Here is a 72,089-nt window from a genome sequence, read left to right on the forward strand (position 1 = left end):
GTGTGTGTGCGTTGAGTGGAATAAATTCTCGGTATGTTTATGTGTCCAGTTGTGTTTTATTTCAGTTTGGAGTGATGTAAAAAAATGAAAAAAAAAAAAATCTGAATAATTTTAGTGTTCTGTTATGTGTTAGTTTGAATCATGTTATGGCGATGAGTAGCACTTAACAGTAACATGGACCTAGCATTAACACTTGTTTTCATTTGAATAACTTGCTGTTGTGTGAGTTACATATCACTTGTGCATCGGAGATTCGTTTTGTTGTTGGTCATTGCTGTGCTGGTCCTGCATTCAAATTCAAATTCTATTTCATAATCCTTTATATTTAATTGTGTTTATTTTTGCATTTAGTTATTGTTCTGCATGTAGTTAGTTTCTAGTTTTTGTGCTGGTTTTTGCATTTAGTTAGTTTCAAGTTATGTTAAAATAACAAGAAAAATTTGGTTCTAATTTCTGTTCTGCATCAGTTGTAGACCCATTATTCTGTTTTGCACATGAAATTCTGTTTGTGTTCAGGTTCTAGTCTTAGTTTTGGTGTAGCTTTTTGCATTGTTGAGCATTGTGCAATCAATTAATGCACTCTGGTTTGGTCTAGAGTGTTGCATTGCATAATCTGATTTAGTGCAGTGTGTGAATTCTGAACCGGACTACAGTCAGAGGAGGATCCATTTGAATAATTCACATTCTGTTCTGCATTATTCCCATCTGCATTTAAAATCTGGTTCTGCATTTAAAGAACAACAAATTCTGCTGCACAAATTCTGCACAAAATTCTGCTGCACAAATTCTGCATTCTGCTGCACAAATTCTGCACAAATTTCTGCTGCACAAATTCTGCACAAATTTCTGCTGCACAAATTCTCAATTTCTGCTGCACAAATTCTGCACAAAATTCTGCTGCACAAATTCTGCACAAAATTCTGTTGCACAAATTCTCAATTTCTGCTGCACAAATTCTGCACAAAATTCTGCTGCACAAATTCTGCATTCTGCTGCACAAATTCTGCACAAATTTCTGCTGCACAAATTCTGCACAAATTTCTGCTGCACAAATTCTCAATTTCTGCTGCACAAATTCTGCATTCTGCTGCATTCCTGCTGACTTTTGTATATTGGATATGGAAGAGGGATTCTCCCGTGGTTCTTCCGTTCCAATTATTTTAGGCAGACCATTCTTGAAAACAGCTTGAACTAAGATTGATGTCCATGCTGGTACACGTTCTATGGAAGTTGGTGACATAGTAGTTCGGTTCAATATTCTTGATTCGAAATGTCCATTTGAGGATCATTCTGTTTTCCGAGCCGAATTACTTTCTCATCCTGATTACATTGATTTTCTTGAATTCCTTGATTTCGTTGAAGATGAGTGTATATCTAATTTTGCACTTGATATTGATTTTCCATCTTTGATGGACACTCATCATGTTTGTTCTGATTCCATGAGATGCGCTATCTGTGTTGAAATTGAAAATGCTTTGCATCCACATTCTTTAGATATAGCTGTATCCATGGATATTGAGGGCGGTTCTGTTTTAATTGATACATCTAACCCATTTAGTGAGGTGCGTTCTGCACAAGCACACTTTCTTTTTGCAGGTTCTTATTTTGTGCCACCACCTCCATTGAGGAAGGATCATTATCCACCACCCTTTGATGATCGGATGTTGGAGATTTCTCACCCGCCGCTCCACTCCCATTCCCATCTTTCACCTGATGTTATTCCCAATGCCATCTCTGCAGTGTCTTGGCATCCTCCATGATTTAGGGAGTCTTCTTTTTCTCTCCTTCCTTTAGTGTCACTGCATATGTTTGATTCTGGATTATTTGGATTGATATGTTTGTGTCACATTGGGACAATGTGTAGTTTAAGTGTGGGGGGGAGACCTTTTGCTTTTGGTCTTTTGTTATTTTTTACGTCTTTTGGTCTTTTGTTATTTTTTACGTTTTTGGTTTTCCTTGTGAATTCCTGGATCTGTATAGGTAATAAATACTTGTTTCACTCTTGGTTTTGAGTTTCCGAATATTTCATGGACTGAATTCTTGTATTTCTTGGCATGTTGAGTTTATCTTGAGGTTTGAGAGGTTGTTTTGAAAGTGACGTATATACCCTGTGTGAGGATTGGAGCCTTCATGATTCTTTCTTGGGAATTTTATGCCTCTTGACTGCTTGCACATGTGCCTTGGCTTGACTCTTTTTGATGATTCTTGATTGATATGCATGTATGGAAGTGATAAAGGCAATTTTGTTCTTGATCCTCTAGCCAAATAAGCTTACCTTGATTTAATCCCTTGATAGCCCCTTTGAGCCTATGTTTATCCCTTTTCTTTGTTTTGAAGCTCATCATTAGCCTTAAGTGAAAAACCATGATTACCTTAACCTTAGGGAATTTTGGAGCTTTGGAATTGTTTTGGGAACAAGTGTGGGGGCGTGTGTGCTCATTGGATTCATGTGAATTGGCTAGTTGATTTTATTGGCTCCTTGTACTTTTTATTGTGTAAATATGTTTAATATCTTGTCTCTTGCAAAAAAAAATAAAATAGAAAAATAGAAAAAAAAATCATTATCAAATTCGAAAAAAAAAAATGAAAAAAAAAGAGACAAGATAAGAAAAGAAAAAAAAAATAGTAAATAAAAGTGTTTGGTGGAGTCAAGAAGAGGATTAGAATTAGGGGTTTTGGGTGTGTTTTTATTGTATTTTCACCTGTTCCCCATTGCTCCTCTATTCTCTTTAGCTTTCAGCTTCTCATCCATATTTTATCCTCCCTTATCCTTGGCCCCATTACAACCCTGAAAAGTCCTTTTGATCTGAATATGTATATGTTTTCGAGTGTTTGATTGTAGAGGCTTGCCAAGTCTTGTGTGTTGCTTGCTTTCTTGAGTGCATTGAGCGGAATTTCATTTACCTTATACACTATACACTTGAGAGATACACTTGAGTGATCCTGTGAGGTTTGGTTGCTTTTGATTCACCTCTTGAACTGATTGATGTGCTTATCATGTTTTGAGGTATTTCAATGATGTTCATGGATATTTGGTTGCTTTGACTGAAAGTGTACAAGTTATTTGTTCCTTACATTTTCCTTGGATTCGTGCTGGTTAACAAAATCTTCTCTTCCTTATGTTTCTCTTGTTGGGTTGTTTCGTGATTTGATTTTGCCCAGGAGTGCAAAAGGCTAAGTATGGGGGTATTTGATGAGCCGTAATTTAGTGCTTCAATTCATATCATTATGGCATTGATTACTTCTCACATTTAGGGTTAATTTCGTGGTTTTATCATGTTTGCTAATTGTCATTTGAATTATGGGCTTAATTGCAAAACTAATCAAATTTCTGTTTCTGGACAGTTTGACCTTTGCTCGGTGTTTTGGCCATATCTGGAGCTACAAGACTCCGAATTGAGCAATCTTAGTGGCGTTGGAAAGCTAAGAGAAAAAGCTACAAATGTCTCACTAATGTGCATCTCCTAATTCGAAGCCTAAGATGGTCAAAATGGAGCCCGAAAATGACCCACGGAATCTGGAAACGTTTTGGGCCTTGTTTTGCAATGTTCAAATCAGTTTGGGCCCAATTTGACCCAAGCCTTCTAGAAGGGCAAAAGGGTAATTTAAGAAACCCTAAAAGAGAGCAGAAGACAGGGGCTAGAGGCACACTCACGGGGGCTTGCTCCCATTGCTTCCACCTTCTCTTCCGTTTTTAGTTTTTTTTCTTAGGTTTAGTTTAGGGTCTCTTCTTTCTTCTTCTTCTTTCTTTTTCCTTCATTTTCAACACTTCTTTGGACTCCTTTGATGCGAATCTCTCCATGGGTTAGAAATGTAATCTCTAATTTCAGTTATTCACTTTCCCTTCTTTCAATTTACAATTTCAAGTTCAATATCTCTTTAGTTGTTGCTTCTTGCTTTAGTTCAAGTTTATTGTGATTCTAGCTTGTATTCATGCTTTGTGGTTGTTTCTATTGCTATTTTGCTGCTTCCCATGAGAGTTTAATTTCGAATTTATGGTCTCGATGTTGATTAGCTTAGGGTTTAATTTACTAGCTAGTGCTATGAGTAGCTAAGTAGCTTTGGTTGGATTTCTTAATGTGGATAGCAACTTCTCTTTGAGGTTAATGGTGTTTTAATGTTGTTTTTGAGTTGAATTACATTCCATAATCTCTATTTGAGTTCTTAATGAATGGTTCTTAGATTTTCGCTTAGTTAATTGACGAATCATTATTAATTTCACAAGTCATATAATTGGGTTTTCGCTTAGTTAACGAGATTATGTGAATTGTGATGAGATTTACAAATAGAGAATTGAAGTGGGTTGTGTAAGTGCTTAACTGCAACTTACTTTGTTTAATTCTTAATTAATCTTCGCTTAGTTGGTTAATTAGGAGCTCGAATGTGATTTAACTCAGTAACTTGCATGTTTAGATTAATTGAGGATAAGAGGTCAAGCTATCTAGTTAAGGAATCCAACTTTTTAGTTTATTGTTTGTTACCGTTTGGTTACCATTTATTTGTTTCTTTTTCAATCAAAACCCCCCCCCTCTATTTTAATTTCCGTTGCTTGAATCCTATGGCTTAAATGCATTATTCCTTGAGAGAACGACCTAGGAGTCACTTCCTAGTATTACATTTACTTGTATTTATTTGACCGGATACGGCTTCGATCATTAACTCAAGTGTTACCCATCTCCCAAAACTGAAGGCCCACCAGGCCCAATTGTGTCACTATAAATACACAGGTGATGTGACATAAATGAGGTACGTTATTATCCAATATAAAAGCATTTATTGCTCTATACCGAATACTCACTTGATCGTTGGAGTGCCTTTGCAGGTACCCTCCCCACCTCTCGGAGACAGTATTCGGTCGGCACGAAGACTCAAAAGACCAAGAAGGAAGAACGACAAGAGGAGAGAACTCAGAAGGCTTAGAGAAAAGGACGCTTATGAACTATCGGCCCTGAGAAGAGAGAATGCCGAGCTCAGGAGCGATAATCGGACGTGGCACCTGTTGCAAAGTACACAAAATCACTCAACCCGAGATCAAGGTGAGTCCTCGGGATGGTACAAGGAGGCTAAGGTCCCTCAGCCATCGGGCGGACCAACGATGACACAAGATCAACAATGCCGACAGGGAAGAACGCCCTTTACTCCAGACATCGTGGGAGCTAGATTACCGGACAACTGGAAGAATTTAGCTCTAGAAAAGTATGACGGGACCAGCGACCCAGAAGAACATCTAGACGCGTTCGTCACACAGGTCGGCCTGTACACTGACGACGATGCTGTCATGTGCAAAGTTTTCCCCACTTCACTAAAAGGATTGGTGTTAAACTGGTTCACAAGACTCCCACCTGGATCGATTGATTCCTTCACAACCTTATCATCCCGGTTCGCGATACAATTCGCTACAAGCCGTCCACACCAACTCACCTCGATCGCGTTGGTCAACATTCGCCAAGAGAAGAAAGAACCTCTTAGAACTTTCATGGAGAGGTTTGGAAAAATGACACTATCTATTCGCGATTTGGACCCAGCCGTTGCCATGCATCACTTAACCACGGCGTTACGACCTGGGCCATTCGTCAATAGCTTATGCAAAAAACCACCCCGAGACCTTGACGACCTGAGACAAAGAGCCACGAAATACATGCAGATGGAGGAATTGGCTGAATTTAGAAGTCAAAACTGACCCGACTTGTTTCTCACCAAAAAAGAAAGTGACAAGGAGCTTCCCAGACCTCGTCCCCTAGACACCACCGATCGAGAGAAGAATAACAGAGGTCCAAGGTACATGCAATACACGCCGCTTAACACTAGCAGGGCCAAGGTGTTGGAGCAGGCGTTAGCCACAGAAGTACTAGCTGTTCCTCGAAGAGCTATGTCCCCGCCTCACGCCGACACATCCAAGGCATGTCAATTCCACCAGAATAGAGGACACACTACTGAAGAGTGCTCTGCCCTTCGGGATCGTATTGAGGATCTCGTTAAAGCCGGACATCTCCAAAATTTTGTTCGAGGAGATAACAGGAGAAATAATTATCGTGCTGGCAGGGATGAGGGCCGAAAGGAGAATCGAGATCGAGCACCCCACAGGAGCCGATCCCGTGAACGCAGCAGGTCTCAAGAAAGAAGCAGTCAACAGCGAGACCGGAACCAACCCAGGAGAGTGATAAAAACCATTGCGGGGGGCTTCGCAGGAGGAGGGAGTTCTTCGTCGGCCCGAAAAAGACACCTGAGGGCGATCAAATCGGTTAACTCCATAGGACGGGCAGCTGCAATTCGTATGCCCCCTATCACATTCACCGACCAAGATTTTCAAGGCGTCGATCCAGTGCAAGATGACCCCATGGTCATTAGTGTGGAAATTAACAACTATATTGTAAGAAAAACTCTTGTCGATCAGGGAAGCTTGGCTGACATCTTATACTGGAAGACTTTCGAGCAGCTCGGCATCCCCGAACAGGAATTGATACCTTACGATGAACCTTTGGTGAGATTCTCAGGTGAACGTGTGGACACAAGGGGAACAATAGACCTGTACACCTATTTCGGAGACGACCAGCAGAGACGAAGGATAAAAGTACGGTACGTTGTGGTGAGTGCTAACACGTCGTATAATATCCTCTTAGGTTGACCCTCCTTAAACAGGCTGAGAGCCATCGTCTCTACCCCCCACTTGGCAATGAAATTTCCGTCTGAAGAAGGAAAGATCATTACATTGCATGCCGATCAAAAGATAGCCCGTGAATGTTACCTGGCCAGTCTGAAGGTACAACCGACTCCGAAGATGACCCGACGCCGAGACGTCAATGTCATTGGAGATATTGGTCAATACAAAATGGGGGGCTTAGAACTTGATCCCAGAATAGAGGACGAACATAGGGTCGAGCCGACAGAAACAACAATCCCGTTCCAGCTCGGGAAGATGGAGGATCAAGTCACATACCTAAGTTCCCAATTGACAGATGATGACGCGGAGGACATTAAGCGAGTCTTACTGAGGTATTCAGATTTGTTCACTTGGACAGCAGCCGATATGCCAGGCATCGACCCTAGCTTCCATTGCCACCGACTCTCGATTTGCCGAGATGCCAAGCCGATCGCGCAGAAAAAGAGGAAAATGGGGGGAGAAAGATCCCAAGCAGTAAAAGAAGAAACGACTAAACTGCTACATGCAGGATTCATTAGGGAAGTCAAGTATTCAACCTAGTTAGCTAACGTAGTGATGGTCAAGAAGGCGAATGGCAAGTGACGAATGTGCACCGACTACACGGATCTCAACAAAGCATGCCCAAAGGATGCTTACCCCCTTCCGCACATTGACGCGTTGGTTGATGGAGCAGCCGGTCACCACATGTTAAGCTTCTTGGATGCCTACTCAGGGTATAATCAGATACCCATGTACCCCCACAGGGTAATGCCGTTCGGTTTGAGGAACGCAGGAGCGACCTACCAGTCCCTCATGGACAAGATTTTTCGTCGGCAGATTGGGACATGTTTAGAAGTATATGTGGACGATATGGTGATCAAGTCCACTTCAGTCGGTGATCACCTAAAAGACCTCGGCACAATATTTGAGGAAGTAAGGCGTCACCACATGCGATTAAATTAGGCAAAATGCACATTTGGGGTAGCTGGCGGAAAATTTTTGGGATTCATGTTGTCAAAAAGAGGTATAGAGGCCAACATCGACAAGTGTCAAGCTATTATCAACATGAAAAGCCCTCGCAACATAAAAGAGGTGCAAAGGCTGGCCAGACGCATCACTTCCTTGGCTCGTTTTCTCCCCTGGATGGCCGAGAAGTCAAAGCCCATAATGTCCCTACTAAAAAAGGCTACCAAGTTTTAGTGGAACGAGGAATGCGAGTCGGCTTTTCAAGACCTGAAGACAACACTAGCAACTCCACCGTTGCTGACCAAACCAGACCCTCGGTTGGACATGATCGTGTACATATCGGTCTCGGACAAAGCCATCAGCTCTGTCTTGGTGCAAGAAAAAACAGAACAAATGCCGGTATATTTCGTTAGCCGAGTGCTACAAGACGCCGAGACGAGATATCAGCACCTCGAGAAGACGGTCTTAGCTCTTGTTCACACCGCTATACGCCTCTGACACTACTTCCAAAGTCACCGGGTGCTCGTCCGAACAGATAGCCCCATAACTAAAGTCTCTCGCAAACCGGAATTGGCAGGACGAATGGTCGCATGGTCCATTGAGCTATCGCAGTTCGACATTCGTTTTGAACCAAGAGGACCAATCAAAGCACAAAGCATGGCCGATTTTGTAAACGAATTCACCCCACAAGCGCTTCCCGAATCCAACCTGTGGATCCTGCATGTGGACGGGTGATAGACCATGGGCCAAGGGCCCAGTGACCAGAGCTATGGCTAGGAGGATACAGGAAGAGCTGGATATTGAGGAGACTAATGGGCTTATCAGGCCCAAGGTAATCTTCACTTGGAATGCTCTATCATGAAGAGAAGGCCTTAGTTCTATTTGTTTATATTGTACAGTTTATGCATAGTATTTTGTATAGGTTATTTTGCCTTTGTATTTGTGAGGCACTTTACTTGCTTTTTCCTAGTGATTGTATATTGTTTTTAAGGTAGGCTACTTGGAGAGTTTAGCTCCATTTAACCTCCCTAGTTGATACTTTCATTTTGTATTTTTTCAGTAGGGAAAAGGGGGTGATATTTAGCAATGCTTGAGGGTGTGCTTGGAAATTGGGCCTGATTTGGGCCTAGGCAAAATTTTACATATTGGACTCATTTTGCTCCTAATTTTTCATAGATTTGATTTAGCTAGGTTTCATCATCAAATGATGAACCTAACTAAACCAAATCAAAGATTTTCAAATCAATTCAATGAGCATTTTGAACCATGGGCCGCCTAGCTTGATTCCTTGGCCGAATTTCTCAAGCATTCCTTCTTGAGTTTGAAGCTTGTCTTGCAAGCTTCTAAACTCAAGCAAGGTTAGCTTACCTTACCATGGTTCCTAAGTGAACCATGGTCAAGGTTAGCTTCTCCTAGAAGCTAGCTAAACCGTGGGAGTTTAAGATAACCCTACCATGGTTCCTAGTGAACCATGGTTAAGGTTAGCTTCTCCTACAAGCTACCTTACCCTATATATTTGATTTTCCTACACTTGTACTCACTTTTGACATTTATGAGAAATAAACTTCAGATTTCTCTCTCAAGAGTCTTACCAAAACCGAAGAGAAAACCTTCTCTTTAAGGTTTCACCAAGATTTTTCAAACCTTAACCTAGGTTCCTCAAGCTTCTACCCTAACTAGAAGTAACCGAACCACTTCTCATGGCTTCTCCTCCATGGAAGCTTCTTTCATGGAGATTCAAGCTTCATCCAAGGAATTAACCTCAAGAATCATTCGGTCCTTGCATGGAATCAAGTGAAGGAAGATCAATCTCCTCACCTAGTTCCATCATTTTTGGTATCTAGAGCCTAGTGCTCTTGAGGTTTTGTTTCCAAACTTTTCTACTTGAATCCGTGTTGTATCTTCCTTCTATTACATGTCTTCTTATGTTTTATGAATGGATCTAGATTTTATTCACACTTTGATGGATCCAAAATGTCACATAATAATTGTTTGATTCATATTTGCTTGTTCTCCTAATTCTTGAATCAAACCGGTTTTGTTGTGCTTTAGGTTCCTATACTTGTGCTTTTAATTTTGCTTGAGTCTCTTCATTCTATAACATGTGTCCGTGATTGGACAACATTCATATTGCTTAGATTTTGCTTTTGAATCAATTGTTTTGTCTTAGAAAGTCATGTGTAGTCCTTTATATGTTGAAACTTCCTAGACTAGCTTGTTTGACCTAATTTTTGTTTTGTGTTCTTGAGTCCGAAATTTTTGTGTATTTTCTTATTAAATATGAACCTTCCTATATGTGCTTTTGCTTTACATGTTTGAGTTCTTAATTTGCTATTAGTTCTAGCAAATTTCCTAGAGTTAGGTTTCTATTATGTCATATTAAAAGTTTTGTCAAATTAAATTGTTAAACACTTTCCTATTAGGTTTTCCTTGAGTCTTGTGTAGTGGCTGAAACTTTGTGCAATTTTTTTAGCCTTAAAACAGAACCAAAACAGAGGTTTGTGTGTCTTATATGCATGAGAAAAACAAAAGAATGAGTGCTTAAAAATTTTCTCTCAAAATAATACAAAATAGTGAAGCACTAGTTACAAAATGCATGTGAACACCTCTTGTTTTGTGTGAAATTTTTGCTGCAGTATTTTTACACTAAATCCGAGACTTCTAAGTGTTTAAAAGGCATTGAAACTCCTGAACATCAAAAGAAAATTAAGAGAAAAATATTTTGCAAAAGAAAAAGAAAGAAAATAGCAAAAGAAAAAGCCATAGGAGTGAAAATTTGGTGTTGTGTGCTCTCGGATTTGGAAAATTTTTGTGACATGTTTGCATTGGTCCAGCCATATATTTGAGTCTTATTTTGTTTTCTAATCTTAGCTTTTGATTTGTTAATCCATTCTAGTACCATTCCTAGGTTATTCTTTTGTGTGCTAGCTTTCTAAATTTGCCTTAATTTTTGCTTGTCAATTTTTGTGGAATTCTTTCTAGTCTTGTCTCATTTGTTTTCCACCAATTGGTGTAGCTATTCTAAATTGTTCTTTTTCAGTTTTACACTAATATTCTAGTCTTGAAGGTGGTTGAGTGCTTCTTAAAAGGTGTAGGAGGCCAAGGCAAAGGACATCCACTTGAAGGCTTTGGTGGTTGCTTAGGGAGTTTGTTCTCTCTTGGTGGCTAGGCTCTTGAAAACACCTAGAAGTGACCAAAGTCAAGGTTGTTTCTAAGAGAGGAGTGAAACACCTTGTGAGGCTGCAACTTGGTGGCTGAATTGGAGCAAGAAGGAAGAAAGCTAGTTGTGAAAATTTTTGTGAAAATTAGTGACGGAATTTTTGGTTTCTAAAACTTGTTTTCCTTACAAAATCCGTCTCTAAATTTGTTTCTCAATTAGTGGATAATTTGTTTTCCTTGAAATTAAGTGCAGCCACTAATTTCATTTGAAAGTGAATTTACATTTCATTTGGAGTGTGAATTTGCATTTCATTTGAAGCAAATTTGAATTTCATTTTCCTTGTAATTTTTGTTTTCTAAATTTTTGTACAAGGCCTTTATTAAGGAGTGTCTTGGAGTGCCTTTGGTGTATCTCCATCTCTCCTTAAGAATTCTCATAGTAAATATCGTGTAGTACTTGTGAGAGTGGTCCTTGAAGGTCTTTGGTGCCTTTCAAGCTCTCACTTAGGTTTAATTGCTTTCAACGCCTAGTTTATGTTTTCAAGTCATTTATGTTTTAAGCAATTTATGTTTTCAGTCATTTAAGTTTTCAAGCAATTTAAGTTTTCTTGCTCTTTATGTTTTCAAGCATCTTATAAATTGTACACATAGGCACTTGCTTGTTATTTTTCTTTAAGAAAAGTTCTTTGTAAAAATTGTTTTGTGCAAGACAAAAGTACAAGGGGGTTTAGTGATTTTTACTTGAAGAGGCTTGGTTATTAAGTGGCTCTTTAGTAGCTCACCTCCCTCCAAAGTTCAATTTGTACTCTTAGACCTCCAAGTGTCAAGTCTAAGCACTTCAAAAAAATATTATTTTCATAAAAACTATTTTTGTTTGGAAAAATCTCTTGAGTTAAAATGTCTCAAAATTCCTCCAATAGTGAAAGTGATGGCTCTCCAAAAAGTCTTTCTTACATCACTAAAGAGCTCAAATCACTTAAACTATGGAAAAAGAAAGAGTCCATTCAAAGAGAGAAGGAAAGAATTGAAAGAGAAGGACAACTTGCTTATTTAGAGGAAGAATTGAGAATTTTAAGGCAAGAGGAAGAAAAATTGAAAGAAGATATGAAGAAACATAGGAAAAAGAGTAGGAGCTCACATTCCCAATATATATCCCCTAATGAAAGCATGAATCAAGGGGATCACTACCAACATACTCCTAGGAGAACTACTAGGCCAAGGGAAGTCACGGTTGACCTCCCACAATTCTTTGGCAAAGATGATGTGGAGTCTTATCTAGATTGGGAAATGAAGGTTGAGCAACTCTTTGCTTGCCATAGGGTAAGTGAAGAGAGGAAAGTCCCTTTGGCTGCCCTTAGCTTCCAAGGGCATGTCATGTATTGGTGGACAACCCTAGAGAGAGAGAGACGCCTCCACAATGATCCTCCAATTCAATATTGGAATGATCTTAAAAGTGCAATGAGGAGGAGGCACATTCCCACCTACTATGGGAGGGAGCTTATGAATAAGCTCCAAAGGCTCCAACAAAGAGACATGTTTGTAGAACAGTACAGGCAACAAATGGAGCTATTAATGATGAGGGCTTGTATTAGGGAAGAGGAAGCTACTACTGTAGCTAGATTCTTAAGTGGTCTTAATTTAGAAATAAGAGACCAAGTGGAGCTACTACCCTACAGGGACCTAAATGACTTGGTCCAACTTTGTGTAAGGGTAGAACAACAAAGAATGAGGAAATCTTACAAAAATAGCTCCAACTCTTCATTTCTAAAGAAAGATTCCAAGAAGGAGGGAAAAACTTTTGAAAAGAAGAAAACTTTTGAACCCTCCAAGAATCTAGCCACAGAAAAAGAAAAAGGAAAAGGAAAGGACACTAAACACACTAGTTCTAGGACTAGCGACATTAAGTGCTTTAAATGTTTAGGGAGAGGCCACATTTCCTCCCAATGCCCCACAAAGAAGGTCATGATCATGAGGGGGCATGACATTTATAGTAGCCAAGATGAGGCTACTACTTCTTCTAGTAATAGTGAGGAAGAAACAAGTGATCAAGAGAAAGGTGTAGAGTCTACTTTTCCTTATGAAGGGGAGCTCTTAATGATTAGGAGACTCCTCAACAACCAACCTAGTGACACTCTATCACAAAGAGAGAACATTTTTCATACTAGATGCAAAGTTTCAAACAATGCATGTTCTCTCATTGTTGATAGTGGTTCATGGTGCAACTGTTGTAGCACTAGGCTGGTTGAGAAGTTGGGCTTAACTACTAGTCCCCATCCTAAGCCTTATCAACTCCATTGGATTAATGAGGATGGTGACTTAGCAGTTGACCAACAAGTAAAGGTCAAGCTTTCTATTGGGAATTATGAAGATGAAGTGCTATGTGATGTAGTACCAATGGAAGCTTGTCATATCTTATTAGGAAGGCCATGGCAATTTGATAAGAAAACCATGCATAATGGCCTTACTAACGAGATTACCTTTACTCATAGGGAAAAGAAATTTGTGCTTCATCCTCTTTCTCCTCAACAGGTGGCTGAGGATCAAACACAAATGAAACTAAAAAGAGATAGTGAGAAAAGGTTTAAAAAAAAGAAGAAAAGAGTGGAAAAAAAAAGTCTGTGAAACATAAGGATAGAGAGGAATCTAGGGAAAAAGGAGTTCCCTCCCTAGAGGTTGTTGCTCAAGAAAATAATTCTTTAAAAAAAAACCTCTTGATTCATCAACCCTCTTATATCCTTCTCTGTAAAGGAACTCTTTCTTGCACTGCCACATCTAGTGGACATGAGACTTTACCTAAGGGGGTAAAAACACTTTTAAAAGAATTTGATGATCTATTTCCTCCCGAGGGTCCAATGGGCCTTCCTCCTTCTAGAGGAATAGAACATCAAATTGATTTGGTGCCTGGGGCTAGCCTACCTAATAGGCCTGCCTATAGGACCAACCCCCAAGAAACTAAAGAAATAGAGTCTCAGGTCCAAGAGTTGTTGGAGAATGGCTGGGTTCGAAAGAGCTTAAGTCCTTGTGCTGTTCCAGTGTTGTTGGTTCCAAAGAAAGATGGCAAGTGGAGAATGTGTTGTGATAGTAGAGCCATCAACAACATCACTGTAAAGTATAGACACCCCATTCCTAGGCTTGATGACATGTTAGATGAGCTTCATGGAGCCATCATATTTTCTAAAGTTGATCTTAAAAGAGGATACAATCAAATTAGAATCAAAGAAGGAGATGAATGGAAAACCGCTTTCAAGACCAAGTTTGGATTATATGAGTGGTTAGTGATGCCTTTTGGGCTCACCAATGCTCCTAGTACATTCATGCGTCTCATGAATCATGTCCTTAGGGATTGTATAGGTAGATTTGTTGTAGTTTATTTTGATGACATCCTCATATATAGTAGGAGCCTAAGTGATCACATAGGACACTTAAGGCAAGTTTTTGATATTCTTAGGAAAAATCAACTTTTTGGAAATTTAGAAAAATGTACTTTTTGTGTAGATAGTGTTGTTTTCCTAGGGTTTATAATTAGTAAAAAAGGGGTTCATGTGGACCCCGAGAAAATCATGGCCATCCAAGAATGGCCCACTCCTAAAAGTGTTGGAGATATTAGGAGCTTCCATTGTTTGGCAAGCTTCTATAGGAGGTTTGTTCCTAATTTCTCCACACTAGCATCCCCATTGAATGATCTAGTCAAGAAGAATGTGGAATTTATATGGGGAGAGAAACAAGAAAATGCCTTCATAACCTTGAAGCATAAGCTTACCCATGCACCACTTCTAGCTCTACCAAATTTTTCAAAAGCTTTTGAGTTAGAATGTGATGCCTCTGGAGTTGGCATAGGGGCGGTTTTGTTACAGGGTGGGCACCCTATTGCATATTTCAGTGAAAAACTCAAAGGTGCCTCCCTTAACTATCCTACCTATGACAAAGAGCTTTATGCTTTGGTTAGGGCCCTTCAAACTTGGGAACATTACCTTATTCCCAAAGAGTTTGTCATTCATAGTGACCATGAGTCACTTAAATATTTGAGGGGCCAAGGCAAGCTAAACAAAAGGCATGCTAAGTGGGTAGAGTTCTTAGAACAATTCCCATATGTGATTAAATACAAGAAAGGGAAAAATAATGTTGTGGCTGATGCCCTTTCTAGGAGACACACTTTGTTAGTCTCCCTTGGATCTCAAATCTTGGGATTTAATCACATTAAGGAATTGTATATTAATGATCTCGAATTCTAAGAAAATTATACCCAATGCTTAGCAAAGCCTCAAGGAGGTTTCTATATTTCTGAGGGGTATTTGTATAAAGAGGGAAGAATTTGTATACCCCAAGGATCTATAAGAAAACTCCTTGTTCAAGAAAGTCATGAGGGTGGTCTCATGGGGCACTTTGGAGTTGAAAAGACTCTAAGTTTTCTAAAAGAAAAATTCTTTTGGCCCTATATGAGAAGGGATGTTGAGAGGTTTTGCTCTAGATGTATAGCTTGTTTAGAAGCAAAGTCTAAAGTAATGCCTCATGGCATCTATACACCCTTGCCTGTTGCTAACTCTCCATGGGTTGATATCAGTATGGATTTTATTTTGGGCTTGCCCAAGACCCAGAGAGGCATGGATTCTATTTTTGTGGTAGTAGACAGATTTAGTAAAATGGCCCACTTTATACCCTGCCACAAAATAGATGATGCAAGCAACATAGCAAGACTCTTCTTCAAGGAAGTGGTTAGACTTCATGGTCTACCCAAAACTATTGTTTCAGATAGGGATACTAAGTTCCTTAGCCATTTCTGGAAAACTCTTTGGAGTAGGCTAGGAACTAAATTGCTTTTCTCTACTACTTGTCACCCACAAACTGATGGGCAAACAGAAGTAGTTAATAGATCCCTATCTACAATGTTAAGGGCAGTCCTTAAGGGTAATCATAAGTCTTGGGATGAGTACTTGCCCCACATTGAATTTGCTTATAACAGGGTAGTCCATAAGACTACCAAAATCTCACCTTTTGAGGTTGTATATGGTTTTAACCCTCTTACTCCTTTAGACCTAATACCCCTACCAGATTCTTCTCATTATTTTCATAAAGAAGGGGTATCTAGGGCTGAATTTGTTAAAAAATTGCATGAGAAGGTTAAAACTCAGATACAACAACAAAATGAGAGAACTGCTTTAGATAGAAGCAAGGGAAAGAAAGTCCTCATTTTTGAGGAAGGGGATTGCGTTTGGCTTCACTTGAGAAAGGGAAGGTTTCCTTCTCAAAGAAAGTCAAAACTCAACCCAAGAGGAGATGGTCCCTTCCAAGTCCTCCAAAGAATTAATGATAATGCTTACAGGTTAGATCTTCCCAGTGATTATGGAGTAAGTAACACTTTTAATGTAAGTGATCTTATTCCCTTTGCAGGTTATGATGAGGAAGAAGAGCCTACAGATTTGAGGACAAATCCTTCTCAAGAAGGAGGGATGATAGACCATGGGCCAAGGGCCCAGTGACCAGAGCTATGGCTAGGAGGATACAGGAAGAGCTGGATATTGAGAAGACTAATGGGCTTATCAGGCCCAAGGTAATCTTCACTTGGAATGCTCTATCATGAAGAGAAGGCCTTAGTTCTATTTGTTTATATTGTACAGTTTATGCATAGTATTTTGTATAGGTTATTTTGCCTTTGTATTTGTGAGGCACTTTACTTGCTTTTTCCTAGTGATTGTATATTGTTTTTAAGGTAGGCTACTTGGAGAGTTTAGCTCCATTTAACCTCCCTAGTTGATACTTTCATTTTGTATTTTTTCAGTAGGGAAAAGGGGGTGACATTTAGCAATGCTTGAGGGTGTGCTTAGAAATTGGGCCTGAGTTGGGCTAGGCAAAATTTTACATATTGGACTCATTTTGCTCCTAATTTTTCATAGATTTGATTTAGCTAGGTTTCATCATCAAATGATGAACCTAACTAAACCAAATCAAATATTTTCAAATCAATTCAATGAGCATTTTGAACCATGGGCCGCCTAGCTTGATTCCTTGGCCGAATTTCTCAAGCATTCCTTCTTGAGTTTGAAGCTTGTCTTGCAAGCTTCTAAACTCAAGCAAGGTTAGCTTACCTTACCATGGTTCCTAAGTGAACCATGTTCAAGGTTAGCTTCTCCTAGAAGCTAGCTAAACCGTGGGAGTTTAAGATAACCCTACCATGGTTCCTAGTGAACCATGGTTAAGGTTAGCTTCTCCTACAAGCTACCTTACCCTATATATTTGATTTTCCTACACTTGTACTCACTTTTGACATTTATGAGAAATAAACTTCAGATTTCTCTCTCAAGAGTCTTACCAAAACCGAAGAGAAAACCTTCTCTTTAAGGTTTCACCAAGGTTTTTCAAACCTTAACCTAGGTTCCTCAAGCTTCTACCCTAACTAGAAGTAACCGAACCACTTCTCATGGCTTCTCCTCCATGGAAGCTTCTTTCATGGAGATTCAAGCTTCATCCAAGGAATTAACCTCAAGAAGCATTCGGTCCTTGCATGGAATCAAGTGAAGGAACATCAATCTCCTCACCTAGTTCCATCAACGGGTCGTCAAACCAGTAGGGTAGCGGCGCCGGCATTATCTTGGAAGGCCCAGGTGATAGACCATGGGCCAAGGGCCCAGTGACCAAAGCTATGGCTAGAAGAATACAGGAAGAGTTGGATCTTGTGAAGACTAGTGGGCTTGTCAAGCCCAAGGTAATCTTCACTTGGAATGCTCTATCATGAAGAGAAGGCATAGTTCTACTTGTTTATATTGTACAGTTTATACATAGTCTTTTGTATAGGTTATTTTTGGCCTTTGTATTTGTGAGGCACTTTACTTACTTTTCCTAGTGTTTGTATATTGATTTTGAGGTAGGTTACTTGGAGTGTTTAACTCCATTTAACCTCCCTAGTTGATACATTCTTTTTATATTTTTTCAGTAGGGAAAAGGGGGTGACATTTAGCAATGCTTGAGGGTGTAACAAGTAATTGGGCCAGAACTGGGCCTAGGCAAAATTTTGCATATTGGACTCATTTTGCTCCTAATTTTTCATAGATTTGATTTAACTAGGTCTCATCATCATATGATGAACCTAACTAAACCAAATCAAACATTTTTGAATTAATTCAAGGAGCAAACATGAACCAAGGCCGCCTAGCTCTCCTCCTTGTTCTTTGGCCGAAATTAGCTTGTTGCTCTTCAAGGTTTGAGGCAAGCTTCTAAACCTTCGAAGGTTAAGACAACCTTACCATGGTTCTTAAGTGAACCATGGTCAAGGTTGGCTTCTCCTACAAGCTACCTAAAACATGGGAGTTAAAGCTTACTCTACCATGGTTCCTAGTGAACCATGGTTAAGGATAGCTTCTCCTACAAGCTACCTTTCCCTATATATTTCTAATTACTTCATTTGTAATCACTTTTGAGAAAATTGAGAAATAATAATCAGATTTCTCTCATCAAGAGTCCATTCTAAAACCGTGGAGAACTCTCTCTAAGGTTTCACCAAGGTTCTTCAACCTTAACCATTGGTTCCTCAAGCTTCTACACTAAGCAAGGAGTAACCGAACCACCTTGAGGCTTCTCCTCCATTGAAGACTATCGCCACCAGCCCGAAACGGGCTTTCGGCGGTCGCGAAGACGGTCGAGCTCACTTTTATTTTAGTTTTGAAAATGTATTGGATTATTAGAACGACTTGTTCTCAAACTGAGACCTTGTCGATCTTATCCAATTTATTTATTAAATGTCTCACCAATCCATGTTAATCCCAAGCGGGACCCTCCATGGATTAGTGGTTTTCGTAGTAAAAGGGTTCGTGGAGTCGCCACCAATGTTTTATTCAAAACATTGGAAAAAGGGATAAGGCAATTGATTTTATAAATCAACTTCGGCCATTACAACCAGAGTTGGGTAAGGGAGTCGGTTACGCGTGGGGAAGGTGTTAGCACCCCACAGCGCCCCTTTCGGGTTCCCTATGACAGATTATTTCTAAAAATAATAGTGCAAAATTACTAAATTACCCCTATTTATTCTAAGCAATTATAAATTAACTATCTACATGATGACAGTTTAATATGCACACAGAAAGCAGTAAAAGAAGGGATTTTTAGAAAAGAAACCTCTTGAAGCGTGCTTTTTATATATCAAGTAAAACTGGGAAGCTTTTTGGCGTTCCCTCGCTCTACAAGCCCGCTCACTCCTTCCTAAAAATAATTTTTGACTATGGAAATCCGGAGGATTTCCCTTCGACTAAGTTCGAATCTCCAAGCTAAATGCTCGGAATTCCAGAACTTCGTCGGATCGACTCCCAGAGAGATTTCTAGGGCAGAACACTGCTCAAAAACCCCAGAATACTCAAGGAGGGAGTCAAAACTCAGTGGAAAAGTGTCCAATGACGTCAAAATGACGCCATATTTATAGGGAACAGGCGCAATACGGGCTATGGAATCAATATGGCCGTATTGAAGCTTCAATACGGCCGTATTGATTTCAGTACGGCCGTATTGAAGTTTCAGAAACTTCAATACGCCGTATTGAGTTCACTGCGGCCGTATTGAAGCTTCAATACGGCCGTATTAAGTTTAGTACGGCCGTATTGGGCTTCATTCCCTCCACTTCCTTATTTTAAGCTACTCTAAGACCTCTAAACCTACAGATAGCCATCCTATGGTCTTCTAGGAGTCCTTCTGGCTGACTTTCCTTCAGTCTTTGAGAGCCTTCTAGCTTTATTTCCGACCCGGACAATTTTAGGGGTCTACAAAGACCTCTTCATGGAGCTTCAAGCTTCTTCCAAAGGTCTACCTCAAGAGTTCACGGTCCTAAGCATGGAGCAAAGTGGAGGAACATCAATCTCCTCACCTAGTTCCATCATTTTTGGTATCTAGAGCCTAGTGCTCTTGAGGTTTTGTTTCCAAACTTTTCTACTTGAATCCGTGTTGTATCTTCCTCCTATTACATGTCTTCTTGTGTTTTCTGTATGGATCTATGTCTTCTAAAATTTTTTTGGTATCTATGTCTTCATTCCCTCCACTTCCTTATTTTAAGCTACTCTAAGACCTCTAAACCTACAGATAGCCATCCTATGGTCTTCTAGGAGTCCTTCTGGCTGACTTTCCTTCGATCTTTGAGGGTCTTCGAGTTTTATTTCCGACCCGGACAATTTTAGGGGTCTACAGCTGCCCCCCCTTTACTTAGTCAAACGGCTTTTTGGTGTACCGGCTGACAAGTAAAGGAGTTGACCCAATTGTCCGGGTGATGTGCCAACCTTCTGACTTGTAGCGTCTTCCGGCGGAAAATTGTTGAGTAGCCTCTCCAGGTTGAGTTTGCCCTCTCCAGGGTGAGTATTAGTCGTCGCCTCTCCAGGCTCATGCATACCTCGGTGCTCTCGACAACTGGGTAGCTGAGTACCGCCTCTCCAGGCTTGTGCATACCTCGGTGCTCTCGACAACTGGGTAGCTGAGTATTGCCTCTCCAGGCTTGTGCATACCTCGGTGCTCTCGACAACTGGGTAGCTGAGTATTGCCTCTTAGGCTTGTGCATACCTCGGTGCTCTCGACAACTGGGTAGCTGAGTATTGCCTCTTAGGCTTGTGCATACCTCGGTGCTCTCGACAACTGGGTAGCTGAGTAGCGCCTCTTAGGCTTGTGCATACCTCGGTGCTCTCGACAACTGGGTAGCTGAGTATTGCCTCTCCAGGCTTGTGCATACCTCGGTGCTCTCGACAACTGGGTAGCTGAGTACCGCCTCTCCAGGCTTGTGCATACCTCGGTGCTCTCGACAACTGGGTAGCTGAGTATTGCCTCTTAGGCTTGTGCATACCTCGGTGCTCTCGACAACTGGGTAGCTGAGTACCGCCTCTCCAGGCTTGTGCATACCTCGGTGCTCTCGACAACTGGGTAGCTGAGTACCGCCTCTCCAGGCTTGTGCATACCTCGGTGCTCTCGACAACTGGGTAGCTGAGTACCGCCTCTCCAGGCTTGTGCATACCTCGGTGCTCTCGACAACTGGGTAGCTGAGTACCGCCTCTCCAGGCTTGTGCATACCTCGGTGCTCTTGACAACTGGGTAGCTGAGTATTGCCTCTTAGGCTTGTGCATACCTCGGTGCTCTCGACAACTGGGTAGCTGAGTACCGCCTCTCCAGGCTTGTGCATACCTCGGTGCTCTCGACAACTGGGTAGCTGAGTACCGCCTCTCCAGGCTTTGTGCATACCTCGGTGCTCTGGACATCTGGGTAGCGTGAGTTTGCCCTCTCCAGGGATTTGTGATGATTTTGTCTCCACAGTCCACGATGCTGTTTCGACGATTGTTTTTTTGATTTTTGTGCCACTGAGGGCTGGATAACGCAGGGATCCGTCTAGGGGATGTGCAATTACTCATAGGTTCTTGTGTCCCAACTTTCCATTGCGTAGTTGGTGCCCATTGGGGAATTTCTGATTCCTTGGGGGTGCAGACACAAAGATGCTCTTTCTGATGTGAGCGGTGCCTTATGATTGGCTGTCGTCCTTTCGACGTTGTGGAGTATCCCGGTTATCCTTATTCGGGTGACTCTTTTTTGATTTTTTTGATTTTTGTTGCCTCTGTGTAGGCTGTTATCCGCTGGGGGATTTTGTCGTTGATTTTGATTAGCCTCTTCTGTTAGGCATATCATCTTGATGTTCAATGATTGGCTGAAAAGCCAAATTCCGCTTGGGGAATTGTTATTGATCTTTTCGATTTTTTTCTCTTTTTTGAAAGAGTGCCTCTGGGTAGGCGAATGATCTTGATGTTCCGAGTGCCGGATTCCGTTTTGGGGAATGATTATTAATCTTTTTGATTTTTCCTCTTTTTGAAGGAGTGCCTCTGAGTAGGCGAATGATCTTGATGTTCGGTGTTCGGCTGAGTGCCGGATTCCGCTTGGGGAATGGTTATTGATGTTTTTTTGATTTTTTTGCTTTTTGAAGGGGTGCCTCTGAGTAGGCGAGTGGGGATTTGAAGTTTATATATCCCAGAGTATTATTTAGAAAGCCTCTTCAGGCTTAGCTTCACTCATCGCTTGAGTTGGAAAGCTATCCTCCACTGAGGAGGTCATAGTCCTTTCGACTTGGATATTCTGTTTAGACGATCAAGCCCTCCTTGGGGAATCTTGCTGATCTTGGTTTGATAGCTTTCACTGGGGAATTTGGCCCATGAGTGGAAGCTGAGATATCTCTGGGGAGTATTATTTCGGCGAGCCTCTCCAGGCTCAATTATTCTGTACAATTTGTCGAGTATTATTTCGGTGAGCCTCTCCAGGCTCAATTATTTTGTATGAGTATTATTTCGGCAAGCCTCTCCAGGCTCAGTTATTCTGTATGATGAATTGGTTTTTTGTTCAGCCCAAGAATGCGAGCTGAGATGTCTTTTGGAAAGTATTATTTTGGCAAGCCTCTCCAGGCTCAGTTATTCTGTATAATTTGTTGGATTTTCTGTATTTTGCCTTTTTATTGATTTTGGCTTTTTCTGTGTTTTTGCCTTTTTTATTGATTTTGGCTTTTTCTGTGTTTTTGCCTTTTTTGTTGATTTCGGCTTTTTCTGTATTTTTTGTTGATTTTGGCTTTTTCTGTATTTTTGCCTTTTTTGTTGGTTTTGGCTTTTTCTATACAGAAATGTCTCTGAGGAGTATTATTTTGGCAAGCCTCTTCAGGCTCAGTTATTCTGAGAGAGTATTATTTCGGCGAGCCTCTCCAGGCTCAATTATTCTGTGAGAGTATTATTTCGGCGAGCCTCTCCAGGCTCAATTATTCTGAGGGAGTATTATTTCGGCGAGCCTCTCCAGGCTCAGTTATTCTGAGAGAGTATTATTTCGGCGAGCCTCTCCAGGCTCAGTTATTCTGAAGGAGTATTATTTCGGCAAGCCTCTCCAGGCTCAGTTATTCTGAAGGAGTATTATTTCGGCAAGCCTCTCCAGGCTCAATTATTCTATGGGAGTATTATTTCGGCAAGCCTCTCCAGGCTCGGTTATTCTGTATGGTGAGAGAGTATTGTTTCTGCAAGCCTCTCCAGGCTTAATTATTCTGTACAAACTGAGGAGTATTGTTTGTACCCTTGCCTTTTTTCGTTTTCGGCTTTTGTTGACTGCTGTCATACACAAGCAATTTTTTCTATTTTTTTTCTATTTTATGCAATTGCCTCATGATGAGGTCTTTGAATGTGCAATTAATGTGCGCGATGCACAAAATGCAAGTTTAATTATTTTATTTTTGGAAAAAATGAATGGCTCCCCCTATCCTCTTCTTCTTGGAGGAATTTTGTCATTGATGTGAGGGAGGATTTCTGTTATTGCCAATACGGCCGTTATTCATTTTAGTATGCCCGTATTGAATTGAAAATTTGTTCATAACCCTAATTTTGGTACGGGCATACTGAACATGATACGGGCGTATTGTTTTTCTGAAGTTTATATTTTTTTTTTTTTCAATAAACAGAGAATAAGTGATCTTCCATTACACCTATCATCTGTATGCATGTATGCAGTATGATGCACCTAATTCTATTTGATTCACTTTTCAAAAGAATTAACCGATGCGTTTCTCTGTTTGGATTTTTGCCATTCCTCTAGACGGGCTGTGTGCTGCCGATTTCTGTAACCGAGGAATGATGCATGTTATATTGAGATTTGGTGTCATCAACCAAATGATTTTCCTTTCCTTTAGAAGATGTATCAACCCTCCTATTGACTACTATATCTCCATGTTTCCACTAGATTATTCAAAAATCGTTTGGGACAAGAGAGAAAAGAAGGAAAGGATATTTTTTCGAAAGTTTGTGTTTTAGAGGGGATTATTTATTTTTTGAAAAATGGATTTTGTAGGAATGGCTTGGCCAATGGTAGGCTTAAGTGTTTAGGCTTGTTTGATTAAACACTTATGAAGTTAAGCACGTCTTGGTTATTAACATTTGTGATTTGACAACTTGGATAGCTTTTCTTGAGCCCCTTTGTTGAATTCAGTTGGTGGTACCATCATGGATTTATTCTGTTTTTCGATTGCCCTAACTTTTGCCTAAAACACCCATTTGTGGAGTTTTAGCGGGCTTTTGTTTTTGTTCATTATTTTGCAACCCTAATTTTTGCCTAGGTCACCCTTTTGTGGGATTCCTAGCGGGTCTTTTGCTCTTATTTTTGCGCAGTCCCCTTTTTGGGTTTCCTGCCGAGCTTCTTTTATTTTAAAGGATTTCTTTTTATCCATGATGGCACTTGTCGAGGCCAAGGGAAGGTGCTCCAAGTTGTCACACACACTTCCACATAAAAATGATGTGGGTTTATTGATTATTAAGACGATTTTAACCTCACTTATGTTCATTCAAACAGGGTTAAATAATGTGGTCTAGAATTTTATTGCAAGCAAGAAAAGAAGCAATAATGAATAATGAAGAATGATTTTATTATAATCATAGTGGAAACATGTGCCCTATCGAGGCTCGGGGGTCGGGCTGTCCCCGAGGAGTAATCTCTAATAGTCATCAGGTTTACACATCCCTATCGGAAGGAGGAGAACACTTGATGACGACGACCGGCCTTGACGCTTGTGAACCGGCCTTCCTAAAGATCTGGCTTAAAGAACGTCGAGAAGGATCTTGATTCCTCTTCGTTCTTTGATCTTTGTTAGGGTTGTATCCTAACCCTTGTTTCCCCGGATTATCCTTGATAATGGGTAGCTCCGGGATTCCTTGGGAGTCCTTGCCTAATCCTTGTCCCGGCAAGTATCCGTTCTTGGTGAGCATGGAGGCTACCTTCTTCATTTCTCGGGGAAACGTTTCGACATCGGCGATTTCCAATGCTTGGAAGGCGGTTTCTAAAGCTTCCTCCGCTGCATCCACGTAAGGTATGGTGGATGGTTTGCTGATGAGTATGTCATCTTCAGCTTGTACAGTCACCAGTTTGTCACCCACTATGAACTTGACTTTCTGGTGGAGCGTAGAGGGTACAACTTTTGCATCATGAATCCAGGGTCGGCCGAGGAGACAGCTGTATGCGGGAGTAATGTCCATCACTTGGAATTCGACATTAAAGATAGTGGGTCCAATTTGGATTGGAAGATTGATCTCTCCCACCACTTCTCTTTTAGAACCATCGAAGGCTCGAACGATCATGTTGCTCGGGCGCATTTGGACTCCCTTGATTGTCATTTGGTCGAACGTTCTCTTTGGCATTACGTTCAAGGAAGATCCATTATCTACCAAGACTTTAGCGATGTGATACTCCTTGCACTTTACAGAGATGTGCAAGGGCTTGTTATGATTCGGTCCCCCAGCGGGGATTTCTTCATCGGTGAAGGTGAGGTGATCACTAGCCGTGATGTGACTAACAATCCCCTCAAACTTGTCTTGGGAGATAGTGTGCGACACATATGCCTCGTTCAAGACTTTCGACAGAGCTTGCCGATGCGGTTCGGAACTTAGGATCAACGACAACAGCGTAATCTTTGCTGGCGTCCTATGAAGTTGATCCACGATGGAGTACTCGCTCTGTCGGATAAACTTTAACAGCTCGTCTGTCTCCTCCTCGGATTCTTTTTCCTCGGTTTTCTTTTCTTCTTTTTCTTTATTCTTGGGGGCTTTATCATGAAGATCTTCGGGAGTGTAGATCCTGCCACTCCTAGTCATGCCCCCAAGCCCAGCGATGTTAGAGATATCGCTGTCGGCAGAAAAATGGATGTCGTATATCCACGGCACAGCCTTATTCGATTCGTAGGGGAAAGGTCTTGGAGCAGTGATCCTTAATGGTGTTGGACCTTCCCCTTTATTCGTCTTGATTACCAACAACGGAGTTGATGTGCGCTTGCTTGGCGCGGTTGTTGGCTTACAGTTAATAACAAATGGCGTGCGATCCATCTTGAACATACGCATCGATTATTTCTTTCTTTTTATTAACGTTTATTAATGAATTACTAGGAGGGATGTATGAAATGCAAACCTAGATCCCTCCATGATCTTTGATAAGAATGCATGATATGAGATGATGGCGATGAATATGCATGCATTGTGTTTATTCAACTAAGCATTATCATGTTTTTAGGATGTCCCTAAGATGATGCATGATATTGCTTGGTTTGGATAAATAACCCTTTTTTCCTTTTTTTTTGGGTATTTTGTTTTTTGTATTTTTTTGGGTGAAAAGGGAAACTACCTACATGAATGTGATGAAGGTAGATGTTAACACCATGCAATGGAAGATCCTTATTCCTATTTATTTTTATTTTAAAAGAATAGGAATGTTGTATGTTTAAAGAAATGCAATGTATGCTCAAACAATTTCACATAAACAATGCACAAACAATTCACTCATCCACGAACAGTCACGAGCGAATCACGAGGTAGGGGTTTCCTGCAGAAAGGTGCATATTCAAGGTGGTTCTAACTGTTCTCACCGGTCTGAGGCCCCCAAGGTGCCCCCATTATAGGGACCCAATTCCTCTCATCGTAGGTCGATGGAAAGCTCCAACGCACCGTCGGACTCAAGTTCATGGTTATCACCTTGAGTGATGTTTTCCGACAACGGTCTACGGGCACCTATAGACCCATTCGACAACCGGCAGTACTAACATCCACTCCCTATGGTTAATCACTCATGCCCCCGGGTATAGAGGGAACTGTTGTGTGCAAAGGTTTGTGTGCAGTTTTTATTTCAAACAATTGCGTAAATTTAAAAATACAACAGTTATTAAAGCCAAATAGATAAACATGTTATCATACAAGTGAGGGGTAATAAAGTAATTTTAACTATTATTTGTTAAAAATAATCTGTCACTAAATGGGACTGACTCTCGAGGAAACAGAAATTCCCCAGTGGAGTCGCCATCTGTCGCCACCCGGCCCGAAACGGGCTTTCGGCGGTCGCGAAGACGGTCGAGCTCGCTTTTATTTTAGTTTTGAAAATGTATTGGATTATTAGAACGACTTGTTCTCAAACTGAGACCTTGTCGATCTTATCCAATTTATTTATTAAATGTCTCACCAATCCATGTTAATCCCAAGCGGGACCCTCCATGGATTAGTGGTTTTCGTAGTAAAAGGGTTCGTGGAGTCGCCACCAATGTTTTACTCAAAACATTGGAAAAAGGGATAAGGCAATTGATTTTATAAATCAACTTCGGCCATTACAACCAGAGTTGGGTAAGGGAGTCGGTTACGCGTGGGGAAGGTGTTAGCACCCCACAGCGCCCCTTTCGGGTTCCCTATGACAGATTATTTCTAAAAATAATAGTGCAAAATTACTAAATTACCCCTATTTATTCTAAGCAATTATAAATTAACTATCTACATGATGACAGTTTAATATGCACACAGAAAGCAGTAAAAGAAGGGATTTTTAGAAAAGAAACCTCTTGAAGCGTGCTTTTTTATATATCAAGTAAAACTGGGAAGCTTTTTGGCGTTCCCTCGCTCTACAAGCCCGCTCACTCCTTCCTAAAAATAATTTTTGACTATGGAAATCCGGAGGATTTCCCTTCGACTAAGTTCGAATCTCCAAGCTAAATGCTCGGAATTCCAGAACTTCGTCGGATCGACTCCCAGAGAGATTTCTAGGGCAGAACACTGCTCAAAAACCCCAGAATACTCAAGGAGGGAGTCAAAACTCAGTGGAAAAGTGTCCAATGACGTCAAAGTGACGCCATATTTATAGGGAACAGGCGCAATACGGGCTATGGAATCAATACGGCCGTATTGAAATTTTTGAACTTCAATACGGCTGTATTGAGTTCAATACGGCCGTATTGAAATTCAGAAATTTCAATACGCCCGTATTGAGTTCACTGCGGCTGTATTGAAGCTTCAATACGGCCGTATTGATTTCAGTACGGCCGTATTGAAGTTTCAGAAACTTCAATACGCCGTATTGAGTTCACTGCGGCCGTATTGAAGCTTCAATACGGCCGTATTAAGTTTAGTACGGCCGTATTGGGCTTCATTCCCTCCACTTCCTTATTTTAAGCTACTCTAAGACCTCTAAACCTACAGATAGCCATCCTATGGTCTTCTAGGAGTCCTTCTGGCTGACTTTCCTTCAGTCTTTGAGAGCCTTCTAGCTTTATTTCCGACCCGGACAATTTTAGGGGTCTACAAAGACCTCTTCATGGAGCTTCAAGCTTCTTCCAAAGGTCTACCTCAAGAGTTCACGGTCCTAAGCATGTTGCAAAGTGGAGGAACATCAATCTCCTCACCTAGTTCCATCATTTTTGGTATCTAGAGCCTAGTGCTCTTGAGGTTTTGTTTCCAAACTTTTCTACTTGAATCCGTGTTGTATCTTCCTCCTATTACATGTCTTCTTGTGTTTTCTGTATGGATCTATGTCTTCTAAAATTTTTGATGGATCCTTATGTCACATGTGAAGTAATTGATTCATGATTTTTGCTTGTTCCTAATTCCTTGAATCAATTCGGTTTGTGCTTTAGGTTCATGTGCTTGTGCTTTTATTTTTGCTTGAATCTCTCTATTCCTATAAGCATTGTAGACCCCTAAAATTGTCCGGGTCGGAAATAAAGCTTGAAGACTCTCGAAGACTGAAGGATAATCAGCCAGAAGGACTCCTCGAAGGCCCTAGGAGGGTTCTCTGTAGGTCTAGAGGTCTTAGAATAGCTCAAAATAAAGAAGTGGAGGGAAAAAGCCCAATACGGCCGTACTGAACTTAATACGGCCGTATTGAAGCTTCAATACGGCCATACTGAAGTCAGTACGACCGTATTGGCACTTCAATACAACCGCAGCGAACTCAATACGGGCGTATTGAAATTTCTGAACTTCAATACGACCGTATTGAACTTCAATACGACCGTATTGAAGTTCAAAAATTTCAATACGGCCGTATTGCCCCTGTAGGCCGTATTGCGCCTATTCCCTATAAATATGACGTCAATTGGACGTCATTCCACACTTTTTCACTCAGTTTTGACTCCCTCCTTGAGTATTCTGGGGTTTTTGAGCAGTGTTCTGCCCTAGAAATCTCTCTGGGAGTCGATCCGACGAAGTTCTGGAATTCCGAGCACTTAGCTTGGAGATTCGAACCTAGTCGAAGGGAAATCCTCCGGATTTCCATAGTCAAAAGTTTTTAGGAAGGAGCGAGCGAGCTTGTAGAGCGAGGGAACGCCAAAAAGCTTCCCAGTTTTACTCAATATATAAAAAGCACGCTTCAAGAGGTTTCTTCTTAAATCCTTCCTTTTACTGCTTTCTGTGTGCATACTTAAACTGTCATCATGTAGATAGTTAATTTATAATCGCTTATAATAAATAGGGGTAATTTAGTAATTTTATATTGTTATTTTAGAATATAATCTGTCATAGGGAACCCGAAAGGGGCGCTGTGGGGTGCTAACACCTTCCCCACGCGTAACCGACTCCCTTACCCAACTCTGGTTGTAATGGCCAAAGTTGATTATAAAATCAATTGCCTTATCCCTTTTTCCAATGTTTTGAGTAAAACATTGGTGGCGACTCCACGAACCCTCCTTTTACGAAAACCACTAATCCATGGAGGGTCCCGCTTGGGATTAATATGGATTAGTGAGACTTTTAATAAAATTGTTCGTTTGACGAGGTCTCAGTTTGAGAATAAGTCATTCTAGCAATCCACATTCTTAAACAAATAAACGAGTCCAACCATCCTTCGCGAAAGCCGAAAGCCCGTTTCGGGCCGGTGGCGACAGATGGCGACTCCACTGGGGAAGCTTCGAGAGTCAGTCCCATTTAGTGACAGATTATTTTTAACAAATAATAGTTAAAAATTACTTCATTACCCCTTGCTTGTATGATAACATGCTTTATGTATTTGGCTTTAAATAACTGTTGTTTGTTTAAATTTCCGCAATTGTTTGAAATACAAACTGTACACAAACCTTTGCACACAACAGTCCCCTCTATACCCGGGGGCATGAGTGATTAACCATAGGGAGTGGATGTTAGTACGGCCGGTTGTCGAATGGGTCTATAGGTGCCCGTAGACCGTTGTCGGAAAACATCACTCAAGGTGATAACCATGAACTTGAGTCCGACGGTGCGTTGGAACTTTCCATCGACCTACGACGAGAGGAATTGGGTCCCTATAATGGGGGCACCTTGGGGGCCTCAGACCAAGTGAGAACAGTTAGAACCTCCTTGAATATGCACTTTTCTGCAGGAGACCCCTACCTCGTGATTCGCTCGTGACCGTTCGTGGATGAGTGAATTGTTTGTGCATTTTTATGTGACATTGTATGAGCATACATTTGCACCTTTTAAACATACAACATTCTTTTTTAAATAAAAAGAATAAATAGAAATAAAGATCTTCTAGTACATGGTGTTAACATCTACCTTCATTGCATTCATATAGGTAGTTTCCCTTTTCACCCAAAAAATACAAAAAAAGATACAAAAATATTCAAAAGAAAAATATGTATTTACCCAAACCAAGCAATATCATGCATCATCTTAGGAAAATCCTAAAAACATGATAATGCTTAGTTCAATAAACACAATGCATGCATATTCAACATCATCATATCATGCATATAGATCATGGAGGGATCTAGGAGTCATTCATACATCTCTCCTAGTAATCCATTAATAAACATTAATAAAAAGAAAGGATTAGTCGATGCGTATGTTCAAAGAATGGATCGCACGCCGTTCGTTATCAAGTGTAAGCCAACAACCGTGCCAATCGAGCGCACATCAGCTCCGTTGTTGGTAATCAAGACGAATAAAGGGGAAGGTCCGACACCATTAAGGATCACAGTCCCAAGGCCTTTCCCTTACAAATCAAATAAGGCTGTGCCGTGGATATACGACATCCACCTTTCTGCCGACAGCGATATCTCTAACATCGCTGGACTTGGGGGCATGACTAGGAGTGGCAGGATCTACACTCCCGAAGATCTTCATGATAAAGCCCCCAAGAATAAAGAAAAAGAAGAAAAGAAAACCGAGGAAAAAGAATCCGAGGAGGAGACAGACGAGCTGTTAAAGTTTATCCGACAGAACGAGTACTCCATCGTGGATCAACTTCATAGGACGCCAGCAAAGATTACGCTGTTGTCATTGATCCTAAGTTCCGAACCGCATCGGCAAGCTCTGTCGAAAGTCTTGAACGAGGCATATATGTCGCACACTATCTCCCAAGACGAGTTTGAGGGGATTGTTAGTCACATCAAGGCTAATGATCACCTCACTTTCATCGATGAAGAAATCCCCGCCGAGGGATCAAACCACAACAAGCCCTTGCACATCTCTATAAAGTGCAAGGAGTATCACATCGCTAAAGTCTTGGTAGATAATGGATCTTCCTTGAACGTAATGCCAAAGAGAACGTTCGACCAAATGACAATCAAGGGAGTCCAAATGCGCCCGAGCAACATGATCGTTCGAGCCTTCGATGGTTCTAACAGAGAAGTGGTGGGAGAGATCAATCTTCCAATCCAAATTGGACCCACTATCTTTAAATGTCGAATTCCAAGTGATGGACATTACTCCAACATACAGCTGTCTCCTCGGCCGACTTTGGATTCATGATGCAAAAGCTATTCCTTCTACGCTTCACCAGAAAGTCAAATTCATTGTGGGTGACAAGCTGGTGACTGTACAAGCTGAAGACGACATACTCATCAGCAAGCCATCCACCATACCTTATGTGGATGCAGTGGAGGAAGCTCTAGAAACCGCCTTCCAAGCATTGGAAATTGCCAATGTTGAAACGTTTCCCCGAGAAATGAAGAAGGTAGCTCATATGCTCACAAAGAACGGATACTTGCCAAGACAAGAATTAGGCAAGGACTCCCAAGGAATCCCGGAACTACCCATTATCAAAGACAATCCGGGGAAACAAGGGTTAGGATACAACCCTAACAAAGATCAGAGGACGAAGAGGAACCAAGATCCTTCTCGACGTTCTTTAAGCCAGATCTTTAGGAAGGCTGGTTCATAAACGTCAAGGCCAGCTGTTGTCATCAAGTGTCCTTCTCCTTCCGATAGGGATGTATAGACTCAGTGACTATTAGAGATCACTCCTCGGGGACAGCCCGACCCCCGAGCCTCGATAGGGCACATGTTTCCATTATGATTATAATAAAATCATTCTTCATTAATTCTTTATTGCTTCTTTTCTCGCTTGCAATAAAATTCTAGACCACATTATTTTAACCCTGTTTGAATAAACATGAATGAGGTTAAAATCATCTTAATAATAATAAACCCACATCATTTTTATGTGGAAGTGTGTGTGTCAACTTGGAGCACCTTTTCTTGGCCTCAATAAGTGCCATCATGGATAAAGAAATCCTAAAGAGCAAAAGACCCGCTAGGAATCCCACAAAAGGGTGACCTAGGCAAAAGTTAGGGTTACAAAATAAGACCAAAAGACCCGCTAGGAATCCCACAAAAGGGTGACCTAGGCAAAAGTTAGGGTTACAAAATAAAGACAAAGACCCGCTAGGAATCCCACGAAAGGGTGACCTAGGCAAAAGTTAGGGTTACAAAATAATGAATAAAAACAAAAGCCCGCTAAGACATCACAAATGGGTGTTTTAGGCAAAAGTAAGAGCCATCAAAAAAGAAAAAAACAGAATAAATCCATGATGGTACCATCAATTGAATTCAACAAAGGGGCTCAAGAAAAGCTATCCAAGTTGTCAAAGCACAATCATTAATAACAAAGATGTGCTTAACCTCATAAGTGTTTAAACAAACAAACCTAAACACAATAAGCCTACCTTGGCCACCCATTCTTACAAAATCCATTTTTCAAAAATAAAATAATCCCCTCTAAAACACAAACTTTTGAAAATATATATCCTTTCCTTCTTTTCTCTTTTGTCCCAACGATTTTTGAATAATCTAGTGGAAACATGGAGATATAGTGGTCAATAGGAGGGTTGACACATCTTCTAAAGAAAGGGAAGAATCATTTGGTTGATGACACCAAAATCAAATATGCATCATTCCTCGGTAACAGAAATCGGCAGAGCACAGTCCGTCTGGAGGAATGGCAAAATCCAAACACAAAAACGCATCGGTTAATTCTTTTGAAAAAAGAATCAAATAGAATTAGGTGCATTATACTGCATACATGCATACAGATGATAGGTGTATTGGAAGATCACTTATTCTCTGTTTATTGAAAAAACAAAAAATATATAAACTTCAGAAAAAACAATACGCCCGTATCATGTTCAGTACGCCCGTACCAAAATTAGGGTTATGAACAAATTTTCAATTCAATACGGGCATACTGAAATGGATGCGGCCGTATTGGCCATAAAGAAATTTTCAAAGACCTCGTCATGAGGCAACTACATAAAAAAAAAAAAAAAAAAAAAAAAAAAAAAAAATAGGAAAAATTGCTTGTGTATGACAGCAGCAAACAAAATGCAAAGATTCAAAAAATCAACAGCGTCATACAGAATAACTGAGCCTGGAGAGGCTTGCCGAAAGAATACTCTCAGAATAACTGAGCCTGGAGAGGCTTGCCGAAAGAATACTCTTAAAATAATTGAGCCTGGAGAGGCTTGCCGAAAGAATACTCTCAGAATAACTGAGCCTGGAGAGGCTTGCCGGAAGAATACTCTCAAAATAACTGAGCCTGGAGAGGCTTGCCGAAATAATACTCGTACAGAATAATTGAGCCTGGAGAGGCTTGTCGAAATAATACTCCTTCAGAATAATTGAGCCTGGAGAGGCTTGCCGAAATAATACTCCTACAAAATAACTGAGCCTGGAGAGGCTTGCCGAAATAATACTCCTACAAAATAACTGAGCCTGGAGAGGCTCGCCGAAATAATACTCTCTCATAATAACTGAGACATTTCTGTACAGAAAAAGCCGAAAAACAACAGAAAAGGCAAAAATACAGAAAAAGCCGAAAAAAAACAGAAAAGGCAAAAATACAGAAAAAGCCAAAAAATGACAAAAAAGGCAAAAATACAGAAAAAGCCAAAAAATGACAAAAAAGGCAAACATACAGAAAAAGTCAAAAGTCGACAAAAAAAAGACAAAGATTTCACATCTTTCAGAATAACTGAGCCTGGAGAGGCTTGCCGAAACAATACTCATTCAGAATAATTGAGCCTGGAGAGGCTTGCTGAAATAATACTCCTTCAGAATAATTGAGCCTGGAGAGGCTTGCAGAAATAATACTTCCTCAGAATAACTAAAGCCTGGAGAGGCTTGCAGAAATAATACTCCCCCAACTGTACAGAATAAATGAGCCTGGAGAGGCTCGCAGAAATAATACTCCCCAGAGAAACCTCAACTCAAGCTCACGGAACGAATCCCCAGCGAGAGCTATCAAAGCAAAATCGACGCAATCCCCAATGGAAGTGCGATCATCCAAACAGTATATACAAGTCAAAGGACTTAACACTTCCTCAGTGGAAGATAGCTCTCCGACTCAAAGCGTTGAGTGAGGCTAAGCCTGCAGAGGCTTCCTAAATAATACTCTGGGATACATAAGATCCCTCATTCCCCAATCGCCTACTCAGAGGCATCCCTGCAAAAGGAGAAAAATCAAAAAAAATATATATCAATAAATATTCCCCAAGCGGAATCCGGCACTCAGCCGAACACTGGACTTCAAATCCCTAGTCGCCTACTCAAAAGGCACTCCTTCAAAAAGGAAAACCCAAAAAAGAAATCAATAACAATTCCCCAAGCGGAATTTGGCTTTTCAGCCAATCATCAAACATCAAGATAATTCGCCTACTCAGAGGCACTTCCTTCAAAAAGCAAATATCATAAAAAGATCAATAAGTATTCCCCAAGTGGAATCCGGCTCTTAGCCAAACATCGAACGTCAAACCGATACGCCTAACAGAAGAGGCTAATCACAACCAATGACAAAATCCCCTAGCGGATAACAGCCTACACAGAGGCTACAAAATCAGAAAAACAAAAGAGATACCCGAACAAGGATAACCGGGATACTCCACCAACGTCAAAGGACGTCAGCCAAACATAAGGCATTGCTCAACTCAGAGAGAAAGAGCATCTGTGTCTATACCCCAAGGAGTCAGAAATTCCCCAAGGGTACCAACAATGCAATGCAAGTTGGGGCACAGGAACCTGTGAATGACTGCACATCCCCTAGACGGATCCCTGCGTTATCCAGCCCTCAGTGGCACAAAAATCAAAAACAATCGTCGAAGCAGCATCGTGGACTGTGGAGACAAAATCAACATCCAGAATCCCCAGCGGATAACAGCCTACACAGAGGCAGCAAAAAATCAGAAAATCAAAAAGAGTTACCCGAACAAGGATAATCGGGATACTCCACCAACGTCGAAAGGACGTCAGCCAATCATAAGGCACCGCTCACATCAGAAAGAGCATCTTTGTGTCTGCACCCAAAGGAATCAGAAATTCCCCAGTGGGAACCAACTACGCAATGGAAAGTTGGGACACAAGAACCTATGAGTAACTGCACATCCCCTAGATGGATCCCTGCGTTATCCAGCCCTCAGTGGCACAAAGTCAAAAAACAACCGTCGAAGCAGCATCGTGGACTGTGGAGACAAAATCATCACGAATCCCTGGAAAGGAGATATTCACGCTACCCCGTCGTCACAAACACGGAGGTATGCAGCTTCCGGCTCGAGCAATGAGCGAAGCTATCTCTGGAAAGGAGGCACACACCGCTTACCGTTGTCACAAAGGTACTTAGCTTCCGGCTCGAACAAAGAGTGAAGCTAAGCCTGGAGAGACGGTACTTACAGCTTCCAGCTTGGGCAACAAGCAAAGCAAGGCCTGGAGAGGCAAAACTCACACTGTCCACCGCCGTCACAAAGGTATTTAGCTTCCGGCTCAAACAAAGAGTGAAGCTAAGCCTGGAGAAACGGTACTTACAGCTTCCAGCTTGGGCAACAAGCAAAGCAAGGCCTGGAGAGGCAAAACTCACACTGCTTACCGTTGTCACAAGGGTACTTAGCTTCCGGCTCGAACAAAGAGTGAAGTTAAGCCTGGAGAGGCGGTACTCAACCATCAGCGTCATCAGAGGCGCATTGATGTCCAACTTCCGGCTCGAGCGTCGAGTGAAGTTGACCTTGGAGAAGGTAAACTCAGCTACCGAGGATGTCAGAAGCGCCAAGGTATGCACCCACCTGGAGAGGCTACTCAACAATTTTCCGCCGGAAGACGCTACAAGTCAGAAGGTCGGCACAACACCCGGACAATTGGGTCAACTCCTTTACTTGTCAGCCGATACACCAAAAGGCCGTCCGACTAAGTAAAGGGGGGGCAGCTGTAGACCCCTAAAATTGTCCGGGTCGGAAATAAAGCTTGAAGACTCTCGAAGACTGAAGGATAATCAGCCAGAAGGACTCCTCGAAGGCCCTAGGAGGGTTCTCTGTAGGTCTAGAGGTCTTAGAATAGCTCAAAATAAAGAAGTGGAGGGAAAAAGCCCAATACGGCCGTACTGAACTTAATACGGCCGTATTGAAGCTTCAATACGGCCATACTGAAGTCAGTACGACCGTATTGGCACTTCAATACAACCGCAGCGAACTCAATACGGGCGTATTGAAATTTCTGAACTTCAATACGACCGTATTGAACTTCAATACGACCGTATTGAAGTTCAAAAATTTCAATACGGCCGTATTGCCCCTGTAGGCCGTATTGCGCCTATTCCCTATAAATATGACGTCAATTGGACGTCATTCCACACTTTTTCACTCAGTTTTGACTCCCTCCTTGAGTATTCTGGGGTTTTTGAGCAGTGTTCTGCCCTAGAAATCTCTCTGGGAGTCGATCCGACGAAGTTCTGGAATTCCGAGCACTTAGCTTGGAGATTCGAACCTAGTCGAAGGGAAATCCTCCGGATTTCCATAGTCAAAAGTTTTTAGGAAGGAGCGAGCGAGCTTGTAGAGCGAGGGAACGCCAAAAAGCTTCCCAGTTTTACTCAATATATAAAAAGCACGCTTCAAGAGGTTTCTTCTTAAATCCTTCCTTTTACTGCTTTCTGTGTGCATACTTAAACTGTCATCATGTAGATAGTTAATTTATAATCGCTTATAATAAATAGGGGTAATTTAGTAATTTTATATTGTTATTTTAGAATATAATCTGTCATAGGGAACCCGAAAGGGGCGCTGTGGGGTGCTAACACCTTCCCCACGCGTAACCGACTCCCTTACCCAACTCTGGTTGTAATGGCCAAAGTTGATTTATAAAATCAATTGCCTTATCCCTTTTTCCAATGTTTTGAGTAAAACATTGGTGGCGACTCCACGAACCCTCCTTTTACGAAAACCACTAATCCATGGAGGGTCCCGCTTGGGATTAATATGGATTAGTGAGACTTTTAATAAAATTGTTCGTTTGACGAGGTCTCAGTTTGAGAATAAGTCATTCTAGCAATCCACATTCTTAAACAAATAAACGAGTCCAACCATCCTTCGCGAAAGCCGAAAGCCCGTTTCGGGCCGGTGGCGACAAGCATGAGTCCGTGATTGGACATTGATAATAGTTAGTGTATGTTTTTGTTTTTGAATCATATGTTTTGTCTAGAGTCATGTGTAGTCCTTTGTTGTTGAGAACTTCCTAGACTAGCTTGTTTGACCTAATTTGTTTTGAGTTGTTATATCCGAAATTTGTGTGAATTTTTTTCTTATTAAATCTGTACCTCACTATATGTGCTTTTACTTTACATGTTTGAGTTCTTAATTTGCTATTAGTTCTAGCAAATTTCCTAGAGTTAGGTTTCTATTATGTCTTGTTAAAAGTTTTGTCAAAAAAAATTCATAAACACTAATTCCTATTAGGTTTTCCTTGAGTTTATTGTGTGGCTGAAACTTTTAACAAATATTATTCATTCAAAACAGAGGCAAAACAGAGGTGTATGTGTTCTAAATGCATGAGAAAAACAAAGGAAAAAGTGCTTAAAAATTTGACCTAAAAATACTACAAAATTGTGAAGAACTAGTGAAAGCATGCTTGTGAACATCTTTGTTTTGTGTAAAAATTTTGCTGCAGTTTTTCTATATTAAAACCGAGACCTATAAATGTTTAAAAGGCATTGAAACTCCTGAACATAAAAAGAAAAACAAGTGAAAAATATTTTGCAAAAGAAAAAGAAAGAAAATAGCAAAAGAAAAAGCCAAAAAGGAGTAAAAATTGGTTAAGAGTGCTCTCGGTTTTGGTATTATTTTTGCATATAAATTTTTGTGACCAGCCACATTGTTGAGTCTTATTTTTGTTTTCTAATCTTAGCTTTTAATTTTGTAATCCATTCTAGTGCCTTTCCTAGGTTAATCTTTGTGTGCTAGCCTTCAAAATTTCCTTTAATTGTTGCTTGTCATTTTTGTGGAACTCTTTCTAGTTTGTCACAATTTCTTCTAGCAATTGGTGTAGCTATTCTAAATTGTTCTTTTTCAGTTTTTAGCACTAATATTCAGTCTTGAAGGTGGTTGAGTGCTTCTTGAAAGGTGTAGGAGGCCAAGGCAAAGGACATCCACTTGATGGCTTTGGTGGTTGCTTAAGGAGTTTGTTCTCTCTTGATGGCTAGGCTCTTGAAAACACCTAGAAGTGACTAACATCAAGGTTGCTTCTAAAGAGAGGAGTGAAACACCTTGTGAGGCTTCAGTTGGTGGCTGAATTGGAGCAAGAAGGAGTAAAGCTATTTGTGAAAATTTTTGTGAAAATTTAAAACTAAATTTAGTGACGGAAATTTTGGTTTCTAAAACTAGTTTTTCCTTACAAAATCCGTCTCTAAATTTGTTTCTAAATTAGTGGCTAATTTGCTTTCTTTGAAATTAAGTGAAGCCACTAATTTCATTTGAATGTGAATTTACATTTCATTTGGAGTGTGAATTTGCATTTTATTTGAAGAAAATTTGAATTTCATTTTCGTGTAATTTTGTTTTTCCAAATTTTTGTACAAGGCCTTTATTAAGGAGTGTCTTGGAGTGCCTTTGGTGTATCTCCATCTCTCCTTAAAAGTTCTCAAAGTAAATTTTGTTTAGTACTTGTGAGAGGGTCCTCGAAGGTCTTTGGTACCTTTCAAGCTCTCACCTAGGTTTAATTGCTTTCCACGCCTAGTTTATGTTTTCAGTCATTTAAGTTTTCAAGCAATTTATGTTTTAAGCAATTTATGTTTTCAGTCATTTAAGTTTTCAAGCAATTTAAGTTTTCTTGCTCTTTATGTTTTCAAGCATCTTATAAATTGTACACATAGGCACTTGCTTGTTATTTTTCTTTAAGAAAAGTTCTTTGTGAAAATTGTTTTGTGCAAGACAAAAGTACAAGGGGGTTTAGAGATTTTTACTTGAAGAGGCTTGGTTATTAAGTGGCTCTTTAGTAGCTCACCTCCCTCCAAAGTTCAATTTGTACTCTTAGACCTCCAAGTGCCAAGTCTAAGCACTTCAAAAATATTATTTTCATAAAAACTATTTTTGTTTGGAAAAATCTCTTGAATTAAAATGTCTCAAAATTCCTCCAATAGTGAAAGTGATGGCTCTCCAAAAAGTCTTTCTTACATCACTAAAGAGCTTAAATCACTTAAACTATGGAAAAAGCAAGAGTCCATTCAAAGAGAGAAGGAAAGAATTGAAAGAGAAGGACAACTTGCTTATCTTGAGGAAGAATTGAGAATTTTAAGGCAAGAGGAAGAAAAATTAAAAGAAGATATGAAGAAACAGGAAAAAAAGTAGGAGCTCACATTCCCAATACACATCCCCTAATGAAAGCATGAATCAAGGGGATCACTACCAACATACTCCTAGGAGGACCACAAGGCCAAGGGAAGTCAAAGTTGACCTTCCCCAATTTTTTTGGCAAAGATGATGTGGAGTTATACCTAGATTGGGAAATGAAGGTTGAGCAACTCTTTGCTTGCCATAGGGTGAGTGAAGAGACAAAAGTCCCTCTGGCTACCCTTAGCTTCTAAGGGCATCCCATGTATTGGTGGACAGCCCTAGAAAGAGAGAGACACCTCCACAATGATCCTCCAATTCAATATTGGAATGATCTTAAAAGTGCAATGAGGAGGAGGCACATTCCCACCTATTATGGAAGGGAACTTATGAATAAGCTCCAAAGGCTCCAACAAAGGGATTTGTCTGTAGAACAGTACAGGCAACAAATGGAGCTTTTAATGATGAGGGCATGCATTAGGGAAGAGGAAGCTACAACTGTAGCTAGATTCTTAAGTGGTCTTAATTTAGAAATAAGAGACCAAGTGGAGCTACTACCCTACAGGGACCTAAATGACTTGGTCCAACTTTGTGTAAGGGTAGAACAACAAATAATGAGAAAATCTTACAAAAAAGATAGCTCCCACTCTTCATTTCTAAAGAAAGATTCCAAGAAGGAGGGAAAGACTTTTGAAAAGAAGAAAACTTTTGAACCCTCCAAGAATCAAGCTACTGAAAAAGATAAGGGAAAGGGGAAGGACACTACACACACTAGTTCTAGGACTAGTGACATTAAGTGCTTTAAATGTTTAGGGAGGGGTCACATTGCCTCCCAATGCCCCACAAAGAAGGTCATGATCATGAGGGGGCATGACATTTATAGTAGCCAAGATGAAGCTACTACTTCCTCTAGTAATAGTGAGGAAGAAGCAAGTGAGCAAGAGGAAGGTGTAGAGTCTACTTTTCCTTATGAAGGGGAGCTCTTAATGATTAGGAGACTCCTCAACAATCAACCTAGTGATACTCTATCACAAAGGGAGAACATCTTTCACACTAGATGCAAAGTTTCAAACAATGCATGTTCTCTCATTGTTGATAGTGGTTCATGGTGCAACTGTTGTAGCACTAGGCTGATTGAGAAGTTGGGTTTAACTACTAGTCCCCATCCTAAACCTTATCAACTTCATTGGATTAATGAGGATGGTGACTTGGCAGTTGACCAACAAGTAAAGGTCAAGCTTTCCATTGGGAATTATGAAGATGAGGTGCTATGTGATGTAGTACCAATGGAAGCTTGTCATATCTTATTAGGAAGGCTATGGCAATTTGATAAGAAAACCATGCATAATGGCCTTACTAACGAGATTACCTTTACACATAAACAAAAGAAATTTGTGCTTCATCCTCTTACTCCTCAACAGGTGGCTGAGGATCAAGCACAACTGAAACTCAAAAGAGATAGAGAAAAAAGATTTTAAAAAAAAGAGAAAAAAAGAGAAAAAAAAAAGTCCGTGAAAACTAAGGATAGAGAGGAATCTAGGGAGAAAGGAGTTCCCTCCCTAGAGGTTGTTACTCAAGAGAATGTAATTTCCAAACAAACCCTCTTGATTCAACAACCCTCTTATATCCTTCTCTGTAAAGGAACTCTACCTTGCACTGCCACATCTAGTGGACATGAGACTTTACCTAAGGGGGTAAAAACACTTTTAAAGGAATTTGATGATCTATTTCCTCCCGAGGGTCCAATGGGCCTTCCTCCTTCTAGAGGAATAGAACATCAAATTGATTTGGTGCCTGGGGCTAGCCTACCTAATAGGCCTGCCTATAGGACCAACCCCCAAGAAACAAAAGAAATTGAGTCTCAGGTCAAAGAGTTGTTGGAGAAGGGCTGGGTTCGAAAGAGCTTAAGTCTTTGTGCTGTTCCAGTGTTGTTGGTTCCCAAGAAAGATGGCAAGTGGAGAATGTGTTGTGATAGTAGAGCCATCAACAACATCACTGTGAAGTATAGGCATCATATCCCTAGACTTGATGACATGTTAGATGAGCTTCATGGAGCCATCATATTTTCAAAGGTTCATCTTAAAAGTGGCTATAATCAAATAAGAATTAAAGAGGGTGATGAATGGAAAACCGCTTTCAAGACCAAATTTGGATTGTATGAATGGTTGGTGATGCCTTTTGGGCTCACCAATGCTCCTAGTACTTTTATGCGTCTCATGAATCATGTTCTTAGGGATTGTATAGGTAAGTTTGTTGTAGTTTATTTTGATGACATTCTCATTTACAGTAGGTGCCTAAGTGATCACATAGGAAACTTAAGGCAAGTTTTTGATATTCTTAGGAAAAACCAACTTTTTGGAAATTTAGAAAAATGTACTTTTTGTGTAGATAGTGTTGTTTTCCTAGGGTTTATAATAAGTAAAAAAGGGGTTCATGTGGACCCCGAGAAAATCAAGGCCATCCAAGAATGGCCCACTCCTAAAAGTGTGGGAGATATTAGGAGCTTCCATGGTTTGGCAAGCTTCTATAGGAGGTTTGTTCCTAATTTCTCCACACTTGCCTCCCCATTAAATGATTTAGTCAAGAAAAATGTGGAATTTATATGGGGAGAGAAACAAGAAAATGCCTTCACAACCTTGAAACATAAGCTTACCCATGCACCACTTCTAGCTCTACCAGATTTTTCAAAAACTTTTGAGTTAGAATGTGATGCCTCTGGAGTTGGCATAGGGGCAATTTTGTTACAGGGTGGGCACCCTATTGCATATTTCAGTGAAAAACTCAAGGGTGCCTCCCTTAACTATCCTACCTATGACAAAGAGCTCTATGCTTTGGTTAGGGCCCTTCAAACTTGGGAACACTACCTTATTCCCAAAGAGTTTGTTATTCATAGTGACCATGAGTCACTTAAATATTTGAAGGGCCAAGGCAAACTAAATAAAAGGCATGCTAAGTGGGTAGAGTTCTTAGAACAATTCCCATATGTGATTAAATACAAGAAAGGGAAAAATAATATGGTGGCTGATGCCCTTTCTAGGAGACACACTTTGTTAGTCTCCCTTGGATCTCAAATCTTGGGATTTAATCACATTAAGGAGATGTATACTAATGATCTCGAGTTTAAGGAAAATTATACCCAATGCTTAGCAAAGCCTCAAGGAGGTTTCTATATTTCTGAGGGGTATTTGTATAAAGAAGGAAGAATTTGCATACCCCAAGGATCTATAAGAAAACTCCTTGTTAGAGAAAGTTATGAGGAAGACTAGTGGGCTTGTCAAGCCCAAGGTAATCTTCACTTGGAATGCTCTATCATGAAGAGAATGCATAGTTCTACTTGTTTATATTGTATAGTTTATACATAGTCTTTTGTATGGGTTATTTTTGGCCTTTGTATTTGTGAGGCACTTTATTTACTTTTCCTAGTGTTTGTATATTGATTTTAAGGTAGGTTACTTGGAGAGTTTAACTCCATTTAACCTCCCTATTTGATACATTCTTTTTATATTTTTTCAGTAGGGAAAAGGGGGTGACATTTAGCAATGCTTGAGGGTGTAACAAGTAATTGGGCCAGAACTGGGCCTAGGCAAAATTTTGCATATTGGACTCATTTTGCTCCTAATTTTTCATAGATTTGATTTAGCTAGGTCTCATCATCATATGATAAACCTAACTAAACCAAATCAAACATTTTTGAATTAATTCAAGGAGCAAACATGAACCAAGGCCGCCTAGCTCTCCTTCTTGTTCTTTGGCCGAAATTAGCTTGTTGCTCTTCAAGGTTTGAAGCTTGCCTTGGAAGCTTCTAAACCTTGGAAGGTTAAGACAACCTTACCATGGTTCTTAAGTGAACCATGGTCAAGGTTGGCTTCTCCTACAAGCTACCTAAAGCGTGGGAGTTAAAGCTTACCCTACCATGGTTCCTAGTGAACCATGGTTAAGGATAGCTTCTCCTACAAGCTACCTTTCCCTATATATTTCTAATTACTTCATTTGTAATCACTTTTGAGCAAATTGAGAAATAATAATCAGATTTCTTTCATCAAGAGTCCATTCTAAAATCGTGGAGAACTCTCTCTAAGGTTTCACCAAGGTTCTTCAACCTTAACCATTGGTTCCTCAAGCTTCTACACTAAGCAAGGAGTAACCGAACCACCTTGAGGCTTCTCCTCCATTGAAGACCTCTTCATGGAGCTTCAAGCTTGTTCCAAAGGTCTACCTCAAGAGTTCACGGTCCTAAGCATGGAGCAAAGTGAAGGAACATCAATCTCCTCACCTAGTTCCATCACCACGCAAATTAGTGATCGAACAGTCACTATGGTTCAGCTTCAAAACGTCTAACAACCAGGCAGAATACGAGGCCCTCCTGGCAGGACTGAGACTGGCGAACGATTTGGGCATTGCAACAATCCAGTGCTTCAACGACTCGCAAGTGGTGACAGGGCAAGTCAACAGCACTTTCCAGGTTAAAGAACCGACGTTGCTTTTGTACTTCCATGCCTTCCAGAAACTAAAAAACAATTTTGAGGATGTCCAAGTCACATACACTCCCCGGGAACACAATACCAGAGCCGACCAGCTAGCCAAACTGGCTAGCACCAAAAAAACCAGCCATTTGCGAAGTATGATACAGCAAGAGCTTCCGAGCCCGAGCGTTAATGAAATTGAGTGTCTGCAGGTTGAACCCAGAAACCACTGCTGGATGGATGCCATAACGCATCACCTTCAAATGGGAGAATTACTCGAGGATCCTCTCGAAGCTAAAAAATTGAGAGTTAAGGCAACACGATACACCTTGATTGCCGGGGAATTGTATAAGCGAGGATTGTCGACACCAATGCTGAAATGCCTCACTCCCGAACAAGCACACTACGTTCTCCGAGAAGTCCATGAAGGCGTGTGTGGAACTCACTCGGGAAGCCGAACCCTCGCAGCCAAAATCATCCGTGCAGGATACTATTGGCCGACCCTAGCCACTAATTGCACCGAATTCGTTCGGCAGTGCCAACCGTGCCAACAATTCGGTCCGTTAACACATCAACCTCCAGAAGAGTTGCATTCTATCTCCACCCCCTGGCCTATCTCCATTTGGGGCATGGATATATTGGGACCCTTTCCACCGGCCAAAGGACAAGTGAAGTTTCTCATCGTAGCGGTAGACCACTTCACTAAATGGATTGAGGCAGAAGCAGCGGCCACCATAACGGCCAACAACGTCCAGAAGTTCTTTTGGAAAAACGTGGTCACACGCTTCGGCATCCCGTACGCTTTGATCACCGACAACGGTTTACAGTTCACCGACCGGCGCTTCAATGACTTCCTTTCAGAGTTAGGCATCAAGCACAAAATGACTTCAGTTGAGCATCCCCAGTCCAATGGACAGGCCGAAGCTGCAAACAAAGTTATCCTCAAAGAATTGAAACGACGACTCGGGCAAGCCAAGGGCTCATGGCCGGATCACCTACCAGAGATTTTATGGGCATATCGCTGTACTCCCCAAAGTTCTACCAGAAAGACCCCATTTCGGTTGACTTATGGTACCGACGCCATGATTCCGGTAGAAGTCGGGGAACCTTCACTTCGACGACAGCAATTTGAAGATGATACCAACTGGGAAGCTCTCAACGTAGAGCTGGACCTAGTTGATGAAACACGCGAGTCGGCCCTGGTCAATATGGAAGCTTGCCGAACCAGGGAAACTAGGAAGATCAGAACGAAGGTAAAACCTCGTCAGTTTCACGTAGGGGACCTAGTATGGCGAGTCACAGGGGAAGCGCGAAAAGATAAATCTCAGGGGAAGTTAGCACCCAATTGGGATGGCCCGTATCGGATAAGGCACGACCTATAGAACGGGGCTTATAAACTAGAAGAACTCAATGGAAAGATTATACCCCGCACTTGGAATGCAACACACTTGAAAAATTACTTTAGCTAACATACCATGTAATTTTGTTTCGGTGTACTCTTTTCCTTTTTCAGGTTTTCTCCTCTTAGAAAAATGTGAAAAGAGGTTTTCCTGAGAAAAGGTTTTTAACGAGGCACCATATCAATGAAACAAGCTCCTTTTTGAGAAAACTTTCACTTGCCCAGTTTAGTCACAAGTTAAAATCACGAAATCCCCCTGAGAAATCTCGCTCGATCAAGGATGAAGACTTCGTTACCTCCCGAGTACCATCTCGGCCAAGGTCGAAGTAGCAATTCCCTCCCGAGTACCACCTCGGTCAAGGATGAAAATGCTTTCCCTCCCGAGCACTCCCACTCAGACAAGGATGAAGACTTCGTTACCTCCCGAGTACCATCTCGGCCAAGGTCGAAGTAGCAATTCCCTCCCGAGTACCACCTCGGTCAAGGACGAAAATGCTTTCCCTCCCGAGCACTCCCACGCGGACAAGGATGAAGACTTCGTTACCTCCCGAGTACCATCTCGGCCAAGGTCGAAGTAGCAATCCCCTACCGAGTACCGCCTCGGTCAAGGACGAAAATGCTTTCACTCCCGAGCACTCCCACTCGGACAAGGATGAAGACTTCGTTACCTCCCGAGTACCATCTCGGCCAAGGTCGGAGTAGCAATTCCCTCCCGAGTACCACCTCGGTCAAGGATGAAAATGCTTTCCCTCCCGAGCACTCCCACTCGGACAAGGATGAAGACTTCGTTACCTCCCGAGTATTAATACTCGCCCAAGAAAAAATATAACATTCCCTCCCGAGCACCCTCGCTCGGCCAAGGTTGAAAACTCCAATCCCTCCCGAACACCCTTGTTCGGCCAAGGATGAGAACTCGGTTTGGTTATTTAAAGAACTTCAAGCAAGATTCAAACAAAATCCGATACATAACCACATAGCAAGAAAGAAGGTAATATCCACATAAGAAACAAACGAAATTCATTAAAGGCTCTTTGGCCAAAGTGGCTATAACGGCTGAAGGGTACAATGGTTCTATGGCCCAAACGGCCAACAATAATCAAAAAACAAAAGTATACCCTATATCTATACATCATTAACAAAACAGATGTATAATCAAAAAACAAAGCACCAACACCCTTCAATTCGCGTGGGTGGTCTCCTCAGTCTCCTCATCATCATTCACGGTCGTCCCCGGATCCTCTGCGGGGGCTGACCGAGGCGGCGCCACGTCATCCGGCTCCATATCATCCGGCGCATTAGCGAAATCCATAAATTCCCCCTGAAAGATGTCCTTACTCAGCTCGAAAGAGAAGTCCGGGGGAAAAGTGCTGAAATGATTGGCTTGCCGAACGGCGTGCCAAAACCCTTCCTCGTGCTCCTTCACGATTTTGCCTTCACATTCAGCCCGGAAGGTCGCCATGGTAGCATCGCCTTCGGCCTTCGCCCGTTCCACTTCAGCCTGGAGTTCCTTCACCTCTTTGACCCGCATTCCTCGGCATCTTCCGCCGCCAAAACCCGGCCTTCCATCCCTTCATAGGCCTCTTTCCATCGGGCCACCTCAGCCTCCAACTCCGCTTTCTCACCAGATAAAGCCTCTTGCGCCGAGAGGGATTGTTGCAGAGCCGACTTAGTATCTTCCAGGCTCTTTTGGAGATTATGCAAGTCTCCCATCGGCTCTAAGGCCATCTTCCGAAAAATGGCGGTGGCCCTCACGTGTAACTCGCAAGCCATCGCCCACCGAGCCGAAGGAGTGGCCGAGTCAAGCATAAGATGCCCTTGGGCCGATAGCAAATCGGACGTCATCATTTGGGCCGACCTGATCTCCTCCGGAAGGAAGTCCTTAGCAACAATGGCCGAGGGAATGGCCAAATCCGTTGAAGGACCCTCGACCCTTCGTTGCTTGGGCCGAGAGGCTTCCGTACCAGAGGCATCGGTTTTTCTCTTCCCTTTGTCCTTCCTCTTTTTACCCTAAGGATCGGGGAGGGCAATAACAGGAGGTATCGGCCGAGGAGCATCAGTGGCTTGTGGTTGTTGGTCAATGGCCACGCTGCAATGATCCTTGGCGGAGGTCCCGGCCGGGGCTTTGCTCCTCATCAATTGCCGATAAGACAGTCCCAAACCTTGTTGCGCCATCCAGCCTACAAAAATCAAACAGTCACACATCAACTTAACAAGCACAATCAATACGAAGTAACAAAACATACCCTCTAAATCAAAACGAGGCCGAGACAACTTCGGCAGCATAAAAATAATTCCGTCCGGCAACAGGGTCTATGATTACTTTCACAAACCCCGATTTAAAACCCTTGAAGGACGACGTGAAGGGCGTCAATAGCGGTCGGTCGACGTTCTGAATCAACGAGAGCCACTTCACAGTCTTATTAGACGGACGAGTACAGAAAAAATGTAAAAATAACCCTACGGTCGGCTCTATATAATGGTATTTACAAAGTACCCTAAATGCTTGCATATAAGCCCACGCGTTCGGGTGCAACTGCGTCGACGCCACGTTCAACACACGCAGAACCCCCATCTGAAAATCATCAAACGGGAGCGACATGCCGAGTTCTCAAAAGAAATACTCGTACATGTAGAAGAAGTCTCCCTGACCCTCCTGCTTTGCAAGAAAGACCAGGTCTAGCCCCCCAGGGCCTTCGGCCTGGCACCGACGCAACATGATAGGATACGGCTCCCAACCCTCCCATCGGCCCAACGTGCACAGACTAAGGAGCCGTATCACAGCAGCCCTCTCATAAAAACGAGAGAAATATGCCGCCACCTCCCCATCAACCCACTCGTACCCCGGAATTTCACAAGGGGGGTACTTTAGCCTATAATCCCCAGGGCTTATCTCGGCATCGGGTAAATTCGAACCGGACGAATAACCACCAGACCCTCCATTACCGTCGGATGATGATTCCCTAAGACCCTCGACTACTTCCACCTCGGTATTGAAGGCCAGCATCTCGGCCTCGGCATCTTGCGCCGAAACCCTAGCACTGGCCGAAGACCCTGATGACAATGTCACACCTTCGGCTGCCATCACATCAACAAAAACTCAATGAAAAGCTTAAAGTAGCCTACCTTAGCAACTATTCGGCTAAGAGAGATACGGGTGTCGGGGCAGTGTTTGCTATCAACAAGGCACGAGTCAAGTTATCATCTACATACCTTATTTATAGGAAATGGCCACGGCAACCCAAAAGCCCCTCATAAATGCTTCTGAAACGAAAGGACACAACCCCAGGGCACACATCCCAAAGCCGGCTATAGCGTGCAACGGTCATTATCAAGTCACACCTCCCGAAAACCATGTCACTCCTACACCCTAAACCCTAAAACCACCGAACCGTTTCAACACCCAAAACCCCTTCGTCTTTCATTCCTTGGGCTTGGGGGGGTAGTGTACTAGGAGGCACCTTTTCGGCCAAACGATAAGCCGATAGGGGTGCCTGAACCGACGAAGACGCAGCCCACAGGTAGGTAACCCTTCGGTCAGATAATAGGCCGAAAGGGGCACCCGAACCGATGTAACACACTACTACAGCCCCTCGGCCTTAGGATAGGCCGAACACCTCCTCGGCCTTAGGGTAGGCCGAACACCCTTTTGGCCTTGTACTTGGCCGAGGACTTCAACAAAGACCAGCTCACGAAGAGCATGGGGCAAAACCCTCGGCATTGACTTAGGCCGAACACCTCCTCGACCTTAGGGTAGGCCGAACACCCTTTCGGCCTTGTACCTGGCCGAGGACTTCAACAAAGACCAGCTCACGAAGAGCATGGGGCAAAACCGTCGGCATTGACTTAGGCCGAACACCTCCTCGGCCTTAAGGTAGGCCAAACACCCTTTCGGCCTTGTACCTGGCCGAGGACTTCAACAAAGACCAGCTCACGAAGAGCATGGGGCAAAACCCTCGGCATTGACTTAGGCCGAACACCTCCTCGGCCTTAAGGTAGGCCGAACACCCTTTCGGCCTTGTACCTAGCCGAGGACTTCAACAAGGACCAGCTCAAACAACACGTGACAAAATTAGACGCTTATTATACAGTAATTACCACGCCTGATTAAGAAGAGATTAAGGTTAACTCAAGTGTTACCCATCTCCCAAAACTGAAGGCCCACCAGGCCCAATTGTGTCACTATAAATACACAGGTGATGTGACATAAATGAGGTACGTTATTATCCAATATAAAAGCATTTATTGCTCTATATCGAATACTCACTTGATCGTTGGAGTGCCTTTGCAGGTACCCTCCCCACCTCTCGGAGACAGTATTCGGTCGGCACGAAGACTCAGAAGACCAAGAAGGAAGAACGACAAGAGGAGTGTTTCTACGCAGGAACACATGCATTTGGTATTGATTGTGAGAAAATATAGGGTGTTAAAACTTTATATATTTGTCCATGTCCCTTACTTCAGTAAAAATCGGTTGCATTTAAATGATGAATCTTTTAGTCGACAAATGATGAAAAAGGTATATGATCTTTTTATACTTGACCTTGATGTCAACAAATAGAGACGGTTATGATTCGATGTATTTGGTATTCATGGTGAGAAAATATAGGGTATTAAAATCCTATATATTTGACTTTGTCCCTGAACTCGATAAAATTCGGCTACGTTTATATATGTCCCCTTGATTTTCATGCCTAGCGATGCCAAACTTGGAATCACTTGATTTTCCATTTACTTGCGTACCTTTGGGAATGCGGGGTGTGGTTCGTTTGGTGGTGTCGAGTTTGGTGCACGTGAGGGTGTATGAGTGGTATTTGAGATGCTTTTGTTGGTTGGCTCTAGGCTTGTGCATCGAATGGTTGACATGTATCCCTTTCCATATTTTCCTCTAGCCTTTATGGCTTTGGGGAAATGCTCGGTTCCTGCGTTGCCTACCTATTAAATGCTATTTATTTGATTTAGACGGTTTATTTCACCCGCACCTATTCTTGGGATTGTTAGGGATATGAAAGTAGTGCACTTGATGCATGCTACATATGTACAATAATGTTCTTGTCCCTAAACTCGGTAAAAATTGATTGCATTTACACGATGAATATTTTAATCGACAAATGATGAAAAGGCTATATGATCCCTTATGAATATGCCTGACCCTAATGTTGAAAAATTGAGACCTTTGTTATTACATGCATTTGGTATTGATTATGAGAAAATATAGGGTGTTAAAACCTTATATATTTGTCCATGTCCCTTACTTCAGTAAAAATCGGTTGCATTTAAATGATGAATCTTTTAGTCGACAAATGATGGAAAAGGTATATGATCTTTTTATACTTACCTTGATGTCGACAAATAGAGACGGTTATGATTCGATGTATTTGGTATTCATGGTGGGAAAATATAGGGTATTAAAATCCTATATATTTGACTTTGTCCCTAAACTCGATAAAAGTCGGCTACATTTGTATATGTCCCCTAGATTTTCATGCCTAGCGATGCCAAACTTGGAATCACTTGATGTCCATTTGCTTGCATACCTTTGGGAATGCGGGGTGTGGTTCGTTTGGTGGTGTCGAGTTTGGTGCACGTGAGGGTGTATGAGTGGTATTTGGGATGCTTTTGTTGGCTGGCTCCATGCATGTGCATCGAACGGTTGACATGTATCCCTTTTCATATTTTCCTCTAGCCTTTATGGCTTTGGGGAAATGCTCGGTTCCTGTGTTGCCTGCCTATTAAATGCTATTCATTTGAACTATGAAACTTGTAGTGACAATGGATTTATGGTAGCAATATAATGATAAGAACAATACCAAAATGACATATTCCATTATCTGATAAGGCGAAGAAAAAATTACCTATTTTAGTGTCCATTACAACATCAATATCACCAACCAACATAGATGTAGATCCCAACTAAGAATGAGTTCATGGCTTTTGCATTTATCTCACATCACTTGTCAATTAGAAGAAACACATTAGGTAGTGTTAACAAGTGTGAAAGAAAATATGCACAAATGTTTTGATGATGCCAAAGCATTGAAGAAAATTTAAAGTCAAGTTAAAGCAAGTTGATCAAGGAACAAGATCTCAAGAATTAAATAGATAAGTCTTGTCAACTTAGCTAAAAATGTAAAATAATATTTTAGAAATTGCAAGTATGCTTGGCCATTAAAATTAAGATTTCAAAAACCTCAATTTAATTTTTTAAATCAAAAACAAGTTTTGAATCTTTTCAAAAGTAAGTAAAAAGAGTGTTCAAAAGAATTAACAAAAAGTTTTTTTTTTAAACTATATCTTTAATCATGTAAATAAAGTTTTCTAAATCAAAGTCTTGTAAGCAAAAGAAATAATTTTTTCTGGTATTCGATTACTAGTTCCTGTAATCGATTACCAAAAGAGGGAACTTCAAAACTAAAATTCTAATATACAACGTTTAAAATATTTCAAAATAATAATCATTGTAATCGATTACGAAACCCTTGTAATCGATTACCCGTATATCTTTTCTGAAGAATTCAAAGAGTTACACATTTTCATGAAAAGATACAACCATGGGATTCTTATCTATAAATATGTATGATTCTTTCTTTAAAGGTTATGAACTCAAGTGTGAAATATTGCATAAACTTCTTGGCCATAATTACTTGCAAATTCTTTAAGAGTTCTTTAAGGATCTTCATACTGTAATATCTACTCTTCAAGAAAGTTATTCTGAAAAACCCATTCTATCATTCAATCTATAAAGGAAGTGAAATTCCAAGGTGTTGGAAGATTTGAGTCTTGTAAGGTTTACAAGAATAATGAAATTTCAAGTTGGAGACTTGAGGATTGGACGTAGGCAAGATTGACCGAACCAGTATAAAATGAGTTTGCAATTTCTTCTCCTTACTCTTTTAATTATTCCTTTTAATTATCTTTAAGAAGTGTGCATCTTCATTTTCTACATATAGATTTTACAAAGAAAGTTAAAGTTATAAGAAATTAGTTTGAAAATCACTAAAAGAGGTATAATTAGAAAACTTAATTCACCCCCTCTTAAGTTGTTTGAGGCTACTTGTCTAACAACAGGAACTTTTAACTTGAAGAGAATTAAAAAGAGTAATCATAAAACATATATATATATAAACACACATTGAGACTCAGGTTTGTCATGAAAGTTATGACTAAGCAAAGAGACAGCAATTAACAAATGATTTTAAGACTCAAGTTTATCATGATATATACACACATCCATATACAAGCATATAATTCCCTTCTGCATTACTATTTTGCATCAAAGTTCTCCAAAAGTAATTGATTCTTTTGCAAACATGCATACAATTGGGTCTAAGTTGTATACTTGCCCCTATGTGAGAGTTATGCAAATATAATAATGTGTTTAAAATATGTAATATTGAATAAAATATAACTAATAGTAGAAACCAGCTAAATGCAAAATATCTAATTTGCTTTTGGTTGAGTGCATGTTTTTTTGGATTTTTGTTTCAACCCACACCTACCCAAAGTTACCCATATTAGACTAATTATTTTAATCTTTTAACGCATAAGTTAATATCAACTCACCTACACTACATCTTATGATGAAAGGTGCTTTGGGTTGTGGTTGGGTGAGTAAATTTTGTTCACCCTTACTCTACAACCATGTGGTACCAATCTCAAACATTGTCAAAATGTGTTCCAATACAAGGTAGTGTAAGAGTCATGGATTGGATCACCACACACTGAATGATCCTCTAAATCCATGCTTGACTAGGAGATATCTACTAGGATCAAGTTGAATCATTAATGTCGACCGTGGTTGCCCCTCCATACTCATTAGGGACTCCTTACCATAACATCCTCGTGGTCTAGGTAAATGACCATAAAGACCCTCTTGTATATATTCACACCATCAAACCAAAGAAAATATGCATGTTACCTATGCACTCCACACAATTAACTTGAAGCAATAACAATAACAATGCAATGTCCCAACAACTTATTAGAGCTCCCTATCTAGACTTCTCCACAATATACCAAGCTTTTCCTGAATTTCACCATTGTTAAGCCTTTACCTGGACTTATTCATTTCATCATCATCGTCATCATCATCACATCATCACATCATCATCATCATTGTCATCAATTATTTATTAGCATTCATCATTATCATCAATTATTTATTAATATTCATCATTATCATCATACACTTATCATCACACACTTACTATCTATTTCCATCATATATACACTACCTTTCTATCTTTACTCAAATATAGTTATATAGTTATTCCCTTATTCACACTCTCGTATTTTGTTTTCTTTACTTGATAAACCATGATTACTTACTCATTTGATCTCTTCTTTTGATTTGAATATCATTACTCCTCGCAGGTTCCTCTACTACTCATTATTCTTTAAACTAAATTTAGTTTCAACATTGATGCAGTGCTTATTAAGGAATTACTCGCGCCTAATGCGACAAGGTCAAGGACCTCTTTATCACGTTCACGCCTAGCGTGAAGAGATCAGCGGCTTCTTTGTCTCAATCATGCTCGGAGGGGTTACTTTCATGCCTAGTGCTAAGAAGTTAGAAACTCCTCTGGAACAATTATGCTTATTGTGATCTTGGTCATGTCTAACATCATCTTTATTGAAAATGACGTCAAGCAGTGCAAGGCAAGACACCATTTGCCTAACACAAAAAAAGCCAGAGACCTCTTTAACATTTTTGCACGCGTCATGGATTTCTTTATGCCCAGTACAAAGAATTGTGTTTCCTCTACATGCACTATAATGATTTAGATCAAACTGGTAAAAACACCTATCCCTTTTATTCTCCTATTTTTAATAAGTCTTTGAGTTGAGCTCAAGAGTCCAACCCAAGACTTCTCTTTTAACCCACTACCTATTTCTTTTTATTTATTAAAAATAATTTATTTATATTATAAATCCAATTAATTTAATTAATTAAGTTTATAATATAATTTATTTAAATGACATTTTTTTTATTTCTAAAAAAACGAATGTTACACTATGTAGATATCTTGTTTCGTTGAAGCAACCTACCTTTCTTAATAGGAAGATACTTTTTGAAAATTGTATTTAGTTATTGATTTGATTGTATGAAACTTAAAAAATATAAATAAACCTTATAAAAATAAGCACATGAATTTTATTTTATTTTCTTTTCGAATGAAAGCTCAGGTGCACAAGCATTGTATTAATTCCTACTATATTATATTTATTTCATAGCCTTATTCAACTTATTTCATCTTCATAACATATCAACATAAAATGTTTTCTATTCATTTATCATACTATAAGAAATATTACATATAGTGACATATAAAAAGTGTCACTATAGATAAAATATATGTATGTATAAATCTATTTGACATATAGTTACACATAATTTTATTGTTAATTTTGAATGAAATTCAACAACATATATTATGTATCACTATAACCTATACCTACAATTTTTAACAATGTTTCAAGATATTTTGTATTCATAGTGTAGATAAAACTAATTCTTAATAACAAGTATTGTGTCATTATAGGATGTATATCACTACATGACAATTTTTTTGTAGTGTTAATATCTTCACAATCAGTATTGAAAAAGAAAACTCAAAATGTTCTAACTTTTTTATGTTAAATAAAATGGTTATTTACACTACAAGGAAAAACATGTGGATCATGTTGACCGTCATCATTCAACTAATCTTGGCCTTTTATTTTGCTAGTGCTTCCCCAAGATTGTCAACACCAAAAATGTTTGGTCCACTGGGGATTTATTGTAGGGTTAGGATCTAACTTCTTAAATTGCTTCCAATCACGAAGATTTGCCTTTAAATCTGTCACCTTCGCAGTAATGCTCCTACAATAGTTAGCATGGACAATGGTGACTGCTATAAAATCTTTGCTATCTTGAAAAATGTGACACCCTTACTACCCCAACACATATATAATATAATTTAATTAAGAAGAATAAACTTTCAAAGGATTCGTAAAAGGGTTCACATAAAACTTCAAAACTGTTCTTTCTTCAATATAAGAAAATGACTGAAAAATAAAACTTGAAAGGTAAAATTTAAGAGTTTACAATTTTAAAATCATTTATTACAATACCAAATCCATATAAATATTCTGTCCTAGGAATCCTCTGCCCCGATGTCACACTATCAGAGCATTCCCATAATTTAACTGTTGGCATTCTAGATGCCACTCGTAGTCGGATCTTCTTCACCTAAAATATCCACAGTTTATACGGTGAGAAAAAAAAATATCTATATGCAAAGTACATACAAACACATCACAATATAATCTCATCATAATTCATTATTTAATAAAAATATATATATATATATATATATATATATATATATATATCAATTATTCATCATCTTCACATCTCAATTCACATTTAACATATCTCATTTCACATACATATCTCAATCCATCATAATCCACACCAATTATACAATTTACAACATCATTTCCATATTCATAATTCATGTCAATCTTACAATTAACAATATCATTTCCACATCCATAATTCACACCAATCTTACAATTAACACTATGCCAAGACCTTGCCACATCTGACACAAGTGATACAGGTTAATTGCCTCCCACACCAAACCAGGGTCACGCCCTCCCTGTAGCATCACTTACCCAGGGGTCGTGCCATCCCTAGTCATTAAGGAGTACGCTCGTCCCTGAAGCATCACCTACCCAGGGTTCGTATCATCCCTGATCATCCGGGAGTACGCTCGTCCCTGAAACATCAACTACCAGGGTTCGTATCATCCTTGATCCTTTAGTGTGAGGAACCACAATCAAATTACAATCCATACAGTCTCTTGCAATTAACCCTATGCCAGGGCTGCCATAATCGACATAAGTGGTGTGTGTTAACTATCTTACTCATCCCACACCATGCTAGGGTCACGCCCTCCCTGAAGCACCACTTACCCAGGGGCCATGCCATCCCTAGTCACTGATGTGAGGCACCACAATCACAATCATAATCACATCCATACAACATCTCATCTCATAATTCAAATTCACATCACGTACATAATTCTACCTCACATACACAACAGATAAGCCCAATAAAATAAGGGTTTACACACCCCTCAAGTAATTCACATCAAGATCATTCATTCTTATCAATCAATACAATAATAACATTCATAAATTAATATTATAAACAATGGAATTATCAATTTCATATAACTTTAACATAAACAATAAAACCCCCAATTCTTTTAAAACATAACTCACAGCCACTTTTCTACAGTTCCGTTCTCCCTCTCAGATCATCATTCTTATAAATTAAATATATATTTCTAATCCTCAACACATACAGAATCTAATGGTATCATTAATTCCTCAAATAGAAATATTTCAATTTTTCCAAAACCTAGCCTACAGGCACTTTTCTATAATTTCGTTCTCTCTCCCAGAGCATCATTTTTACAAATAAATCATATATTCATAATCCTAAATTCATACAGAATCAAATAATGCCAATAATTTTTAAAACAGAAATAATTATAAAATTACTCATAATCCTAAGGGCTCTTCTTCTACCCAATTCCCTCATGTAACTCCACATATAAATAATCTCCTTTTCTCCCGTACCTGGATAAACAACAGTTGAAACTACAACAGGGATCTCTTGGTCTCCTCCTCTAAGTGCCCCATGGTCTTCAGAGAGAAGAAGAGGGGAAGAAAAAAGAACAAAAGAGAATAGGAAGAGAGAATGAGAGATGTGAGAAAATGAGAGGTAAGGCCTCCTATTTATAGGAATCTGCCTCAGCTAATCTGGAACGGACCGTTCCAAAAGTGGAACGGCCGTTCTGGACCCTCCAGAACCAAGCAAAAATCTCAACTGGAACGGCCCGTTCCAAAACCCAATAGAACGGCCAGTTTTACTTTCAGAACGGTCCGTTCTCCAAACCAGAACGACCCATTCTCCAACCGAAACGGCCCGTTCTCCAACCGGAACGGCCTGTTCTCAACTATTTTTTTTAGGCAAATTCTTTATTCCGGAACGGCCCGTTTCACTTTCGAAACGGCCCGTTCCAGGCAACGAATTGGGCCCACGGCCTAGTAAAAATTTGGGCCGTTACACAAAATCCACTAAAATAAAGGGTATCCAAATACCTAACCCTAATTCCCAACTCTCCAATTATACCACTTCTAAAGAGGTCAAGAAGCACATCTTGCTCTTTTTTTTCCTATGGCATTGTCCTTTTTGTTGTGATAAATTTCTTAAGCCAAATAGAAATCTTCCATTAATCAATATTAAGAACCGTTGTCTCAGATTACAGAGTTAATGTTAATAATACGTACCTGTATCCATTGACGTTGATCAAAAGGTTGCAGCGGAATAGTCTTTTGGTGCAATGATCTTCCTCAGCCAAATCACTGGATTCCTTGATGGGACTTGATGTTACTCTTCTGATGGGGAGACAGAGAGACGTGTGTTTCTGATTTGGCATATTGGGGACCATGACCATCTTTATGATTTTAAACCTATTAGGGTTCCCATTAACCCCTAACGGGCCAAATTTGGTTTCTACTAATATGGGCCCATATCAGTTTTTCCTGTTGGCAGTCTTAAGGCTTACTAAAATTAGATCACTTTTATTGAGCCCAACTAAATGTAAATAACTAATATAAATACTACAAATAATATATGTAGCCCACAATATTTATTAGAAATAAAATTTCTAACAATCTCCCACTTGGGCTTCATATTCATTTAAGTATTTATATCACAAAATTCTTTAGGCGCGTAACCATGCTATTTACTTTTAGACTCCCCTTAAACAATCTGGTCCATCTCATACAATAACAGGGAACTACTGCAGCTTTCATCATTATCTAATGTGACTAAACCACAATGATCACCACAATTGTATGCACTCAATGACATAGATCAAATATGGATAAGTGGCATGGAAATTACATGCAATGTGATCTTAATCATGTCTATTTCCAACTGGTCCAAACTTTATTCTTTATAGAGATCCATTCAAAACGCAACATATATATATTGCACAAAAACAAGCTCAGAATAAAATTATGAACATCAACTTTATTTCTATAAAAAAATCTAAATAATACAAATATATGGAAAAATTAAAAATAAAGAAGACACAAAACATAAATGAGACTCCCACTAAACTAAGGTACTATAAGGAATTACACCCATATGAGCAGTGTGCTCATGAAAGACTTTAGGTACCAAACCCTTAGTAAGTGGATCAGCTAACATAAAATTAGTCCCTATATGTTCTATAGAAATTTACTTATTCTGAACTCTTTCCTTAACAACCAGAAACTTTATATCAATGAATTTTGACTTGGTTGTACTCCTATTGTTATTGGAATAAAGAACTGCAGAGTTATTATCACAATAGATTTTCAATAGCCTTTCAATGCCATTAACCACACGTAAATTACTGATAAAATTTCGCAGCCATATCCCATGGTTGGATGCCTCAAAACAAGCAATGAACTCCGCAGCCATGGTTGATGAAGCTATAATAGTCTGTTTAACAGACTTCCAAGAGATAGCTCCTCTAGCCAACATAAAGATGTATCCAGATGTGGAGCGTTTACTGTCTTGACATTCGGCAAAATCAGAGTCTGAGTATCCAATGATCTCTAAACTGTTAGACTTCTGATAAGTGAGCATATATCCTTTTGTTCTCTTCAAATAGCGCATTACACGCTTTATTGCTTTCCAATGCTGCATCCCAGGATTACTTAAGTATCTGCCTAAAACTCTCACTATAAATGCAATATCGGGACGAGTACAAACTTGAGCATACATTAGACTTCCCACAGCTGAAGCATAGGGAATCTTTTGCATCTCATTTCTTTCAAGGTCATTATTAGGGCATTGTTTGAGGCTAAATTTGTCTCCCTTGGCTATAGGGGTATCTCCTGGTTTGCTATCTTTCATGCCGAATCTATCTAAAACTTTATCGATATAGTTCTCTTATGATAACCTTATGATACCATGAGAACGATCTCTTAGTATCTTAATACTTAATACAAAAGAGGCTTCACCAAGATCTTTCATTTCAAAGTTTTTTGTTAAAAATCTCTTGGTTTCGTGCAATAAGCCTATATCGCTGCTGGCAAGCAGTATATCATCGACATATAACACCAAGAATATATATTTACTCCCACTAAACTTATGATAAACACAATCATCAACTATATTTGCCTCAAAACCATATGAGGTAATAACTTGATGGAACTTGTGATACCATTGACGGGAAGCTTGTTTGAGACCATAGATGGATTTATTTAGTTTGCATACCATGGACTTTGAGTCACCACACACAAAATTTTCTGGTTGCATCATATAAATCGTTTCTTCAATGTCACCATTTTGAAACGCAGTTTTAACATCCATCTGATGGAGCTCTAAATCATAATGAGCTACGAGTGTCATTATTATTCTAAAAGAATCCTTTGAAGAAACCGGAGAAAAGGTTTCTTTGTAATCAATGTCTTCCTTTTGAGTGAAATCTTTAGCAACTAAACGAGCCTTATATCTCTCGATATTACCTTTTGAATCCCTCTTGGTTTTAAATATCCATTTACAACCAATAGGTTTCACACCTTCAGGTAATTCAACGAGATCCCAAACATCGTTGTCTTGCATAGATTTCATCTCATCCTTCATGGCATCAATCCACTTTTGAGAGCTAGAACTTTGCATAGCTTGACAGAAGTTGATTGGATCATCCTCTGTTAAACCAATGTCATCCTCATGTTCTTGAAGAAACACAATGTAATCATCTGGAATTGCACTTTTCCTTTCTCTAGTGGATCTCCTTAATGACACTTCTTGAGATTGTTGAGTTTGCTCTATAGGTATTTGAGGGAGAACCTCAATATTGTCTTGTGTAGGGACAATGTCAAGAATAACTCCATGATTGTCACCTATTACAGGGGTAGGTACTGGAATAGTAATAGGCACGAGGACTTGATCACTGTCAATGACAGGTTTTTCCTCAAAGACAACATTTCTTATGTTCTCTTCCTTCCCAAACTCAACATCCTCAAGGAATCTCGCATTCCCCATCTCAAAGAATGATCTAGTAGTGGGATTGTAAAATTTATAGCCCCGAGAGCGTTCAAGATAACCAACAAAATAACAGCTAATAGTTCTTGACTCCAGCTTGCTTTCATGCGGCCTATAAGGACGCGCTTCAGCCGGACAACCCCAAATGTGTAAATGTTTTAGACTTGGCCTTTTACCTGTCCATAGCTCATAAGGAGTTTTGTTAACTGCTTTACTTGGTACCCTATTTAGGATGTAGACTGCAGTCTTAAGCGCTTCTCCCCACAATGACTCTGGTAAGGAAGAATGACTAATCATACTTCTCACCATATCCTTAAGAGTCTTGTTTCTACGTTCTGCAACACCGCTCATGCTTGGTTTCCCAAGCATAGTATACTGAGGAACGATGCCACATTCCCTTAGGAAAAGCGCAAAAGGCCCTGGACGTTGTTCACCTGATCCATCATATCTACCGTAATATTCACCACCACGATCAGATTTGACGGCCTTAATTTTCTTTCCAAGTTGAAGCTCAACTTCAACTTTAAAAGATTTGAAAACATCTAGGGATTGGGACTTCTCATGAATTAAAAATAGGTAGTCGTACCTTGAATAATCATCTATGAACGTAATGAAATATTGTTGTCCATTCCAAGATGTCGTAGGGAATGGTCCACAAATATCTGTGTGAATTAATTCCAAAACGTCCTTAGCCCTTTCGGCACCTAATTTTCTAGAATTTGTTTGTTTACCCTTAATACATTCAACGTAAACCTCAAAGTCTGACAAGTCAAAGGGTTCAAGAATCTCATCCGACACAAGCCTCTGAATTCTCTATTTAGAGATATGGCCTAAACGTTTATGCCATAAGGTGGCTGAGTTCTCATTTATTTTACGCTTCGTACCACAAGAATCAATGTTAAAATTTTCTTTATTGGAACTAACTACATCCAGTAAGTATAAATTATCAATTAAAGAACCAGAACCAACAACATTTAAATTTTGATAGAGGCTAAATTTATTATTTCCAAATGAACAAGAAAAACCAAATTTGTCCAAACTAGAAATAGAAATTAAATTCTTCCTAAACGACGGTACAACAAAAGTCTCAAATAAATCCAAATGAAATCCAGTTTTTAACTGTAATCTAAATGTTCCAATAGCCTCCACTGTGACCTTGTTGCCATCACCCACATATATAAATCTTTCATTATCACTTGGCAGTCGGCTCCGAAGGCAACCCTGCATCGATACACTAATGTGAGTAGTAGCACCAGAATCTACCCACCAAGTATCACGTGGTACAAAAGCTAAATTAATTTCAGAACAAACAAAAGAGAGAAAATTACCTTTCTTTACACGCCAAGAGGCGTACTTAGAACATTCTTTCTTCATGTGCCCAGACTTCTTGCAAAAGAAGCAAGTAGGTGTGTTCTCATCCTTTTTGACTTTCTTTAGTTGAGAAGTCTTTTCTGCAACATCCTTATTATTCTTTCTCTTCCTATTCTGAGAGCTTGACGCTAAATGAGCACTTTCAGTCTTTTCTCTTTGCTGCCTTTCCTCCTCTTGCACACAGTGAGAAATCAATTCATTCAAGGTCCATTTATCTTTCTGAGTATTATAACTCACCTTGAATTGTCCAAAGTGTGTAGGAAGAGAAATCAAAACTAGATGCACGAGCAAGTCATCAGACAACTCTAACTTTAGTGCTTTTAGTTTTGACGCGAGATTAGACATTTCCATAATGTACTCCCTTATGTTTCCTTTACCTTTGTATCTCATAGAGATAAGTTTAGCAAGCAAACTGCTTGCATCATCTTTCTCATTACTGGTGAAATACTGCTTAACGGTATCAAGGAAACCTTTAGCATTGTGGCTCTCAGAAATAGAGCCCCGAAAAAATTCTGGAACAGATCGCTTCATGATCATCAAACACATTCAGTTTGAGCGTTCCCGCTTTTCAACCTTATCCTCATCCGGGTTTTCTGGATTTGGAGTGGGTTTCTCAGCCCGAAGTGCAAGATCAAGATCCATGCAGCCAAGAATTATCTCAACTGCTTCCTTCCAGGCCTTAAAGTTTGTCCCATTAAGCATAGGTATACAATTAATTTGAGCAGATAAGTTAACAGCACTAGCAACAACAACTGTAATAGAACATAGAAAAAAAATTTAATTTAATTACATGCTCACAGTAAAATAAAATAAATAAAACATGCAGATTATTTACATAATAGACCCATTACAAGATACCGAGCACAACATTAATTCTTTGTCTTTGAACATACAAATCAACTTGTTAGTGGTACTCTCAATGCAACGATCAAATATTGACAATTAATTCTGTCAAATAATAGCCTTTCTTTGGACCGACTATTATTCACATGATTGTAACTTTATAATAGTCACATATTTATCATCACATGCATGTTATTATTTGGCCAAATTGTGTCTTCCTTTGGGATGAGCACAAATCGCATAAATAATCTCATACTAACATCTATTGTAATTTTTAATCAAATTAATTTCTATAATAAGGATTATTTTGACAATATATTACATCAATTTATTTAATTAAAAAGTACCAGAAAAATTAATTAATAAAGAGGGTCTATAATTTGTCAACATTTGCACTCAAATTTGATATATATATAAAAAAATATCAATTAAAATTTGAACATAATATCAATCAAATTTCAAGAAAATAATTCTTATGCGAATGCCATTAAAAATTCGATAATGTGGAATTCAATATATTAATCATATAATTTTTCCAAATATCATTTAATATAACAACAATGATTTTGACAAAAACAAAAAAAAATCTCACTTCTGGTGGTACTCAAAGGATCAAACATAATATTATTTTCCCACTTCCGGTGAAAAAATAATCTTTTATTTCATTGTTGCACAATTAACTCACTTCTGGTGAGAAAATATTTCTTTATTGCATTGTTGCACAATTAACTCACTTCTGGTGATAAAATATTTCTTTATTGCATTGTTGCACAATTAACTCACTTCTAGTGAGAAAATATTCCTTTATTGCATTGTTGCACAATTATCTCACTTCCGGTGAGAAAATTAAAAATTCAAAAAATTTCTTCATTTAACAATGTCTTCAAGATCATTGCAAAATTGTTACATATACAAATACATAACATTCACAGAAAAATTATACAATTTCACAAAAAAAAAAAACCTCTTTAATACAAAATTCAATTTTTTAATCGATCTCTTTATTCGTACAATCAATTAAATCAAATTGAAGCAAAAAAAATGACCAACGCATTCAAATACACGTATTATCAATGAAGAGAAAAAAAAATTGTAACAATACGCTTTAGAACCCCATAACCTAATAATAATGGCGGCTTTGATACCACTTGTTGGGATAAATTTCTTAAGCCAAATAGAAATCTTCCATTAATCAATATTAAGAACTGTTGTCTCAGATTACAGAGTTAATGTTAATAATACGTACCTGTATCCATTGACGTTGATCAAAAGGTTGTAGCAGAATAGTCTTTTGGTGCAATGATCTTCCTCAGCCAAATCACTGGATTCCTTGATAGGACTTGATGTTACTCTTCTGATGGGGAGACAGAGAGACATGTGTTTCTGATTTGGCATATTGGAGACCATGACCATCTTTATGATTTTAAACCTATTAGGATTCCCATTAACCCCTAACGGACCAAATATGGTTTCCACTTATATGGACCCATATCAGTTTTTCCTGTCGGCAGTCTAAAGGCTCACTAAAATTAGATCACTTTTATTGAGCCCAACTAAATGTAAATAACTAATATAAATACTACAAATAGTATATGTAGCCCACAATATTTTTAGAAATAAAATTTCTAACACTTTTGGCCATACCATGTTTCAAATAGGGATATGGTCTTGTTGTTTGATCTCACAAAGTAAAATCCAATATTGATTAGATGTTTTTTTGACCATGGATCACCAAGGTAAATGTCAGTGCTGATTTGAAGATCTTCTGTCTCGTTTTTGCTTAAACTTGTAAATGGATTCCTTAACCACATTACATCAGTATCCTATAAAAAGAGATGTTGCATGTGAATTTGAGAGAATGAAAGTTAAGAAGAAAATTTAATACACTTTTACATTCAACAATTTGAGTTTTTTTTTTATATAACAAAAGTTAAACCAAAATCCATGCAACAATAGTTTGAGTTATTGGTAATATCATATTGAAAACAAGAAAATTAAAAATTTAGATCTTTCATATGTGTGTATGCACAAATGTTTGCGCTGATTTGGAGAGATATTTTGTCTCATTATCCTAGTCCAACTTTGTACGTAAATGGGTTTCCTAGACACATTACTTCAAATTTGTGTGTATAAATGTGTGTTTATTTGGAGGTCCTTTAATTTGAGTCATTTAAGCTTAACCTTGTGATGTATTTGAGCCCAATAGAAGAGAGCAACCCAATGAAAAGAGTGGACAAACTACTAAGGTTCATGATATATACACTTCCTTTTTTTTATAAGTACACATTTTTTTTAAATTAAAATTTTAAAATATTTTTAATTTTTTAATTTTTTATTTTTAATTTTTTAATTTTTTAATTTTTAATTTTTTAATTTTTAATTTTTTAATTTTTAATTTTTTAATTTTTCACTCAACATTTAATTTAGTACTTTTTTTTACACATCTTTCCTTATTTTTTCAATTTTCACATGCATCTCCTTACTTTTCTTTCACCTCACTTATTTTTATAGGTAATTTCAATTCTTTTAATCTTACATTACTCTTCCTCCCTCCTCTTTTAGTTTTCTTACTTTTATCTCCTCTCTTCACGCTTTTAGTTTTCACACACGTATAAGAATTAATTTTCAATAATATTATAGGTGTGTGTAGCTATTTCAACAATAAGTAAAAAATTAGAGAAAGATAAAATGGTACATGTAAAAATGAAAAAGAAAAAAATAAATGTGTGAAAAAGAAGAAGAAAATAATAAATTAAAAGTTGAAAATATAAAATTAAAAAAAACATATTTTATAATTTAAAAAAAAATAAAAATAAAGGAGGTGTACTTATAAATAAATAAAAAAGTGTATATATCACGAGCCAACTAGTAATGCAAAAGAGCTTAGGCTCATGAGGACTATGTTGTACCCAAGAAATGAATGACTTTGTGCTTTATCATTAGACATTTCGTATGTTAGTGAATTATAATAACAGGATGACTCAACTAGTTTCTTGAAAGATTCTTGTTAGCTTTTATGAATGATAAAGATATGAAATTTATTAAAAGAAAATGTGATTTTCTTGCAAATTTTTTTAAACAAATATATTTGCAAATTTTTTTTGTAAATTTTTTTGCAATAATAATTTCATAAATGTTTTTTTACAAATTTATTTTATAATTATATTTTTTTAAAAAAAATATTTTATATTTATATTTTACTTGTGTTTAGTCTATGCTATGTATAGGACACATATTTTATTATAAACTCAATGTGTTCTTTATAGGAAGATATTATGTTTAAAATTGAAAAAGAAAAGTTAAATTTAGATGATTTTTGTAATTTATAATTGTGAATGATGGAATAATTAAATTATTTTATAACTATATTATAAATAAGAATATATTTTATTTTTAATAATGTTTAAAGTTTATGATCAATATTTTAGTAATTAAAAAATTAATTAAATTAAATACAAACTATTAAAATCAAATATTACTTGAAATAAATTAGTATTTTAACATCTAATGCACTATTTATATTTTATTAGAGCTTATCTAATAACCGTCTATTAGATATAAATTATATCTTATAGAATAAATATTTGTTATATATAACTAAATTTAATAGTAAATTATATTCACCAATAAATATATAAATTATATTTACAAATTTTATAAGAAAATATTTTTAAATATGTAGATTATATTAAAAAAATAATTTATATTACTGTAAAATATTTTTAAATATGCATTGCAATGTTACCCATGAAAATATCAACTAATCTCTCTCACAACTTCCTTAGAGCAATTCTGATGCACACAAATGTAACACATTGTTAGGATAATCTTCATTAAGATGCATCATTTGAAACTTAATAGGAAGAGCATAAATAGTCAAACTTTATGATCAATCTCTGACATATATCTACGAACTTCAAGAAGACAAATATGAATGTAGTTTCTTCAAGTGTTATAAAACCAGAGAACAAAGAATAAAACTTCTTGCAGACCTTACACAAGAGACCACCCTCTAATTTTTGCCGCTTGGCAGCTTGATTTTCTACCCCGGAAGAGATAGATAAATTTTGTTCATTCTGAGTTCGCGGCTTCTGAAATCTGAAAATGGAAGAGTTGTAGTTGTAAGGTGACCTATTAACAAGCACTAAAACTAATGCATCCCAATTGATTTAACTGGCAAGCTGTAGTGTAGGATAATGCTATGAAATTAGCATTTAAAAAGAAATGGCAGTTCACATTGTCATCCTACAACTACCACACCCCAAAAAACCATGTTTCTTTAAAAATGATAATTTATTCTAATCATCACCTTGAACCAAATTTTTTAGCAGGGCGATTTTGCTTGGCCAATTGACTAGCTGTAGGTTTCATTAATGTTGAACTCTTTGGCACAGGAGATTTGGCCATAGAATTCAAATTGTTGCTGATTGTCTTACTGCCAAAGGTAAGTCCTAGAAAAAGACAAAATAGATGTCAAGCAGAAAGAGAATAAACAAGTTGAGGTAAAGGGAAGAGGATGGAGGCAGATAGATAGAGAAAATGAAGCATATTGTTATGAATAACATATGCAGAGTAAAAGATAATGCCATGTGTTAAAGATATAATCATATAAAACAACTCAAGTGCTTCCACCTAACAGCTTAAGCGTTTGGGAGTGTTAGTTATTCATAGTATTAGAGCCTAAATGACTAAGTGGTAAGGAATTTGATCCCTTCCACCATCATTCTTCATAATTAAATATCAGCACAAGATAAAGTGGGATCATACATTGTCTCCATCTTTGTTTTTGGAAGAGTTAATCCTTGGCTATAATTAAACTACAGTTTGTACCAAAAATTACCATAGCACAAGAGACAATTGCAACATAAATATAAATAAGGATTGCATATCTAACAATATTATGATGATTGTATTATTGTAAATAGAATTTACAGAAAGAAATTGACGATACCAAAACTGTAGTTGAGAAACTAACAACCAATACTTTATTTCACATGAGGATTATAAGATGCTAAGCCGCTAAAAATTTACAGTCCTCAGATTGGCATCTGGATCATGGTATCAGATTGTTACCTGTAGGTACTTGCAATGGCCTTGTACCATCATTTTGCAGAATTCCGGCCAACAAGCTAGAGATATTTTTACCAGGTGCTTTAGAACCTAACAATTACAGGGAAGAGGGAATCACCGACAAGTGAAGAGCACAACTCTGACTAAAACAAAAAATAATATTGGAAGTGTTTCAGAACATTTCAAATTTGCTTTCAGTATAGAAACTAGAAAGCTTGGATACAGGATAACTGTATTATGACATAAGCCCATTACATAATAAAGTTTTCTACTTATCGCTTACAGAGAAATAGACATATGTACTGTGTGCAAGTCATTGTAGCAGTATTTTAGAAAGGACCTCAATGAAACCTTTGAGGGATAATTTAAAAATTACACTAAGGCCTGTACAAATCCAAGGCAGGTACATTTTTGCACCGCTAATTAGCAGGTGGCAAAAGCATGTCCACCATCAACAACCTTAACTTTTTATTAGATCAACTTCAACCATCAGTTAAAACACGGAAATGCAAAGCCCAAACGATTAATCAAGCTCCACGTGATTACCAGCAGAGGGAGTGAGGGACCCTACAGATGCAGATACAGAACATCCCGGGGCCAGAAAAAATATTCCGTATTTGGGTGCATTTTTTTAACACAAACTACGTAGTGTTCTTGGTTCAAGTTTATTTTAGAGAAACTAATTATTTTTGCTACTTTGGTGAGAGAGCTTAAGAAAGATAAATGATTATTCGCCCAATGTTTAAGCTATAGAAAACACGCTAATAACAAGGTTTAAAATTGTGGTCATGGTTGTGGTTTCATCGCAATGCTTAACATCGCACGAAAATGTGACCGATGTGGAGCTCAAAAACCTTGACTGAGGTTGTGCTGAAATTGCAGTTGCAGACAGTTTTTTAAACTAAATTGTTTTTAGATAACAACTAAATACAGATCAATCGGATCACCTAAGGTGTAAATATTCAATAATTCAGTCAAAAGGAAGCACTAGCAAGACAAATAGAAAATACAAATATAAGACAGCAAGTTGATGGCAAAGTCGTTTTAGTGTACTCTCAATGAGAATGAGAGTTGCAGAATGATAGAGAAAACTCAACAGAAGTACAGAACAAGGAAATTGCATTCTACAAAGTAAAATTGCCAAGCCATACCATAATTGTCGAAAGCCGTGTCCGCAAACCTCATCCCTAACCGAACACTAGATTTTTCATCATCCACATTACTCGTGCATTCCACATACTCGGACTTGGGCGAATCGCAAAAGTCTTCCAAGAACAACTCCTCTCTCGCCACTAGCCATCTCACAAAAGCTGAAGCAGAAAAACAACAGCACGAGTTTGCGCAATTTCAGCAGCAACAGTAAGAGAGAAAGTATAAACCGAACTCAACGAAGAAACCATAAATAAAAGGCAAAAATGAAGGCATTAATCAGTTTCGCAGAAGATGAATGAAAAATGAAAAAAAAAAAAAAAAAAAAAAAAAAAAAAAAAAGGAAAAGCTTCGTGTAAATATTTGAAAAACATATGAGAAAGAGAAAAGGACTGACGCGAAGGAGGGTAACTAGCGGCATTTTGAAACCAAAGTTCGGCTTCGTGAGCTTCTGCAGGAATCTCCGGTCGAGTGAAATCGAAGAAGCGAGCTGCATCAAACTCGTAATCGAGGTCAATTTCATGAATCGAGTGGATATTTATTATTTTTTAAGTCATACTTTTTGTGTTTTTATTTTTTTATTTTAAATTATATTTTTCATCTCTTATTTATTATTCTTTTAAATTTGTTTGCATTTATTTTTTTCCTCTTTTTTTCTTTATAAAAATAGTAAAATTTAATTTTATCTCCTATATTGAATTGAATAAAGAATTATTGTATTATATTCTATTTTTATTCAATAATACTTTATCATTTTTAATACTATTTTTACATATTTGAAATTCACATTTTTAAGTGATAGGTTGCATATAAATAAATAAATAAATAATTTATGTATTTGCAAAATTATGTGTTATTTTTGTTAAAATAAAATTTCAGAAATTATTATTTACACAAATTTTTGAAGAAAAGAAGGTATTGAAGAATAGAATGATGGAAGATTATTTGAGAAAAAAAAATTAACAAAAAGGCATTTAAATAATTTTATATCGATAAAAATGTATTTAGTAAATAAGAGATGAAAATATCATAAGTCTTTTACATTTAGTTTGTGATTAGAGACATTTTAAGTTAGCTTGAATATGCTAATTTATTATGTGTGTGGAGTAAAAGAATGAAAGCAAAAGAGAATGAGAGAGTGAAGAAGGCCCTCTTAAAAGTTGTTTCGAAGAGATGAAATAGAAGGATGAAGATCCATGAGTGAAAAAGTCATACATGTAATAATCTATTATAGCTCCTACACTAAACAACATAACTACTAACAACGAAAAAGATAACTAACTTAAGATTATAGATCTACATATACAAGAACATGTACTATATTGTATACACATAAAGATAAATAACTACATAAATGTGTGCAATATGAATATAGAAATCTCGTAAATGCAAATTATATAACCTAAGTTGCCGAACAAGAAACTTCTACAAAGTTAAATAAAACCACCACAAAAGATAGTCATCAAAAGACAGCTCACTCCTAGGCCCCTAGAAAGCCTCCACTGCAAAACTTTATACAAATCATTACCTTACTTTCATACCACGTATGATCATCACAATTCAAACCTCATAAAAACACACAAGGGTAAGTTAGAGTTTAAAGCAGCAACATATATATGACATACAACATAACATCAACAACTTTAATACATCAACCCATCTCATTTCAACTTCAACATTATCAACATAACTTCTCATTCTACTAAAACACAATATTAGCTCAATCATCACAATAATTTCAACACAAATAAATCATCACAACAACACAATAACTACATGTGTCATCACACATATCATCTAAGAGATCTTATATATTACAAGGTAAGCAATTTAAGTAGCTTGACCCTACCGAACTAATAACACGGTTGAACTTTTTGGACTTGCTATATCAACAACAAAATAGATATAAATTCACAACACAACAACCTAATTTCTCGAATGTCACCACTTAAACGAGGAAGTCTAGTACTATTGTCAAGGTAGAATGACTGGATATGAGTCTACCATGGCATTAGCTAGCTTAATTAAGCCTCTTATGAGATTAGTCCACTGACTACTCTCTAAATACTACACTCTTTTGGTACTCAGTTAGGAACTAAGTTTCCAACTTCATACTTTACTCAATTGGTCACTTGTAATCAATATAGTTTAACTTGACCCCTATATTGTGGTCACTTCATACACGCGTGCCTCGACCTTTCCCATAAACGGTACCAACTAAGTTCTAGAGGAGACTCATCAAAGTTATCCATTTCAAGGGTCAACTTCTCAATAAGGATTTTTAACAAATTGGGCTCTCGGAATACAACAACACAATATCCACACAACTTTCAAAAATTTTCCCTCTAGTCCTAAGTTGGTCATCACAACTCAACAACACTATGCATAAATGCTTGAAGCATTTTCAACATTCACCATCTCAACAATACAGTAACTTGTTACATATTCAACACAACTACACAAATAACACTCAACTCTATAACTCACAACATATATCTTAACTCATTCAACTTTTCAACTAACAACTCACTACACAATTATCGCATACAACTTCATCTCTACAACTTATTCATCATTTATTCATTTAACAACTAAATCAATGAGTATTCAACACTCCATCAACTACATCAACATGTTTTTCTTCAACAACCAGCACCTGACCCTACACATCCAACACTTGGTGCCATCTAGACTAGGAGTTATTTGCCTCACCCACACTCGACACTACACAACCTGCACTCGATGTGGCTAAGGCAAAGATCCCTAAGTCTTCGCACTTGGCGTGGTAAAGTTCTTCGCCTAGCCCCACCCTTAGGCATAGATTTTTTGCCTATCTCATGCCCAACGTTGCCATACCAGCGCTTGACGTTACCTAGGTAGAGACCTTTGGCTTGGCCATACACCACTCAACTTTGGGTCCAACATCACCAAGTTAGAGACCTCCCAACATTATCACACCCAGCGTCATTCAAACAACGTTTGATATCGTTCCAACATGAGACGAGTCTCTCTCCTATGCTTGGTGCCATCGATCATGTGCCCGACATGATCAAGACAGAAAACCTCAAACTAAAATGACGTTTGGCACCATGAAGACACACTTGATGCGATATCTAAATTTTGCATATGCAAAACTCGATTTTGACCCAAAACCTAAAATGTAACAAGAATTCAACACATGCAAAATGGAATATCGACTCTACCAAACACAAGCAACTCAAAACTAGCTCATAAACCAAAATGCAACAATCAACACATAGTAATTCATCATATTCATTGTCATAAACCTCAAGCCTCAACCTTCACACACTCTTCACCATTTCAATCAACTCAGC

The 72,089-nt window shown here is 38.9% G+C and overlaps 4 protein-coding genes and 1 pseudogene across 4 annotated transcripts; 2 read left to right on the forward strand and 3 right to left on the reverse strand.

Moving 5' to 3' along the window:
- The first annotated feature begins 5,095 nt into the window (after positions 1-5,095).
- Positions 5,096-5,680, forward strand: LOC145956173 (uncharacterized). The gene has a single exon (XM_083071738.1). It carries the CDS (start codon positions 5,096-5,098, stop codon positions 5,678-5,680), a length of 585 nt encoding a protein of 194 aa, XP_082927864.1.
- Positions 5,681-7,608: 1,928 nt separating this feature from the next.
- LOC145956175 (uncharacterized) lies at positions 7,609-45,353 on the forward strand. The gene is made up of 4 exons (XM_083071739.1): positions 7,609-8,005; positions 8,142-8,337; positions 43,686-45,078; positions 45,339-45,353. Exons 1-4 carry the CDS (start codon positions 7,609-7,611, stop codon positions 45,351-45,353), a joined length of 2,001 nt encoding a protein of 666 aa, XP_082927865.1.
- Positions 45,354-58,524: 13,171 nt separating this feature from the next.
- On the reverse strand, positions 58,525-59,187 carry LOC145956176 (secreted RxLR effector protein 161 pseudogene; annotated as a pseudogene).
- A 2,025-nt stretch (positions 59,188-61,212) lies between these two features.
- Positions 61,213-62,711, reverse strand: LOC145956538 (uncharacterized). Its single transcript, XM_083072127.1, has 2 exons — positions 61,650-62,711; positions 61,213-61,542 (listed from the first exon to the last, which is right to left on the reverse strand). Exons 1-2 carry the CDS (start codon positions 62,236-62,238, stop codon positions 61,514-61,516), a joined length of 618 nt encoding a protein of 205 aa, XP_082928253.1. The 5' UTR covers positions 62,239-62,711; the 3' UTR covers positions 61,213-61,513.
- A 935-nt stretch (positions 62,712-63,646) lies between these two features.
- LOC145955694 (uncharacterized) lies at positions 63,647-69,269 on the reverse strand. Its single transcript, XM_083070740.1, has 6 exons — positions 69,152-69,269; positions 68,757-68,915; positions 67,609-67,695; positions 66,845-66,986; positions 66,528-66,633; positions 63,647-64,358 (listed from the first exon to the last, which is right to left on the reverse strand). Exons 2-6 carry the CDS (start codon positions 68,788-68,790, stop codon positions 64,161-64,163), a joined length of 567 nt encoding a protein of 188 aa, XP_082926866.1. The 5' UTR covers positions 68,791-68,915; positions 69,152-69,269; the 3' UTR covers positions 63,647-64,160.
- Positions 69,270-72,089: the final 2,820 nt, after the last annotated feature.

Source organism: Cajanus cajan, chromosome 3 (assembly GCF_000230855.2).
Source record: "Cajanus cajan strain Asha chromosome 3, NIPB_CcT2T_4, whole genome shotgun sequence".
Classification (NCBI taxonomy): domain Eukaryota; kingdom Viridiplantae; phylum Streptophyta; class Magnoliopsida; order Fabales; family Fabaceae; genus Cajanus; species Cajanus cajan.

What these genes read in the sequence shown, in the direction of transcription:
- LOC145956173 (XM_083071738.1), top strand. Translation starts at nt 5,096, where the DNA reads ATGACACAAGATCAACAATGCCGACAGGGAAGAACGCCCTTTACTCCA.
- LOC145956175 (XM_083071739.1), top strand. Translation starts at nt 7,609, where the DNA reads ATGCACATTTGGGGTAGCTGGCGGAAAATTTTTGGGATTCATGTTGTC. An exon ending in AAAAAACAGAACAAATGCCG is followed by an intron (nt 8,006 to 8,141) that starts GTATATTTCGTT and finishes TCGTCCGAACAG; the next exon opens with ATAGCCCCATAACTAAAGTC. An exon ending in TGGATCCTGCATGTGGACGG is followed by an intron (nt 8,338 to 43,685) that starts GTGATAGACCAT and finishes ACTATGGTTCAG; the next exon opens with CTTCAAAACGTCTAACAACC.
- LOC145956538 (XM_083072127.1), bottom strand. Translation starts at nt 62,238, where the DNA reads ATGTGTTTGATGATCATGAAGCGATCTGTTCCAGAATTTTTTCGGGGC. An exon ending in CTCTTGGCGTGTAAAGAAAG is followed by an intron (nt 61,543 to 61,649) that starts GTAATTTTCTCT and finishes GTATCGATGCAG; the next exon opens with GGTTGCCTTCGGAGCCGACT.
- LOC145955694 (XM_083070740.1), bottom strand. Translation starts at nt 68,790, where the DNA reads ATGAGGTTTGCGGACACGGCTTTCGACAATTATG. An exon ending in CACGGCTTTCGACAATTATG is followed by an intron (nt 67,696 to 68,756) that starts GTATGGCTTGGC and finishes TGTAATTGTTAG; the next exon opens with GTTCTAAAGCACCTGGTAAA. An exon ending in GCTAAAAAATTTGGTTCAAG is followed by an intron (nt 66,634 to 66,844) that starts GTGATGATTAGA and finishes TTCCATTTTCAG; the next exon opens with ATTTCAGAAGCCGCGAACTC.